This window comes from Mus musculus, chromosome 18, assembly GCF_000001635.26.
Source record: "Mus musculus strain C57BL/6J chromosome 18, GRCm38.p6 C57BL/6J".
NCBI lineage: Eukaryota > Metazoa > Chordata > Mammalia > Rodentia > Muridae > Mus > Mus musculus.
In genome coordinates this window covers 41303414-41375502 of record NC_000084.6, presented here as the reverse complement: position 1 = coordinate 41375502, position 72089 = coordinate 41303414, and positions in this window count along the sequence as shown.

The window sequence follows — 72089 nt, the reverse complement described above, 5'->3', positions numbered from 1 at the left end:
TACTGTGAAGAGCAGCCATGTGGAAATAGAGTCAGCTTCTTCAAGCAGCCATTCTCACTGCAGCTGCATCTTCACTTCCACTTGCAGAGGGTCCTGATGATTTCCATTTCATCAGTTACAGTGGCTTCTATACTGCAAAGTGGCTTCCTATCCATCTATTTCCTCACTACCAGGTTATAAGCTTATACTCTCACATGTACTAATTAGGCCACCACTTATCTTTTCATTTTCCAGCTCCCGAAAGTGTGTCCCTGTCATCTCTGATAACATGCTCTTGATATTGTGTTCACGCAATTTGGTTATGACAACCTTTCACTGTCACTTTGGATGATATTTCATAAAACAATAGAAACAGCTGCCTTCATGAAAGTGCATAACACTCCTACACACAGCACAATTATTCCTATTTCTATGAACATTTATTCATTCAACAAACATCTTCTGAGCTCCTGCTGTGCCTCTACTAAGTCAGTTGGTGTACTACATTATATAACACATGCAATAAAAGCTTTGCTCACACAATTTGATATGTAGTCCTTATTATGTAGTGAACAATTTGGCCACACAGAACACAGCAAAGTTTTGATATCTAGAAGTTCAAGGCCTAAATCAGCAATGATATGATTTCAACATTATTGAAAAAAAGGAACAGTGACACTGTTCATTTTGACGCAAGCTAGAATCACTGGGAGAAACGGGAGCCTCAGTTGAGAAAATGCCTCCATGATATCTAGCTGTAAGGCATTTTCACAATTAGTGATCCATTGTGGAGGGCCCAGCCCATTGTGGGTGGCACCATCCCTGGGCTGGTGGTCCTGGGTTCTATAATAAGCAGACTGAGGAAGTCAGAAGAAGCAAGACAAATAAGCAGCTCTTCTCCATGCCCTCTGCATCAGCTCCTGTTTCCAGATTCCTGCCCTGTTTGAGTTCCCATCCTGATGTATTTTGGTGTTAAACATCAATGCGAAAATGTAAGTTAAATAAACTCTTTGCTCCTCAACTCACTTTTTTGATCATAGTGTTTTTTCACAGCAATAGAAAACTTAACACACACACACAGGTATATATATATATATATATATATATATATATATATATATATATATATATATATATCATCTATCTATCTATGAAAGGCTCTATGTTCTCTGTTATAAATGCATGAGCTTGGACACTTATTAGTTGAACAATTTTGAGCAAATCAGTCATTTTAGTCTTGTTTCTTATATTCAAAATGACTAAACTCATCTGATGGTCTAAACAAAACAATAAACAGACACAAAGTACTTAATATTCCTAGTACAGTCATAATCCAAATCCTCTGCCCATCTGTCTCTCTGACTGTCTTCTATCTTTCTCCCTCCTCCCTCTCCCTCTGTGTGTATGTATGTGTGTGTGCACATGCATATGCTTATCTGTGGAAGATGTGGTTATGAGTAACTATAGATGAGTGAATTCAGAAAAGTTATTTCACCTCACAGAACCTCAATTTCATTCACTATACAATTTGAATGAAAAATAATTACACCACTAATGATAATGCTACTATATAACCATGAGACGTTGATTCATATATTTTGGAGGACATACTTAAGGATGCATCTTGGTATTTTAAATGTTGACTATATGCTAACCACCATGCTTTGTTTTTATTTGCTTTTCTTCACTTTATTTTTCCATGTAGCCTGTTTTCTTAATCAGGGCAAATAATTCTAGTGTTTTGCAAGCAACTATCTTTGGTTTGAATATTGTCAGAAAAACATCAAATAAAAAGAAAACTTGTAGCTTGTAAGTTATACCGACTTCTCCTCCAGAGGTAGTCACTGAATCTACACAAGTGTCATGAGGTCTTGTGATGAGAAGAGAAGTGTGTCCTAATTATGGCCATTTTAAATAGATTTCTACGTCACTTGGAGTATTAGAAGACAAGAGCCCTTCTAGAAAAGAACATTTATACCTCTAACTATAATCTACTCCCTTTAACTTGATACTGTCATGCATTCTGTAATCATTGGAAATTCAATTAATCCAGTTAATTAAATGTCGGTGAACCCACAGTGAATACTACTAATTAATTTTTCTGTATAGAGTTGCACCAGACAACATAGTGCTTTTCATCAAAACTCACAGAGGTCCACCCAACCAGCGATGCCACATTTCCATGTTAGTATTGCTAGGGAGAGAGAAAGAGATAGTAAATCCACGATGTCCATCTTGGTTCATGGATGCCATCTCAAGACAACATGTATTCTGTTCAACAGTTGAAAACGCATTGGTTTCTAGATTTGCCACTGTTTTAAGTATTTAATGCCAATCACTGATAGTTTTTGCATTGACTCTAAAATGCATATATTGCTAATATACAATGGAATCTAAAGATTGTTATACTGAGGTAATTGGGTAATAGCTATATAGCTAGTATGTGGCAAAGTCAAAATGTAGTATCCTATACTACTAACTACATGGTAGCGATGTGCATTTGTGTGGCATAGCCTTAATTCCAAAGGCTCAGCATTGTAGGGTTACAAAAACAAATTTTGGGAAACAATAAGGATTTATTTCTACTAAGTTATGAATTTTACCTTCTATAATATTTGTAAATGGCAAATTAACATGGTAAAATGTCAAAGAAAAACAAAGCAAAATGGGTCAATATATATTTGTAATAATTACTGATGACTTAAAGTAGACTAGAGTTGAATCTCGGATAGATTTTTGCCCTCTAGAGCCAAATGTCAATGATTAAATGGCTATATATTCTGAAACTGTTGACAGAGTATAATTGCCCAAAATAGAGGAGAATGGGCAAATATGTAAAGAATATCATGACTTGTTGATTACCTTATGGTTCTTATCTAAGAGAAATGGGAGATACATTATTTAAAAAATAGCAATAGGATCAACGATAGAAAAGAATTCTTCTAAATTGGGAGGGTCAATGGTACGTCTATATAAATATATCAATGAGAAGATTATTATTGAATTATTTATTACCACTATTGGGACAAAAAAATCCAAGTCATAAAAATGAAATAAAACAGATTGAGTGAAATGCAAAATAGACACAAAAGATAATTATATTGAATTCCTGTGCACATTAATTCAGTGTCTTTAATGGACATAGAGCTAAGGCCAAATATATTTAATATATAAATGTAAATGGTATACCTAATTTATTAACAATTCCAGGTAACAAACCTAAAGCCAGCTCTACACTGAAAGCTGCCCTTGGGCTGCACAGGAAGCTCTGTCATGCAGTGCCTGCCAAGCACTCCTGAGGTCCTTTGTTCAATCTTCTGGACAAGTCTCTAAAGTATCAAAAGTGAGATAAAACTGGAATGTTTGTTTTAACCAAAATTTACATTCTCAACTGTTCATAGCAAGTTATATACACATAAAAAACTCACACATTGATAGTAAATATATTACAAACATCTGATTCCAAAATAATTAAAGGATTCCCAAAAAGTTGTTACAAAAAAAATTCCAACAGAAATGAGCAAAAGTTCTAAGAGATTCTCATAAGGGAAAGCATTGGAATGACCAATATATCAAAATACAGCTGGTATCATTAAGTTTCCAGAAGCAAAGGTTAAAATTGTACTACTATACAATATCATAATCACTAGGCATATATAACTAAAAATTTGACACCATCAGACCTCAGCCAAGATGTTGGTCAACTGAACCTCAGTTGCATTGCTTGTGGGAATGTGAAGCAACAGGACCTTAAGAGGAAAGGGACGGCTTTTCACAGTCAAATCTGCACAATGGTTTGATCATTCCACTCAGGATTATTTATTTCAGATAACTGGAAAACAGACCTTTAACAACAACCTGTAAACAAGTGCTTTGGAAAGCTTATTCAGAACAGCCAAGAACTCCACTCCCCAACAGAACAAAGATGAACTTGAGTTCTATCCATGTAATAAAACACTGGACAACAATAAATATAGATACATATTAAGTGTGGATATAATAAAAAATTACTGCTCAAAAGAGTTCAGACACAGAAGATCCCATGCTGTGTAATTGCATTTGTGAGGTCAGGCAAAATGAATCTGAGGGAATAAAGGAGAATGATTGCTGGCTGAAGAGATGGCTCAGTGCACAAGCTCTCCTACTGTGCAGGCAGGAGGACCTGAGTTCGTTCTAGCACCCACATTAAAAAAAAATCACAGAATGGTTTTACACAAACCAATCATCCCAGCACTGTGAGGGCTGAAAAAGGAGGAATAAAGTGAAGTGATAGAGCAGGATACCAGATGTCTTCATCTGGCTTCTACATGCACATGGGCACATATATCACAATTGCACACATTTATCTTGGAGGATAATTATCCTGGAGACTAGAGAAAAAGCTTTCTGGGGAGTTGCAAATGTCCTGCACCTTGGCAAATGTTGTAACATCAGGAGGGTACATTGGTCAATACCTATCATACTTATTTTTTTTAGGTATTTATTTCATTTACATTTCCAATGCTATCCCAAGAGTCCCCCACCCACTCCGCCACCCACTCCCCCACCCACCCACTCCCACTTCTTGGCCCTGGTGTTCCCCTGTACTGAGGCAGATAAAGTTTGCACGACCAATGGACAAATGGATGGACCTGGAGGGCGTCATCCTGAGTGAGGTAACCCAATCACAAAAGAACTCACACAATATGTACTCACTGATAAGTGGATATTAGCCCAGAAACTTAGAATACCCAAGATATAAGATACAATTTTCTAAACACATGAAACTCAAGAAGAACGAAGACCAAAGTGTGGACACTTTGCCCCTTCTTAGAAATGGGAACAAAACACCCATGGAAGGAGTTACAGAGACACAGTTAGGAGCTGAGACAAAAGAATGGATCATCTAGAGACTGCCATATCCGGGGATCCATCCCATAATCAGCCTCCAAATGCTGACACCATTGCATACACTAGCAAGATTTTGCTGAAAGGACCCAGATAAAGCTGTCTGTTTTGTGAGACTATGCCAGGGCCTAGCAAACACAGAAGTGGATGCCCACAGTCAGGTATTGGGCCCCCAATGGAGGAGCTAGAGAAAGTAACTAAGGAGCTAAAGGGATCTGCAACCTTATAGGTGGAACAACAATATGAACTACCCAGTACCCCCTGGAGCTCGTGTCTCTAGCCACATATGTATCAGAAGATTGCCTAATTGGCCATCAGTGGAAAGAGAGGCCCATTGGTCGTGCAAACTTTACCTATCATACTTATAATTGAAGCTCTGTGGGTCTTGCTATATGAAACTTTACCCTGGTTCATGAAATGAACAACCATGAAAGAATAACTGGAAAGTGGTTTGCAATAGAAGATCATGCCAGGCCAGTTTCAACTATTTCAAAATAAGATTAAGTCCTTTGTAATTAAAGCAGTTTGCTATTGGCATGGAAATAGCTCAGAACACTAATGGAACAGCATATAATCCAGAATTAGAAGCAATTTCTTATGCAAATGTGGTACCCAATACAAGCAACATTTCAAAATTGGTGAGGGAAAAAAAATGTTGTTTTTTTTTTTTTTTCAAGATGACTGTCTGGGTAGCCATTTGGAAATAAAGTGTGTATGTGTGTGTGTGTGTACATACATACACAGATACATACATACATATATACATACATATTTATCTTCATACCTGTTTTTATAATTTCACAGTATTACATTTACATTCAGGTTGTACTAGGACACTTAGCTCCAGCAAGTGTTTATTTCCTCATCAATGACGTATACCCATGAATGATGATTAGCACAGTGAGGTTTGATAGAAACACATTTTTAAAGTCATCGCTATTGTTTTAGGTAGTGATATAGCACAATTTCTTACTTGGATTATGACGATTATCGTTGCTCCTGACGGTTTTCAAACTGGTTGCCCGTCAATAGCAAATGTGTCATTGCTTTTTTATTGTTTTCAAACTAGAATAGAAAATAACCACTTTTTTTAAATTGTCACTGAATTAAGCTTTACCCTCTCTTCCTCATTTCTTGTCTCCTTCTCTCCATCTACCTTTCCTCTTCTTCCTCCTTCTTGACCCCCTCTTCTTTTCCTCCTCTCCTTTTCATTCCCTCTTGGCGTAGAATTTAAATCTAGGTCCCCAATGCATGCTAGCTGAGCACTTTGTATCTCTGTACTATGCTATGCTATGATTCCCCCAGCTCAAGGCTATTTTGTTTGTGTGTTTTTCTTTAAATGCCCAGAGGGTGATGCTTTAAAAAAAATATCCAATGGTACAATTTCATTCTGCTTCTGTTCTCTTTAGTCTGAACAGAAGTGCTTTCAGTGTGCAACCTCATATACTTTTTATTGCAAGCCTCAAGGAGTGGTGCAGAGGTAGGATTTTGATAGATGCTGTGTTTGAAAGTGTCTCAATTTTCCTATTTGGCATCTGTGATAATTGAGGGAAGAGCAATATTAAGATGATCAAAATTGATCCCTTTAATTTGTGACATCTACTATTCCTTTCCATCCATCGCACCTGGATGCCAGTACAGAGGAAAGACAGAGCTACCGCTGCCACCACCAGCATCATGAACTTATTGTCACTAAATGGGAGTCTACAATAAGGTGGAGGGGCTCTACTTAGTATAATACCATTGAGATTTCAAAATAGATTGCTAACATTCAGTGGTTTTCTCATTATATATCTCCAAGATAGAAGAACTGCTTTTAAAAAACATGCTTTAAAGGTAATATCACTCTTATTTTACTCTTTCCTTTCTGAATGGCATGTGTCATTTTCTAGAATTTGAAATACCTTCCAGATAGAACTAAGTCTATTTTTAAAATGTTTCATTGCCCATCGCCAATGTTTTGATTGTGTATTTTGGTATTTAATATTGAATTTATGGCTAAAAAGGAATACAGTGTAATTGTTCATTGTATATACATGAGTCAAACATCTAGGTTTTTTCCTTACTTTAGTTTGCTAAAGTTAGCCATTGAGAATACAGATATGCAATCTAAAACTGTTCTGGAGGAAGAGAATCAGAAGACAATTATTCTGAATTACCGCGTGCAGAAAGAGGCCAAAAGGGAGGTAATATGAACATATATCTTATAACCACATACTAAGATAGATTTTCAGGGACAAGTTCAAAGGAAAAGATGTAAGTATATCTCTGTTCTTACCTTTAACCTGAAAATAGTAAAAGTTATTACTATAACTAAGGTCTAACTAAGTAAAGGCATAAGCATTTGGATTATTGGTGAAAGGAAAATCAAGTTGAGCCTTGTAACTGAAACTTATGATCACAGGAACATGAGAAACTGAGGCTGGGGAATCACAATTTCAGGCCTGGTCAGGCTACAGGGTGAATTTTATAAAATCTTCGTGAGACCCTGTATCAAAATAGGAAGTTGAGAAGGCTGGGCTGCAGCTCAGGAGTAGTCAGTTTCCTTGGGATGTATGTAACCTTATGCTCAGATGCCAGGGCAATGCCTGCAAGCATCCCTATCTAAAACAAAATTTAAGAGAAAAAAGAAAACCCAAAAGTAGAGAACACCTTGTCCAAAAATGTTGAACCTGAACAGAAAGACAGATGAATCCCTGTGCTTGAATCCCATTTTACAAATTATTTTAGAAAAGTTGAGGCTCATTATATATGAACAAATTCTAAAAATACATAAGATCAACATAAACATATAAGGAAAAGATGGGTGAAAGAAAATACAAGAAATTTATATACAAAACTGGTACAAAACTATTACATGGTAATTAGCTGGAAATGTTGTTTCATTCCCCCCCCCCCCGATGAGATACATGCAAGTGTCTCATTACCCTGAGAGGAAACCATGATTTCATCCCCAGAATAGGGGTTAAATCCAAGTATTTTACATGTCCAAATTGTCAAAGATGGAGAAAAGTAAGCATATTGGAATTTTTCCTGATAGGTATCAAAATAGAATTTGATACTGTTTTAAAAAATAATCACACTGCCATTTGGAGAAAAATCTTGCATTCATTTATTCATTCATTCACTCACTCATTCATTCATTATATGTGTATGTGTTGGGGTGCACCTGGGCCTTGGCATACACACGTAAGTCAGCAAACAACTTGTGGGAATTAGTTCTCTCCCTTACAATGTGGAATCTGGAGGTCAAACTGAAGTTGTCAAGCTTGGCAGCAAATGCCTTTATCTGTTGAACGATCCTGCTGGCAGACTCATTTTTAGACATATCATTCATTTTACTGGCAAACTATAAAAGTGCATATCAAAAAGGTTGCTTGTTATAGAAACAACAGAACCATCGAGAATGAGGACACAAGCTGAATCATCCAATGGATGCTAAGGTACACAGGATAAAATGCAGTGGTAGAAGATAATTATACAATCTCCTGGGTATGTTGTTAGGAAAAAAACAGATAGTATAGAGAAAATCAAATAAATCATACTCCACTTATTTTTAAAATGATTGTAGAGAAATACAAACATATTCTTCAGGACCAAATGAATGTGACATCATGAGAAACTAAACTTTGAAAATATTTTTCTGTGCAGATTTGACTTAAGCATTATGTAAATATTTTTGCATAGTTACAAAATCAAATCAAATAAAAGCTTTCCCAAAATTATACATGTCAAACACACTAACTCAGTACTCATATGCTGGCCAACATAGCATAGGGGAAGGAACTATTCCCTTAATATAATACCTTGAATATCCTTAGTGAGTTATACCCTAAGGGCAAGCTGCAAAAATTAAAATAAGTTGCTTTTAGCAATCACATTGTTGATTGTCCTGCTGGTATTTTTGAATTTGTTTTATAGATAAAACAAAGTTATGAGACATTTTAATTCTGTCATTCCTAGTGTTCCTTCTTACCCATAACTGGGAATTTTGCTAGTCAGAAAAGATATTTAGGGTTGAGAATAAAACTCAGTGGTAGAAGAGCATTTGCCTTGCATGTGTGAAACCTTAAACTAGGAACAGGAGAGACAATAGAAAAGAGGGAGAGAGAGAGGGAGAGAAGCAGGGTCAGGGTCAGGGTCAGGGTCAGGGTCAGGGTCAGGGTCAGGGGCAGGGGCAGGGGCAGGGGCAGGGGCAGGGCCAGACTGATTCACCAGAGCAGAAAGCTGTGATTGTAACTTGAAATTAGGGCTAAACTACAACCCCTCAAAGCCTGACCCCAGTGGCATACTTCCTCCAGCATGGATACTCCTCACAGAAGTTCAGAAATCTCCAAAAAGAAAACCACCAAATATTCAAATAGGCAAGTGTACAAGGAATATTTCTCACTCAAACCACCAAACATACACTCTGAATGTCATTGATAAAAACAGTCTCATGCCCCTATCTGCAGAAAATTTGCTCTAATGGACACATACACTTCAGTGGTAAATTTCTTTTCATTCATGAAATATATCTACACACCCCAAAGAAGTGCAGCTGTAGTTCAACCAGATGTTTTTGATATTTGAACTACGGATGGAAAAATGAAACAAACCAAAACAAAACAACAACAACAAAAAAAGACAAAATCCTAGACAGTGCATTTTCAATGAAGTCCGTGGGATAAAGATATCCACAGATATAAATATTTTTATCTATTTTGATTTTTGCTATCATTCTCCCACAACTACCTAGTGGTGATAAAAATTGTAGTCAAAGTGTTAAATAAAAATTATCTCGGCTTGGGATTTCTTCCTGCCTTTAACCATTTATGGTTCCCAGTGAAAGATACACACACCATTTATATTTGTATATGCCTACCCTCCACGTTGTTAGAATCCACATTCCTCCTAATGACTCGGCGTCACTACTTACGAATTTCTATGTTCTGTCTGGGATGCTCTTAACTCCAATTGGCCTGCACACATGGCTGGTTTTTTTTGTTTTTTTTTTTTGGGGGGGGGGTTGTTTTTTTTTTTTTTTTTTTTTTTTAATGGCTCGGCTAGCTCACTATGATTCTCCTTCTCTCTCCTGCATGTCCTTCCTCTTTCGTGGCAGCTTCCCTTCTTCCCCCCTACTCCTTCCTTGTGGTCCCTAGCCAGGGAAAGCTAACACCCTCCCATGTCTCTTCTCCCTATCCGCTGCTGGCATCTTTATTTACCAATCAGAATTAACTGGGGGCAGGGTCCTCTTCAAGCTGTGTGAAGACTCTAAATCTTTGAGGCCAGCACTTAGCATTACATTAAATAGTAAAGGACAAAACCTTGACAAAAATGTAAACACCTGCACCACACTGGAATCTTGGAAGATAGCTGATATTTTAATCTTGTGTCCTTTGCGTTGATTTGGTTCAATTATTAGAATCTGCTGTTTAGCAGCCACAGTCTGCTGTTTGCTTGAATGTTAACAGCCAAACCATTGGAAACCTTTGAGTCCAGACATTGAGTACTTTTCTGAGGCATTCTGAGCATTCAATCCTGTGTCTTGGCCACGCAGCAGCACCAACTCCAGACTGAGGCATCCCAAGGAGGTTTCAAGAAGGAAAAACTATAAATTCCAGTTCCGTGTGAGTTCTGCATGAGTTCAAATGCTTTGCAAGTCTCTGTGTCGCTGACTGTGGCACGGGTTGTCCTGATAATAATTTGCAGCATGCATCGTCCAATAGTCAAGCAGGATTTTATTTTATTTTTCTAAAATGAAAGAAGACTGGTCAATTAGCAGTATACAGGTTATATGAAGCAGAAAATAGAGACACAGAAACAACTAAGGCTGTTAGATTAAGCTTCCAGGGATCTCATTTTACATTTACCTAAAATCATACACAATACATATGTGTGGGCATATATTTGAAGTTAAGCCACTTGACTGACAATACTTTCACTAAGAACCATAGATTAATAAACCCCCAGTACTGGGCATGAAAGAAAAATTCCTTTCAAGTGGGGTTAATCAAGGTTGTTGAAGTAATGCCCAAAACAACATAGGTTATGGCTATTGCCCTTGGTTGTCTCTCAGAAGTTGGAGGAAAACTCTATTTTGCTGAAGACATCATACCCTTAGGACATGGAACTCAGATTATTTGAACTGGATCTAACTTGAAAGCTTCATATCTATGGCCTATTTCCTACGGAACAAGAAAACACTGTACAAGCTTCTCATAGGGGTCCTTAATATCTACAATACCTATGAGCCTTAACAATGAACATCATGCAAAATAGTAACATAGGTATAATAAGTGGTATTGCTGTTGGTGGTAAGCAACTGATGTCTAGCTGGACTTAAGGAATGAAATGATGTCTGATGCTACAAACCTTGCCATTTAACTGGTGCCAGGGAAGTCATGGATCTTAGTAGAGAATCTACTACCAGCACTTGGTAGAGGAGCATAATTTCTGACTACATTCTAAATCCAAGCCTTATACCGATGACAATTGGCTTCCATCAAAGAAGCTTCCTTTTATAGCAAATGGAGACCATCACAGAAAACCATAACTGGGCAAAATGCAGAGTAAATGGAGGATGGGGACTTGGAAGAGACCAGAGAAAGGACAAGGAAGGAAGTAGGTGATGTAATTGTATTTTAATTAATAATGTACAATAATAAAAATATAGATATATATTCCCTCAAGGATAATTTGGAATTTGAAAGTTTTGCAATGTTTTGCTTTGCAATCCATCAAACAAGTTTCTGCTTGAATGATGCAGTGGTGCACAGGGAGCAACAACAGACCAGGCTGCTGAGTAGAAATCACATATTCCAGGACAAACAACAAGCTAGAGCTGTGAGGAAAGTTGTCCTGAAGAAGTGAGTTTCCAGTCTTCCCACCAGCTCACACACTCACGGGGGAAACTCTGATAGAATCAGAAAATGTTAGAATGTGAGATTTCTAAACAAATATGTCAGGAGGAAATCCATTTACATAAGCAGGAGCTTTCATTTCCTGGTTGGTACAGTTTAGAAGTTTCCCCAAGCAGAGATTCACTCTTAACTTACGACAGCTTCAAGAAAATGTGGCATTTAATGTGGGAACATAAGACCATGGCAGAGATTCATGGCTGCATCACCCCAACCCCATGAATCAAGACAAGTTTATTTTAAGTAAACAAGTTACTTACATGAGTTACAAATGTATAGCTAATCACAAAATGACTTTAATATACTCTGTGGTATTTGTAACCATGACAAGCTGGAGCCAATAAAAAGCCGAGTTAATGATGTTGAGATGGAGAACAAAGCCCTAAATGCTGTGAGGTTGTCAGAATGATATAATATTGCTCATAAGAGTCAGCGATAGAACTGCAGAAAGGTTTGTGTGACTGCGTACAGTGCGGTTGGAGAAATTCCAGTTTTGAATAATTTAAAAACTCAAGTTATTTGGTCTTATCCCCCGTAGCCAGTTAGTGATGTGAAGGATTCTGGCAGATACCCTCAGATGCAGTGGTTAGAATTATTTAAGTGAATAGATTTGCTGACCCCCAGAAAGCTATTTCATTATTATAGCAGAGTTTGTGCTTTTTTCTGCTGATGTTAATCATAATTCGTGTAAATACTTTTCTAAAGCTGTTTGCAGAGCCATCTTGCCTCACCTGGCTTCCACTCCTACAGGAAGGGACCTGTCATCATTCTCCAAAGAGAGGACTTACACTTGAAGTTTAGTGCATATTTTTAAAGGTAGGCACATGGGTTCAAAGCTGTGGAAGTTAGAAAGGATGGGTGAATGAGTTGGAAAAGGAGATGAACTGTGGTACTTTGACTCACCAGAAAACATGTTTGAGAGCTAGGTTCCTTGAAGGGAAAATTTCTGGTTGTTTCATGTGATGCTTTCCTGAAGCAGACCTGTGAGAGGACATGTGGTCTTTGGAGAGACTATAAGTAGGGCCCAACATACAGTGATGTGTGCTTGTATAGCACTGTGCAGTGCTTCCATGGTCTTATGACTTTGCTAATCTTCACTTCATTGGGAGGCATGCAGAGAGCTTCTAGAGTTTTCCAACTGGACTGGTCGCTTCTGCTGACTTGTGCTGATTTGATAGAGGTCTGGCTGTTTCTGCCCAAATGTGCCACCACTGTTGATTTGTGTTGGGTGACACTCTGAATGGGACTGTTGGTATCCTGTCACTGCTGAAGTGGACTCCTGAATTGCCCCAAAGAACTACTTCTAAACAGGTCCACATCCCCTTGTCCTATTTACTATCTTTTCTCCCCTACCTTTGAATGGTGGGCTAGAAAGGAGAGATATTTGAGAACTCTTATTAAAGTAGGTTGTGAAATATCTAAGCCTACAAATCATAGTAAGACATTGGGTATAGATGTCCAGGCCTTCATTCTGCCTCATCTGTAATGATAGGAAATGGGGCAACTGGAGGCTAAGGAAGGGTATGGGTTAGGTTGGTCTCTGCAACTTACAGAGTTCCCAATAGGACTAGCAGCTTATGTTTCATGTTTTATGTAGATTATGGGTATTTGAATACAACTCTTCATGCTAGCAGAGAAAATGCTCTTATCCACTAAGCCATCTTCACAATCCCATCTTTGTCTGCTATAAAGATACTAGTCATTTAATTTAGAGCTCACTTCATTTAATCTACTATTATCTCATTGCAACTTGATTTCATCTGTGAAAAAGCCATTTCTGAATAAGTTCACATTAAAGATACTAGGAATTAAGATTCAGAGCTGTGGTTTGGGAAACACAATTTAACCCATCTCATGAACTATGTTTTAGAAAAAGGAAAACTCACTGATTTGGAAAATGTTTTTTTAAAAAACCCATCCCCGATTAAGAGTTTACAACCAAATATGCAAAGAACTTTTAACATTCAACAATAAGACCAATAGCCTAATTAAAAATAGGCAAATGTCTTGATAAATGCCACACCAAAGGGGACAGAGACAACAAACCTGATTATGTAAAGACATTTAATGGTGTTTATCATGAGATAAATGCAAATTTTAACAATGATGAAACAGTGTTACACATATGTCAAAGTGGTTAAATTTGGCAATACCAGAAATGTTGAATGCTGGGAAGGATGAGAGTAACAGGAATTCTATTATCTATTGCCCTTTAGACTACAGAATGGCTTGGTCCTTTAGAAGACAGTTGTTTTCTAGAAAGCTGATTCTCCTAGTACTTTATGAGGATGTTATGAAAATCACTGTATATAAAGAACTCTGCTTTCAAGGCTGTCGCAAATGACTCAGTAGAGGAAGTATTTGTTATGAAAACCTGAGCTACGGAGTCTGGACTCCCAGAGCCCACCTAAATGACAAGGTGTGGAAGGGTGATTGTGTAACTCAAGGGCTGTGGTTGGGGTTGGGGTGGGATACAGAGAGCCAGATTCTGTAGACTTGCTGGACAGGAGTACAGTTGAGATAGTGAGCTTCAGGCTCATTGAAGGCACTTTGTCTCAAAAATACATGATGAAGAGATATAGAGAAATGTATATGAAGTTAATATCTGCCTGTCACGGGAACACTCACAGACAAGCACATACTCAGGCACATAGTGCATCACATCTGCACATATACATACATACATATGCACACACACGTGAATATACAGACATAGAGCAAACTTGCACATACATGCAGGCACATATACATTACTTCTGCACATACACACATAAATCATTTCTGCACAAATACATGAACATGCACATGCACAAAAGGTTTGCATGAAAGTGTTTGTAATTCTTTTACTAGTAGTTGCCCTAACAGGAAGCAATCAACATGTTCTTAAATAGCTGAGCCAATACTGAAGTATCAGTACAATTGTATGTTATCCAGAAATAAAAAGGACCTATTCGTCAGGGTATGCAAAGACATATGTCAATCCTAAATGCATCAGACAATGAAAAGGGATGCATATCAGTGTAGGAGGCTACATATTGCATGACTCCAATTTTAGAACATTCTAGAAAAGGCAAATCTGTAGAGACTTTGGAAAATTCAGTGACTGGCAGGTCTCTTGAAAAAGGGATTAAATTTGTGCAGCATATAGGTACTTTTAGGTCAGAGAACCTTCCAGATGATTGTATAATAATGGACACATGGCACTACACACAGTGTCCTACTTGCTTTCTTGCTGTGATAAACAGTATGAGCAAAAGTAACCTGGGAAGAAAAGGGGGCAGAAGAGAGGTTGAATAATGGATAACAAAATATAGTTAGAGCAGAGGAAGAAGGCCTATAGTACAAGAGTGACAAGAGTCTGTAATAATTTATCATATATGGGGCTAGAATAGTTGAATATATCTCAGCATGAAGATATGTTTAAGGAGAAATAGATTTCCATTCAATCCTTCTGTATCAAGTCCTGTGCTAAATTACCTCACTGCACTCTCTACATATGCACAGTTATTCTGCTTCACTTAAAATGACAGTGGTCAGACCTGTAATTATATAGCTATAACAACTTATCGAGGGCACCAACAGAAAGAGCCCCCACACATCAAAATTAAAATGACAATGGTCAGACCTGTAATTATATAACTATAACACCTAACGAGGACACCGACAGAAAGAGCCCCCACACATCAAATCTGGAATGATTTGAGTGATGAGGTATGGGCAGCATGAAATGAACGTCCAAGTTTATATAGAAATAGATACACAATTGGGTGGCACATAGAGAGATCTCTCAAGTGCTATTTCCAACAGCATCAAGTGTATGCTATTTATAGCAACTTCCTTCCAAACAGTACATTGTAAAGAAAAGAGCAAACATTAACTTCCCAGCTGTGAAAATCAATACCGTCTTAGCTGGAAGATCAAGTTTAGAATCAGTAATTCTAAGTTCGTGGGCACTATCTCTCCCTTGTATAATGTCATGAGTGGGTTTTAGCTCTGTGCTACAGCTCCTGTCCCCCAAACCCTAATCTGATTATACCATAAACTGTGAAGATTCCTACAAATGGGCTGAGCAATTACTTTTCATAACTGTCTAACGTAGCAAAAGCTAAGAGAGGCTTAAAGATTTTTACAAGTGTGAAAAAACTAAGAGGACATGACTAAATGCAATGTGGTGGTCTGAATGACATTTTGAAACAGAAAACAGAGAGTGGGCACAACTAAGGAAACCTAGATAAGGAGTGTTTGGGTTCATAATTCTAAATCAATATTAGTTCATTTAATTATGAGAAAAGTATTATACTGATACAAGATGCAGGTATTGATATAAATTAGATGTAGGATATATGAGAACCCTTTTTGAATCTTATGCTGCTCTAAATCTATTGTAAAGTATGCCCAAACTTATTAAATATGGCACAGACATACTTGCAGGAGAGGAAAGTTTAAGTATACAAAGAGAAAGATCTGCATTAGAAATATTATCTCCCTCTCCCAGTTCATTTTCAGTTAGAAAGGAGTACCCAGTGGTTTTAAGCACATAATGACTAGTTGATGGGGAAAATAACCTATCTTCAAAGAGGACCTCAGAGAGCACAGAGGCCTAGCTGATATGCATTTGTCTGCCTCCAGACAACTGAAACGATCACACGTTGTCTATTGTCTTGGTCTTACTATTCATAAATTTGGGGCAGTTGATTGCAACTATTTCATGGTGTTTTCTCTTCATCTCATGGGATAGCATGTAACATATCAGTGAGATTCATATTGTTGGCACAGTGTGGTCTTCATATACCAAAGGGCAGGACTGTGAGCATGATGGGACAATGTGAGCTTTGCTGACACCCTAGGCCTGAGCTCTGGTTCCATGATTTCTTACCATTACAACTAGGACAACTTGATGATCTTCCACAGTTTTATCTACTACTTTAAGACAATACGAATAGCACTCCCCTCTTCTCTGAGTTCTTCTTGGACCACATTACCATATATAAATCACTGTGAGCAGTGCCTGGCAAAAGATATCTTTACATTAACTCTTATAATCACAGAGGTGTCATTGAAAAGGACCTCAAACTAAGTAGCTAACAGGCTTTAAAGGGTTCAAGAGCCACAGGAAGTTCATTTTGAGATATGTGCTCAGAGATGGAGACCCAGCAGACAAGAAGGATGATATCCATTCTCCCGAATTCTAGCACATCATTAAGGATATATGGAGTGGATTCACTTTCCTAAATTTCCTGACACCTGTTTCTCATTGTCACAAACTTTCTTGTTAGAGTTAGAAACTGTGACATTTAATAGGTGGATTATCCCTGTTTCTGTTAACTGTGACCTTTGAACCTGGCAAAATCTTTGAGGGGACTATTGAGTGCTGGCAGCATTGTTAAGCTCTACATAATCACAATTTTTCCTAGGAGCTGGGAGAGACTCTGCATTTTACTATTAGGACTCAAAGACCTAAAACCATTTTTGTTTTATGAGTTTATTTTTATTTTTCAATCATTTTTGAAGATTTATACCTGCTTACAATGTAATTTGATCAGAGTCACCCCATTCCTCCCCACTCCAGTTTCTCCTAGCTTTTCTGCCTAATCTTTGGATCCCTCCTAAATTCATTCCATTTTCCCACTCCTTTTTGCTTTATAACCCTCATAGTCCTACTTCTGCCTCCCATGTATGTTTATGGGACCATCCCCTCTCTGGAGCATGGTTGATATGCCAATGCCTATATGCACAAAGAGAATTAAGTCTACCCAAGAAGCTAACAACTGTCAGTAGTGCTTCTGCTAGGGTTAGGGGCTGGGGGTTCTCCTTCCTTTATGCTGGCTTGTTGGCTGGATCTTGTACAGACTCTGTGTCAGGACTTTAGCTTCTCTGATCTCACAAATACAGTGGCCTTCTTATGTCTAGAGGTGATTTTAATCTGGGTCCTCTCTGATATCTTTCTTTTACAATCTTTCCCCTTCCCTGAGCCCTGGGAAAAGGAAGTATGTGAAAATACGTTATAAACATGATGCTTAATAAGCATGGCAATTAAATAATTTTAAAATAATCTCTATAATTTTTCTACTTCTGACAATGCAAAGTACAAAGCTAATCTGTTTGGGGGTGCCCAAGCAACAGAAACTTGGGAGAGCTTTGTGATCAGCAACCCTAAGAGGAAGTTCCCCCATCCTTGGCCGTCTCTCTGATGCTCTCATAAGAGATTATTTCTCCCACTCCTTACTTCAATGCTCAACTGCAAACATCATAGTTCCAAGTTAGTTCCAAGTAATCAGGGTGTGCTTGTGCCAACTTCTAGTGCTGCCTTACATGTGGTATATGAATTATGGGAGGTATTGTCAGTGTTCTTTTTTGTGGTTCTTGGAGACTGGAAGGGATGCAAAAAGTTGATAATCATTAAGGCCACCAGTTTTGGTTGTAGACTCCAAGTTAGCCCTTACTTTGATTCTACCGAGTACCCAATATTCAGGAATCCATCTAACCTATAGTATGCCTAACTCCCACTTTAGAGAGTTATGGAGATTGCATCCAAATCAAATGAAGTCCTTAGCACAGTGCCTGGCAGACAGCAGGCTTTGATTAAAATTAGTTTCCACTTACAGTTATTAGCAGTAAGTATATGGAATGCATTTGAAAACCTTATTATTTTATTTTATTTTATGTATGTATGTATGTATGTATGTATGTATGTACGTATGTATGTATCTCTCTGTGTGTGTATGTGTGTGTAGCATTATGTGAACCACATATACCACACATGCCCAAATTAGATCAAAGAACACTTGACCTCATGGAACTAGAGTTACAGCCAATGATATGGGAGCTGGAATCTGAACCCAGATCCTCTATGAAAGTGGTACATGCTCTTAGCTACAGAGCCACTTCTTTGATCCCTGTAGTGCAGTTTTTACAACCTGATACAAATTCCTTTAAGGATTTATTTTCATATTTCCTTTGAAATTTTGAAGCTTAATAAAAGCTGTACTTTTCACAGAGACCGACCTGAAAAGGAGAAGCGTGGGAGATGAGTCACCAGCATCCAGCTCCCATTTACCTCACTGAGTCCTGGTCAGGGATGGAAACAGGAGGAAGCAGGAAGCTGAGGATGAATGAGCTAGCTTTGAGTACAAGCTCTACTCTGACCCACTTTGTACATTTGGCTAAGGCACTTCACACTGGGCTTTTTAACCTTCTGAACACTTAAAATGGAGGACTCCTCTCACTTCAGGGCTTACTGCCATTAAATGTCACCAGTGGTACTTCCCTTAGATAAAATGGAAGCAAACAGGCAGGTTCTTGATTGACACTGCTTGTTGTGACTTATTACCAAACCTTTGTTGTGCAGCCTTGATGGAAACACTTCACTGTACAGAGCACAGCTATAGCAGAATATCTTATTTAGTTCTTTTACTAGGTGTTTTTGTTATTCCTGAGTGTACAGACACATTCCTCCATATCTAAAATGATTTAACCACCATTTCTCCTAGGACAGATAGACACGTTGGTTGCTAAAAAGCAAACAGGAACACTGGGCATCGACTGCCCTTGGCTTTTGCAAAGTGTTTGGTATTCAAGAAGGGTGTAGTGGTAATTGTTATAGCTTTTAGCACTTACTGAGTTCATAATCTGTCTCAGACAATGAAATCAATGCTTTCTAAATGCTTCAGTCCTTGATATCAACATTTGAAAAAGACATTCTTACTACTGCCATTTTATAGATGAGCATCAATGTTCTCGGTTCCAAATTTAGGCACTTTAAGGAAGGGTAAACCTTACTTCAAACCTTAATCTTAGATAGTTGCACCCTCCTACTCTTGACTAATCAGTGTTTGGAGACACTGAAGGAGCCACTATTCACACACACACACACACACACACACACACACACCCGAACACCCGAACACAAAGGAGGCCTTCATAATGAGAGCTTACTGAATGCAGTGATGTTCTTTAGCTGAACATACATAATTAATTTTCTCTCAAATCAATTTAACAGTTAAATAATGCAGCACCAGCTAATGGGCTCTTGGCTGGCTAAACATTTTGAGATATATTGCCCCATATACTCACCCTAAAGAATGAAGATGAACAACTTGCCTGGTTACATAACACTGCTCAACAACATAAATAAAAGACTCCTCTTGTTTTGGCAATTGTTCGGCACTCTTCTAAGCTTTTGCTAATTCAGACTTCCTCTAATCTAACAGATGCCAGCAGTTTAAAAGCAGCTCAAAAACTCTTATTTATATCTGGTGCTCAGTTTTGAATAAAATGGGCCCGCAAATGCAGAGGGAGATGGGGGAATGCATAACTTAAAAATGGAATTTATTTCCAGACTTCTAAACACAGATTTCCAATAAATGTCCACTTAGAGAACCATTTCATTAAGCTAACTGCAGCCAAACACAAGTTCCCTGGTGTTCCTTTGAGAATTTTATTTTCTAAAATGAATCATTACTTTTCGATGTTTTGGCTTGACAATCTTTTCCCCCACCTCAGCTGTGTAATTTTGATTTGTCACTCAAATTGCTTGTATTTCAAGAGAATTGTTCTGAGACATTTCTGCTTTGGAATGAGACTGCTAATATGGTGGCATGGGTTTGTAGAAGTCCCCAAACCACCAAGGTGCATTGCTTTGTCCTTTATAGAGCTGGAGAGAGTCTTGGCTTCTTCATTCCAATTAAGGTTTAGCAGACCCTTAAGGCTGATTCTGGGGGTGGCTGAAATGAACTTGTAATGAACAAGATGGATAGTTGTGGGCATAAGAGGAGGCCAGGGAAATGAAAGTCAGGCCTCTGTGAATCTCTGTTCCATCTGTGATTTGCAAAATAATCCAGCTATTTGCAAGCCTATTCTTAACCACATCACCCTCAAGTATAAATATGAACACTACTGACAGAAAACTAATGGAACTGGAATGACGTTGAAGCAGGGTATCCAGAAGCATTTCTAACATATGAATGCCATGTATGCAAAGGGAATTTGAGAACACGTGCTTCAAAAGTTAGTCTACCTAAGGTTATTGGGCTCTTCTATCTCTGGTGAAATACTCAGAGTACAAGAAAAGACCCATTCTGTTTACTTACAGGTGCTGCTATGAAACAGATGTGCTATCAGCAGAGAGGCTCTGTAGTTAAGGACAGCATGTTTTGTCTGATTGAAAGATGCTCAATGTAGTAGGCACATGTTTTTTCTAACTTTAAAACTATCAGATACAATAATGATGAGAACAAGTCATCATTAAAAACCTGGTGTCATCATTATCATTTTCTTTTTCCTTGGTAGGGTGCTAAGGTAACACAAATAATTGATCATTTCTATTTCTAGGCAACAGTAAAATGAGTATCCTTATTAATAACAGTAAGCACTAATCTTTGTAGGTTTCTTACCTTAGAACAATGCACTAAGGACATTACAGGTTATAAGAGGATGCTATAATCACCCCCAGTTTATAACTCTGATGACTAACTGGTGGGCGATTTGTTCAAATTTCAAGGCCAGCAAAGATCTCAATTCATCCATTCGACTCCAAGGTTTGACCTTTCCAATACCCTGTTGTACAATCTCTTGTATTTTTCATGATGGAGGTAAGTTAATTGTGGTTCAAGTACAAAGTGTCTCCAAAACCAGACCCCGGAGATAACAAATCATAGGCAGAGAAGTCAAGTCTGCATTCCTTCACATCCAGAGTGACTAGGACTAAGCATAGAATGAGTGGTAACACAATGTAAAAACGATACTCTGACGAAAGCCAAAGACAATGATGACTATCTCAAGGGCCACACTTCTGAGAATGTGGCCATGAACCATGAAACATTGGTTGCTTCCTCTCTCCTTCATTTTGGTATCCTTGGCAGTGATATCCAAGAGGAGATGACTTTTTTGAAGATAAATGGAGAATTGATGTTTTCAATTTCCTTTTTCCACATTTATCATTTTTATTTCTGAATTTAGAAATATTTTACATATATTAGTGTTTTCCCTGCATCTGTGTGTCCCTATTGCCTGTGCAGGGAAGAAGAGAACATTTTATCTCCTAAGTGAAATAATTATACGTATTTGTGAGCCACCGTATGCGTTCTGGGAACCAAACCTGGGTTCTTTTCAAAAGTAGCATGTGCTCTAAACCTCTAAGGCATCTCTCTAGCCACAACAAGTGTCTTTCCTGAAAACTAAACTTTTGATTACATTTGCTATGGAGAGAAATTAGAATGTGTATTTTTATATGTTATAATAGCACCACCCTTGCTTCATTCTATTTTTTCTAACACATACTTCTTTCTTTCAGAGCTGATTTTACAAAATATAAATCTTCCCTCAGTAGTATGTCATCACTAAAACCCTCCTCATAATATTGAGGATAATAGTATTTATTTCATTCATATGACTCTTTGACTTAATTCCTGCTATGTCTATTCGTAATTACCAATCATTATCCTTATTTTAGAAATTAAAAAAAAAAACAACTTAAGTTTATAGAAGATCTGATGTTTTGTCTAACATGACAAGGTAAATTGATCGAAGAAATTAATATCTTCTACTTAAATAGGGCTTGGGACAATTAGCCTAGGGTGGCACACTTCTAAGTTAGTTGCTGATTCTGCTGTATTGGTGATACAAGGGTTCAGAAATTGCAATTAAGTCAGTTTTCTCTAGGGAAATCCATAGGTCAGATTTCTATTCATAAGGGCAAGCATTTGATCTCTGAGTATTCTATGCAAGAACATCAGGAAACATTTAATGGTCCCAAAGTCTGTTTTATCCACAGGTCTTGTCATGGTGGATACAGGGAGACAACTTGCAGTGTTGCTCCTAGGTAAGGAACTTGCTTCAGCCTAGTGCTTCTAGGTTCTAGTGAGTACCATTTAAATTGTCTATTATCAGAAGAAACCATTAGACTCAGCAGAGGGAGGGAGGCTTCTGACCACTTTGTAGTGACATTCTCTGAATGAGAGACACACCTCCCCAAGAAGAGGCCAGGTGGCCTCTTTGTTTTCAGATATAAAAGTTTAAAAGTTTCTCCAGTTTTGATAACTGACATGGTCCACATTTCCGTGCTTAGAGATTTGTTCTAAGTTAGACACTTGTACTTACCCAGGGCCTCTGTAAAACTCTATCACTGAGGAAGATTATACACATTTGTAATTGGAATTGTTAAGATGATAGCATGGAATCTCAATTTGCTGGTTTCCAAGTCTAATTGAAGCCAACAGTGAACAATGCAGAGTGGAGAGATGGGAGGAGAATTCTGATTTCTTTTGTGCCTCTGGATCTCACTGCCTTCAACAGTGAACATCCTGGAAATGCTTTAGCATGTGAAATGATGTTTCTACTCTCCCCTTCTAAAGTCGGATCAGATTAGGCTGTCAGCATTTGCAACTATGATTATTCCAAGTAACCCAGCAAATCTGTGAAGATTTGCTCACTCTCTCTCTCTTCCTCCCTCTCTCTCTCTTCCTCCCCCTCTCTCTCTTCCTCCCTCTCTCTCTCTCTCTTCCTCCCTCTTTCTTTTCTCTCTCTCCCTCTATTTCTCAAGCAAGATGTATATTTCTAAGAGGTTTTGATAGTAAATTGAAAGATGGAAAACATATCTTTATTCTTGCTTTCCTCAGACAGACAGAAACAGACCTAAATGACAGTAAACATACCAACACACATGCCTGCGTATGTATATAAATATGCAGTCTCCCTGAACTTAGATGCCTGGCCATGCAGCTAATGATTAAGAAGGATCACTGCTCTATTTAAAGCCGCTGGTAAGACTTTGTTTCTTTTTTAACAACACAAGACAAGAAATTGTTTCCAGTTTCATCTTTACAAATTGCTCTCAATTGTGACATTTATCTTTCATCCCAATCAAGTGTAATTTACCAGAAAGATTGCAGAGTGTGTCTGTATTTAAAATGTGTGTGGGGTTTTGTAACAATCCTTTCTATACCGAAATTCTCTGCTAGGGAGCTTTGGGGACAGCAAGGCCTAGACAAGCTCATCAGTTTATAATAGCTCCCTTGAACCTCATCTGCCACCAAAGGAAGATGGCCAACTGATGGGACGTTTTATTGGTTTGGTTCAGAGAAAATTCATCAAAACGATTTCAGAGGCTGGGGCTGTGTTGTATTTCAGGCATTTGAATGAAAACCAGGTGTTGACGTAGGATAATTCAATCACTCAGTTAGTTAGTGATGGAGATTCAAAATGGCAGGAAGGGAGTTCTCTGACTGTGGTAGAACACCTTTGGCCTCTCATCCAGTAGTTGCCTGAACTTTATCTCCATAAAGAGTTTTCTACTTAGCTGAGGAAGGACAGAGAAAACTAACATTCTGTAGTGAGGATCATTTTTTCCCCTTAAAATACATTTTTTTCCATTTAAAAAGTTGTTTACTAATTCAAGATTGTATCCTACCATTTTTTTTTTAGTTTAAAGTATGTTTTCTTTTAATAAGACAGTGAAGATATTGAATCATACTTTTAAAATATATTCAACAGAAAAAGGTACCCTAAAATTTTGCCAGCCTTATGTGGTCTGGTAACTAATTGTTATTCCTGGCAGTGACAGTAATATGAATTTTAGGCACTTGCATTTGTAGAAAGCTATCCACATGCTTTGAAAGCACTAAATTAAATGCTTTGTGTGTTCCAGCCTCACTTCCACACTGGCATTTACAGGCTGCTACTATCTGCCTTTTATGGGTTAGAGAATAAAACACTTAGAAGTCAAGGAGCTTTTGTAGGATCATATTGTCATAAGGAGGAAGACTTCACTGTTTCTGTACAAAAGATCTTGTCCTTCAGAATACTAACATACTTGCCATTCAGAATCAGGAAAAGTGAAGCCCCCATGCTTTTCAGATAGTTTGGGAAAAGACACCTGAGAATGATCACTGGGAGATACTGACATAGCAATGGAGGAATTTATAGGCCTGTTATTCTGCAAAGTTATAGGTATAACAATGCTGAATAAGAAAGAGCTGCAGGAACTAAGAAGTCCTTTCTAATATTCTGCAATGTTATAGGTATAGCAATGCTGAATAAGAAAGAACTGCAGGAACTAAGAAGTCCTTTCTAATATTATAGGTAATAAAATTGTAACCCACTCAGCATTCTCCATAATTGGACAGCAGGATTTTGGTGCTGTGCACTCTCTCCTATTACACTGTCATCGTGTTTTGTTCTAGGTAAGAAAGAAAAGAGCTTTCTCCTCCCACATCACCTCTTACTTCTCAGAAAAATTACTCTAGGATAAATTCTCTCAAATTTAAGTGATTGTCAAATCTCTTGTTTTCCTTAGAATTACAGGCCAAATATCCCAGAAAGACTAGAAACAAATGCCTCACAGAGAGATTTTGTTCTGCCACTAAAAAGTATACCACAGCCTAGTTAGGTACTCTAGTTTAAATGTGTTGCCCAAATTCACAATTTGAATTTGAAATCTGACCTCCAATGTACAAACTGAGGACTAGCAAAATATATTTAGATTATAAAATTTGTCTTTGGGAATGGAATAACACTGTTATGAAGAACATAAGTGAGTCCTCATTAAAAAGAGATATTCTAGCATGCATTTATCTGTCTATCCATCTACCCATCTGTCTTAGTCAGGGTCTCTATTCCTGCACAAACATCATGACCAAGAAGCAAGCTGGGGAGGAAAGGGTTTATTTGGCTTACACTTCCATGCTGCTGTTCATCACCAAAGGAAGTCAGGACTGGAACTCAAGCAGGTCAGGAAGCAGGAGCTCATGCAGAGGCCATGGAGGAATGATCCTTACTAGCTTGCCTCCTCTGGCTTGCTCAGCCTGCTCTCTTATAGAATCCAAGACTACCAGCCCAGAGATGGTCCCACCCACAAGGGGCCCTTACCCCTTGATCACTAATTGAGAAAATGCCTTACAGTTGTATCTCATGGAGGCATTTCCTCAACTGAAGCTTCTTTCTCTGTGGTAACTCCAGCTGTGTCAAGTTGACACAAAACTAGCCAGTACACCATCTGTCTATCTATCTATCTATCTATCTATCTATCTATCTATCTATCTATCTATCTATCTTGTTCTATTTATTTATTCTGGCTCTCACCCTAGGATGATGTAATGAGAAGGTATTTGCCCAACACTAACCCCTTGGTTTTAAATATCACAGATGTATAAATTTTTATTCATTATAAATTTCCTAGTCCTTTTATAGCAGTCCACAAAGCACCAAGGCACTAGGCCTAATATAAGCAGACTAACCTTAGTAGAAAATGTTCTCTGTCTCTCAAGACCTCTATCTTTTCCTGTTCAACCCACTTAGGTGGGCCCCTATTCTTCAGTAAAAGGGGCCTCTGTAATTTGCTTCTAGCTGATGGAGACCCACTAGGTTATTTGGTTGTTAGAACTTGATTACTTGCAAGGACTCTTTCTCCTGCCCTGGCTTCAGGCAGCAAGCTGAACTGTAGTGAAATACCTGTAGAAAGGACCACATAGTGAATTGTCGCTTACAACAAGGAAAAACTAGTCATATTCTTGCAGCCTTCAAAAAAATATATTCTGTCAATAAGTAAAAGAGCTTGGAAACAGGTCCTTCAACACTGATGAGTTCCTGGCTCTAGTGAACATCTCTATTGCAATCTTGCAACCATCTATGTGGAACTTTTCTTTAGGGTTTGTGTGTTCTTCTTAGGTACAATGATGCTAATTGTTACCAAGAAATATGTAAGGAAAGTAATGGTCTGTGGCTCCAAAGGAGATTGGCATTCTCCATCACTGACCTAGTGGAGATATTGAAGAAGTAGAAAACAGGATGAGTTAGAATTCCACACTCTGGATTTGAGGCAGCTGCTGGTTCCCAAATGAACAATGTTTCTGGGATGAAAGACAAAGTATTAAGGAACACAGTGAAAATGCAGACCTAGGGATCCTTAGCTCTTACAAGTGGGGTTCCTTAGAATCAAATTCTCAGGAAAGGGAGTTTACTAGCAGTGAGATGAGATCCTGGAGAAACATGTGATTGCAGTGTGGTTACAGGAATGACTTCGGCTGACTCCTGAGATAAGTGCTGAAGCTGACATAGGCTGGACAAGGGAGACAACTTCACACTCCTTCACTGCCACTGGTCACACAGCTGTGCTGGGAAGGTGTGGCCTTGAGTTAGTAGCTGTCTTCACTTGAGAACAGTACTCCATGAATGGTAAGAGTCTGAATGTTATAGTTGGCAGCACTTTCTGTAGCTGGATACATAGATTCATCAATGGTAAAGGGAACCTGTTCTCTGTGACATGCTACCCTAATAGCAGTTAGAGCTATGACCCTGGCTGTGTCTTCTGAGAGAGGTAGGGGACTAAAAAAAAAGGGAGGCAGGGTGTTGGTGAACACTGGGGTCCTTTCATGACGAATGGGGAGAGACTGGTGAAGAATGAAGCAAGTCCATCTTTCAGTTTTATGGAAGATGAACAGCACTTTAAGGTTTGGGAGTAGAGTGGTAAGCCAAATTGGATGTTTATAGTCTACTTCTATCAGATTTGATATCATACATATTTACATTTTACAAGTAAAACAATGAATGCCTGTCTCTTAATATATGTGGGTAGTCCTCTTTCTAAATGACAAAGAGTCCCCTGTTTGTCCTCACAACTCTGTGAAGTTCACTGAGCATGTAGTAAGAATTTTATACATTGTGCCATGTTGATTCATTATTGTTGGGTCACCAGTCTTCCTTGACTTCTTGCTTCTGCTTCCACCTTGTTTTGGATATGCAATCATGTGTCCGTATTCCAGACCTGTTTCCTTAACATTTGAGTTCATGCTTTTCCTTGTAGCATTCTGCAGAGTCAGTATCACTCACTTATGAATTCATAAGTTATCCCATGTCAGATGGCTCTTTTCCTTTGAAATTTCCAGGGTTCGTGAGGACTAGATTGCATTTTCCTTTGTCTCTACCACATTCAACGGAGACCTCCTTAGCTATTACTTGTTGAATGTTGCGGGTAAATCATATCTCTTATTCCAAATTCACATTTTGAAGTGTTAATAATCAGTAACTCACAAAGCAAATGTATTTGGAGATAGGGTCTTTATTTGAAAAAGATTATGTTTTATACCAGTGTGATGTCTTCAGTATGATGAATATCTATAAAAGAAGAAAATAGAAGACAATACATGGATGAAAATATAGACCAGTCACATGAAGGTGTACAAGAAGGCATCTACCTTCAAGTCAATGAAAAGCACTTAAAAGAAACTAAACATGGTTATTCCTTGATCTTGGACTTTTAACCCACAGAACTGTGGAAAAAAATATGCTTTCCTATAAACCATCCAGTCTTTCATAATTAAAAAAAGTTTTAAAGATTAATTTTTATTTTATGTGTATGAGTGTTTACTTGCATATACACATGTGTAACCACTTTGATGCCTGATGCTTTCAGATGGCAGAAGAAGGTATCAGATCTCCTGGAACAAAAGATACAGAGTTTTGAGCCCTGATGTAGTCCTGGAAATTGAACCCTTGCTATTTGTAAGGGTAATGAGTGCTCTTACCCTCTAAACCATCCCCCAGCCTTTAGGTAATGTTTTATGCATACTCTAGGAAAATGCCATACTGAATGAAAGATTGAAGGTAATCCTTCATACTGATCTCTCTTCAACTTTTCTTTCCATAGTTTTCATGACAAACTACAACTTTGTCTTTATATCCTTTTTATCTAATAGGCTTTGTTGTATTTTATTTCTCCATTTTTTTGGAGGGGGTTTCTCAAATTGGCTTCAAGGGTAGACTACACAATATATGCAAACACATTTTATTGTCTTCAGAAACATTATTATTTCTTCTCACAGGCTGATGCCAATGCCATAGCCTTCCTGTCAAGGTGCCCAGTTTTTTACCTCTATGCCTATGCCTGAGTCCACATCCATAAAACCCTCTCCAATATTTGCCCCTGAAGCTGTTGATGAGTAAAGGGGAGAACCTGTTCCAGCAGCCACAGGGTCCATAAATTCCAGTGAGCTCTTTATTTTCTTTTCTGATGCATAATGTGGTTCTAGAAAATTATCGTTTAATCAGCAGTAATGACTCCCATATTTCTGCAGTACTGCTTGTTAATCTTCCTGCCTAGTAGAGAAGAAAGGTTTTCAGCAATGCGAATACAATGCAGGCTGAGAAACAGAGCAATGCAGAGAAAAGGCATGTTACCACTTTCTTCTGTCCTACATATCTGTAGCATCAACAAGTCAAGAAAAGAGTTACTGTGCCCTACCTGCATGTACTAAGTCCAACACTTCAATGAGAGGCAGTCAAATAAGGAAATGGTTCACTTGGCTTGCTAATCTTATAAAATCTCAAACATTTAGCCCCTTGGTCTGTTTGTGTCTTCACACCATTAAAAGGCCAAGAACTCCTCATTCTTCCATCTCTGCCCTGGTGATACATCACTGTCCTTCTGGCTCACCATGCTCTGGCCACTGTGGTCCTTTGCCTCCTTGTTAACTCCAGTTCATTACTGCCTCTGGACTTTTGTGTCCATTCTTGGTTCTAGCTGTGATCATGTTCCCAGTGTCTTTTGTCTGATAATTCTGGACTTTAGGGCATATTTTGTTGATACATTCCATATAAGACTTTTCCTTACTTCCCCAAGAAAGCTCCGCAATTGGTCCCCTAATGGCTCCTTAAATATAAGTAACATTTATCTTCAGACCACTCATCACAATGACTTGTATGCTCGTAACTGATAACTTGCTAGTCACCTTAATATTTGGAAGGACAAAACCAAGGCCATTCTTTTCAGACTATGGAGCATATGGGCTGAGAGGGTGTTGCAAAAGACATTTTTTATTCCCACTCCCTTTAGTAATTTATCACTCATAGCTTGTCCTCTGATCCTCCATTCACCAGGAAGGAACATCTAAAGGATGAAGCTATCTCTCTTGACAACTTCCTGTGACATAATCCTGGAAAATATAATTTAAGATACCTTTGCCAGTTTATCTTCAGGCCATCTTCACCAGCAGCTCTCTAAAATACTTACCTACACTCTGAAGAAGGTCCTTAAGTATCTTCTGGTCCTATGAATCCACATCTCTTTTGCCACTTATTGCTATTCTATGTGTGCCCTGTGCAGTGTGTGTCCATGTAATATCGGCCTCTCAGCACTCTACAGAAGGGCCTCAGCCCTGACCTAATTCTCTCTTCTTTTCTACCTGACTGCCTCTGACATACTTCAAATCTGTTTGCTTTCTTTTCTGTGAATTATTCACAGAATTCCTTAAAGAATAATGGAAATGTGTACTCTACTAAAGCAACTAATAATAAAATTTAACATCTCAGTAGAAGAATGTAGCTGCCAGTAATGTACATAAACATGTTTACCTTTATCTATCCTCTAAAAACTATTGAGTATTAATAATGTTTTAGTTACAAGTCCAAATGTGACATACATATTTACTTCAACATTATGGTGGATCAGAAATTAAGGCAGTTAACATAATGGAGCAAATCTAATCACCAATGACAGAGCAAAAATAAAATTTGAATTTATACAATTTTATTTCAAAAGCATATTCTATTTATCACTACCCCATTTATTCTGCATTGGTTATGTTGATAAACACCTGTTAACTCTTTGTGCATGAATTACACTATTACAGTAATCTATTGTTTGTGTCCCTCATTAAACTACATATACCAAATATGTACCAAATTATGATACCAAATTCAAGAACTACTATATTCAATTTGTTTAGTCTGATGTGTAAACATAATTTTTCCCATATAGCAATAATTTTTTAATGTTCTTTCAAAGTTGGTATTTAAATCTGAGAGTCATCCCAGATGACTTCACGTTATTGTATAGCTAAAGAATGAAATATTAAGTGTTTTAATCAAAATCAAATTTAATTACATTATGATCCTGACATATCCTAGACACATCTGTTAAATAAGCTAGACTCTGGAGGAATCATTATCCAAGCCTGTCATTGGTGGCTTATCTGGCAGTGAATAAACATTGTTCGAATCTTGTCAGGAAAGACCACACAGCAGTCTAAGAGAATGTAATGTATTTCAGTGCAATTGTATTTTTTATTCACAGGTGAAAGTATGTGTTTTTAGGAAGACAAAGTAATAAATGTTTATATTTATTACTTTATTTTGACCTTTATATTCTAATCACGGTCAAATAAGTAAATAAAACACTATAAGTTCTCACCTTGCATCAGTATTTCATGAGTAACTTCCTACTGTAAATCTTACGTAGGAAGATTTACAGTAGGAATGTATTCATTTAATAAATGTATTCATTTAAAGAGTTATAAAATAGGACATTTGATGTTCCTGGACATAGAAAACACCTTTTTTTTTTTTTTTTTTTTTAGATTCCAAATATTATACCAGCTGAATGGAGAATCCACAGAGAAAAATGTCAACAGAAAAACTTAATGTGACAAGAGAAATAATCCCCAAGGATTTTAATGGGAATTGAATTAATTTTGCTGTGCACCTCAAGTCTCTTAAATGAACTAATAATGTTTCAAGTATTAAAATTTACACCATTAGTCTGGGATTTGTGGGGGATTTGTGGCCTTCAAGTCACAGAGACAGAATGGGTGCTTGTAGGGGAAGATGGTGAGGTTTCATCTGTAAAATGGGTTTTTATACCTTTATATTCTAATCACGGTCAAATAAGTAAATAAAACACTAAAAGTTCTCACCTTGCATCAGTATTTCATGAGTACCTTCCTATTATAAATCTTACATAAGCATGAGTTCAACTACGGTTCTTTCTAAATATTTAATTTCACAGCACCATAGTCTAGGGAATCATGAACTCATGCCATGAAGCCCAACTAGAAGATGTGATCTGGATCTTCTCTACATGGAAAACAAAAACAGTTGTTAGTTTCATGTTTTCTTCAAATTTTAAAGAAATGCATCATTAAGCTGGACGTGGTGGAGCATGCCTTTAATCCCAGCACTCGGGAGGCAGAGGCAGGTGGATTTCTGAGTTCGAGGCCAGCCTGGTCTACAGAGTGAGTTCCAGGACAGCCAGGGCTACACAGAGAAACCCTGTCTCAGAAAAAAAAAAAAGAAATGCATCATTAAGCAAAACTTTGATAATGTGATAGCCAGGGCTACACAGAGAAACCCTGTCTCAGAAAAAAAAAAAAAAAAGAAATGCATCATTAAGCAAAACTTTGATAATGTATTTATTTTTCCTCAGTGGCATCCTTATTGTTCTCAGTCATCCTAATTTGTTTGCAAGCAGAGCTTTTCTGTAGAATGCTGTTCTCAGAATGGCCATTGCTGTCTTGAAATCAGAGCTGATGAGACCTTCACAAGATGTATTTCCCTGATATTCCCACATGAGAAGCTGATGACCTGGCCCTCTCTCAAAGATCTATAGCAGCTGATGATTGCTTGGCTGGCGTGACTTAAACTTCAGTCATATTATTTCTCTCTAAATTGCCCAAGTAGCTTCTGGTCCATGATCTTGACATATCCTATATACATGTGATCAACAAGCGGACCTCAAGTAGAATGATTAGCATGATCTTTCACTGGGAATTGATCCATCTGGAGTAAATATGCATCCTTCATGTTTCTCTAGGAAAGACCACACAACAGGCTAAGAGGTTCTAATGTGTTTATTTAGAGGTATTTTTTTAATTTTAATAAATTGTCATCTAGTGTATATAAGCCAAATATGTCGTACTACAGATATACATATATATATATACATACATACACACACACATACATACATATAGTGGCAAGACATATGTTGCATTATTCTTATAGCTACTTTTAGACATATAAAGTTTATATTTTCTAGACCAATAATGTATCTATTAAATAATAAGTCATTTATTTCTCTTTTCTGGCTGGAATTATTCCAATTATCTCAGATATTCTCAATAGAAACTATCTTTTAAAACCACTATTTTTCCTGAATATGGAGCAAAGGTAAAACAAAACACATAAAGCCAACAAACAGCAAAGGCATCCAGAGATGCGTGTTTACTGAGTACTTACTTCATGCTGGGAATTTCACTGAGTTGTTTGCAGGTATTAACTAATTTGATCCTCCCAGTGAGTGCAGGGAGAGATTTTTTAATTTTAAAAATGAGGAAAATCAAAACACAAAGAGCTTTAGTAGCTTTGCTCAAGATTGGACAGATGGCTTGGGGCAGAGCTAGCAGTTGGGCCCAGGCCATCTATATCCCATATGGAAAGCATCACCTGAAGTTCTTGTTATTGATGCAGACTTTTGCTAAAATAGGACCAGAAAAATCTCCATTTTTAGAAAGCACAATTGATAGTGCTTCTTACATTTTGACATGCAGGAGAATCAACTGGAGAGCTAATTTAAACCCAAGTTCCTGTACACCACCCCAGAGATGCTGATTCAGGCAGTCTGGCCTGGGACCCAAGATGGTGCATAGATAACAAGCTCCCAGGTGATGCTAATATTTGGGGCCAGATTTGGAGTAAAAAAGCTTCTAAATTTTTCTAATTTGAGTAGTGAGGCTCATTCTAAGAACAGAGAACCTAGTCTCACCCTCATATTATATGCATAATTAACTGGTGACCCGAGAAAAATTTATCTGGGAAAGTTGCTGCAGGGTCTTGTCAAAGATCAGGAAAGTTTTAAGGAGGAATTGGGAATTATCAGAGGTCAGTCATAGAATTCTGAGAGATGAGAGGGAAAACAAAGATCAGCTGAGTGCTTAAGGTAAGGGGATGGGCTTCTAACTTAAGGGTTGGTAGACTTAACCTGAGAATCAAGTGTCTGAGAAGGATTGGCTTCAGGGTCTCCATGAATACCAACATAAGCCAGTGCTTAAGAACCTTTCATAAGGTGATGTAGAGTGTGTACAGAGGACACACTTATCCTCTTGTATACAGTAAATCATCTCAGGGTTATCTGTAAGACCTCATACAATGTAAATGCTGTGCAAACAGTTGCTACACTGTTTGTTCAGAGAGCAATAACCAGAAAAAAAAGGCAGTATATATTTAATGTACTAAAAACTCCTTTTCCTTCCAGTATTTTCAACCAGTTGTTGGTCAAACACAAACACAGAGACCATAGATACCAAGGATCAGGTGCTCCATAGACCCAGTTGGTTAGTAAGACTGGGCATTTCAAACAGGGCAGTGTCTGTGAAAAAAAACCATGCCCTAGACACACAAGCTATACCTCAGGTTAAAACTATCAATAAAAGACTATTAGGAATGTTGATGCCAAATGTCTAGGGTGCCAGTAGACTAAGGAGGCAAGTTCTCACCTGTCTGGCCATGCTTTATCAGTTGAGGTGAGTATATGAAGCCCATTGACCTGGATCTGTTTTTAGGGATAAATAGAATGTCGTTAATATGGTTGTAATTGGAAATTATTACAGATGAAAAAGAAGCACACCCCTGAGACTTGTAAGTCATGAACCACACAACCGCAAAACTTTCATGCCAAGTGGAATGTTCAATAGTAACTAGAGACCTTCATCTACTTGAAAAGTCTGCTCAGTCAGTTTGCTTAGTTATTGTATATTTTACAAATACAAAATAATGGACTTGGTGACTTCAGGAAATCAGAAAAATTATTCCCCATGCTAAACAATGCTTTTGTCTATATGCTCCCAGAATGCAATATGCCATCTATAGCTTTCCACAGCATATCTAACAGAGGTCTTCCCATAAAATCTTCCAAACTGGAGACTACATCAAGGACATTTTTCTTATTCTGCTATAATCATTTCTTTGCATAGCTAAACATCTTTTGGGGAAAAGCTGTCTGCCAGACCTGGGTGACTATGCCTTCTCTTCCATAAGACCCATTTGTCCATAGTAATCTCATATCAAAACACATATCTAAACAACCTTTCATGTGTATGCTTATAGGATATCATGTATTTACAGAACTATATGAGAAATTTACTAAATATTTGCTATATATTTGTGTCAGAGATTACACTTACAAGTTGCAAGCCAATATTCTAGTTTTTCATTCCCTACCACTCCTGACACACAAGTGATCAGTGTGGGTTTTTTTGAGCGTGTGTATTTTTACCTCAGTTGGATTTATCAGAATCAAAGTCTACACAATATTGTATTTAGAGTTTGGGCAATGTTTTATGAAAAATATACCAGTGTTGTTACCTGATTGGTTTATATCCACACAATGTTTTTAACCCACCCCATACTCTGAATGATTCTGTTGTGTTTATCACCCACAGTTTGCCATTTCTCCTGTGTAATTTTCTAAGTACCTCCCCCAACTCCATCTCTGAATTCATGGCTCTTTCCATGTTCTTTTTCCCTAGATATTCTGCAAATTCTATCCCTCATATCACCAATTTCTGTACTTAGAAGGTAGAGAGGCTAAATCTTAACAACAATTGGTACAGAATAAATTCTCCACAAATATTTTAATGTACTTAAAGATGTGAAATGTTATTCAAGTCAGATACATTATACAGAGGTTCTCGAAGTAACGACATGCCTGTTGCAGGCCTAACTATTGCCCCACAGGGTTTGTGTGCATTTGAGAATATGTTTTAGCTTTGATTACTATAATATAGAAATGTCGTAGTTTCCTTTTGGAAGGAGTGCAAAACCAATACAAAATTAGTGCTTCTTTCAAATTGCTCCATATAGAGTTGACACATATGAAGAAAATTTTATTCTACAAAGAAAAGAAAATTCAGGTTCTGGCTTTGCAGTTAAATACGCACAGCAAGATTGTATGCACATTGAATTTGACCATGTGTGGGGAGGGGAGAAAAAGAATTAGAAATAGTGGTGAGAAAATATGACAGCCCCAGCAAGCCTCAAACCCCTTGTTATTCATTGAAGCAAATGTCCAACGTTTACAAATTATACATCTTTTGTAGAAAGAATTGTAATATCCCTTAAGGCATTGCAAAATGGGAGTGAGCCTAATAGTGGAGAGCAGATCCAAGAACCAGCCTTCTCTGCTGGCTGAAATACAGTGTTTTTCTTTTAAAATAATACTAAAGAACCATGAACCTTTAACCCTACAGATTTGCAGCTTAACACTGTAATTTATTTCTCTTGAAAACAGTTACAATGTTCCTAGACTTACGTAGAGGAGAAAAATAATTACTTTATTTGAAATGGCCAACACTCTGAGAGAGAAAAATATATGATTTTGATTTTTTACTACTAAAAGAAAATAAACTATGGGAACGTAACATTCCATGTTCTCGTCCTTTGAGAATTCTAAATGATAATCACAGAGCAGTGTGTTAGATATTCAACTATTTGAAATTGAGTGGAAGGCTGAGACTTCTTAAATTTGACCAAATTAAAAGACTTATAAAATCATAGTGTAAGGAGGTGGAGGGTCGACTACAGGTCTTAGAGTTTCCAACAAAGGCACCGCATGCTTATTGGCTGACAGCAAGGAAGGTATGTTTTAGGTGCATTCATGTTCTTCAGCTTCCTCTATTCCAGGTTTGATGCATTAACAGAAACAAGAGAATCTATGCTTCTCTGTTCTTCAGCAAATCACTAATCGGTGACTTTGTAATTTGTTTAAACAATGAGGCTCATTTACAATGCAGTGATGGTTATTCATATTCAGGAGATCTGCTGAAAACATCAGGACAGGAATGACTCCTCTTTCTGAGCAAATGCCAACACAGTGCTGGTTTGGGTTTGGTTGGTTTGGGATTTTGGTTTTTTGTTTTCCTCTTTGTTTTTTAAAGCTTGTAACTGAAACACACAACGGCATGGAATAACAATAAGCTACCATCAGGAGGTTCACTGTGCTCTCATGACACATTCTTCTTAAATGTGGGACTTGGAATCTAGTTGTTGCTTCAGTGGGTTAGTTTCTTCGGAGTTGTAATGAATAAAGTATTCTTGAGAGCTGACAAACTTTCATAAAAAGTAGCTGCTTCTTGACTTCTTTCCCCCATGGTAATGGAGGGCTGTTTCCTGGTCTCATCAAATACTGCACATTTTCATCAATATGATATGAATCTGGGCCACAGTGGTGGCTCAGAGAACAAAGACACTTATCTTTTTTTTCTTTTTTCTTTTTTTTTAATTGGGTATTTATTTCATTTACATTTCCAATGCTATCCCAAAAGTCCCCCACACACTCCCCCACCCACTCTCCCACCCACCCGTTTCTAGCTGCATATGAATCAGAAGATGGCCTAGTCGGCCATCAGTGGAAAGAGAGACCCATTGGTCGTGCAAAGACATTTATCTTGTGTTAAGCCTGATGATGTGAGTTCTACCCTCAGAACTCACAGTTCAAGGAGAAAGAACCAACTCCTGAAGGCTATGCACTGAGCTCTGACCTAAGTGAATATGCATGGGCACACACACACACACACACACACACACACACACACACAGGCACACACAGGTGTTAGGAGCAGGTGTGGCGGCAGTCCTAAAGGCGCCAGGGACTGCAGCTAAGTCATATGACTTGCACCTGACTTCCTCATATAAGACACAAACATCTTGAGTGCTGCGCAGGTGTACCAGGATACAGGTGAATCCAATTTGGTGGAGATTTGCCCCTGCTGCCCTGATTAGCTGAAGCCTCATGACTGGCGAGGGGGTGTGGCCTGCGGTGCGTGGATGAGAGAGAGTATAAAAGGAGTGAGAGGCCCAGGGTTCGGGGGAGATATAAAAACAAGGGAGATATAAAAACAAGGGAGATATAAACAGGGGAGATATAAACAAGAAGAAATAGGACTGAATAAACGTGTGCAGAAGGATCCTGTAGCAGCGTCGTTCTTCCTGGCCAGTTGAGCGCACGTAAGAAGTGGTGCCGAAACCCGGGAAAAGAAACATCTTCAGGCATGAGCGAAGACCCCCTGCTACAGGAAGGATTCAGAACTGCATCACGGGGAAGGAGTGGTTAATAAAAGTTCCTGTAAAACAGACTGTTGAGAAGGATCCGGCGTGGATTCAGAACTCTTCAGCTGGGGAACGGTACTGATGAAGAGAAAGAAGAAAGATGAAGACTGAATAAACTGCTGTTAGAAGGACTGGTGGTCGTGTCGTTCTTGCTGGTCGAGAGCGGGCACGACAATTGGTGGCCCGTACGGGGAACCGACTCCCCCACCGAGTTCAGAACTTTCAGCAGTCAGTGGTTGCCGGCAGGGTAAGTTCACGGTGAGTGAAACTTGCGACCCCAGGAGTTTAGGAAGGACCTCGGATAAAATAGAGGTGAGCATAAAGTTGCCAGGAAGTAGGCACAAAGTAACCCAGGAGTTTGGGAAGGACCTCGGATAAAATAGAGGCAAGCATAAAGTTGCCAGGAAGCAGGCACAAAGTAACGATAGGTTCCCGGCTTTGGGACAAGTTAAGGTTCCCGGTTTGGGGACAAGTTAAGGAACTATGATAACCTCAGTGTAGTGATCAATAGATCCTCGCTGTGTAGTTATGCTTTTTTCTCCCATTGACCCTTTGTGGGTAGGTCTGATAGTTTTGGTCTTGTTTGTTCTGATATATGGACTCTGTTACTGTTTGAAACTGTGTGTAGAGGCAGTCAAGACAGGTCAGAAAATCCTTACAGAGCAACAAGAAAGTATGTCAGAAGAGGAAAAGGGCTTAAAAAGAAAAAGGAAAAAGAAAGGAGACACAGTGTTATCAGGTGGACAGAAAGGACAAAATAAAAGAGCCGAGGTGGAGGAGGAAGGCGAATTAGCTTCTATGCCTCCTCCCTATGCCTCCTCGTCAGCCACCTATAGGTGGACCTTCTGTCCAGAGATTTGGCGTATTGACTCCCCAGATGGACACAGAGGTGATTGAGGTTATGGTCTCATCACCACGAGGTATTGTGTCCATCCCCCCTGGGGATCGAGTAGATCAGGTGTTGACGTGGGCGAGAGGGTCTGTTTGTGTGTTTCCACAGGACCAGATGGAACCTCTTTGGGTGCTGGAGAGGTTGGTGAGACGCTGCAAGAATGAGGCTCCTGATCCAGTTGCCCCTGTGGATGTGGTGGATGATCCCACAAGCACAAAGGATGGAGCCGAGATGAGAGATCCTTTCGGTGTTCCAGAAGCCGATACCAGCTCGACATGATATTCTTTCCACGCTTTTTGATCCCTGAATTCCCCTTAAAGAGATAGCCTCGCTGGCCATCTATCCCTTGCTTCAGGGAAGATGAGCAGGGATGAGAGCCCTGGGATGTATGCTTGTTATAGTGTGTGTGTTGTGTGTTTGGCACATGTGTTAGGTGCAGAGTGTGCGGCCCGCACTTTCGCCATGGTAGCATAGGCTTTTGCTGCAGTGGAGGCGGGACAATCTCCTCAGATTCGGTTTGCCGCTCTAAAAGAAATTATGCTGCGTTATGCCGTGGGGTGCGAGGCTAAGCACTGCACAGAGGATAGCTTGCTGTTGGCATCCTGTGGAAGGCACGTCTGATTGCATGAAGGTTCAGTGTCCTAGTTCCCTTCCCCCAGGAAAAACGACACGGGAGCTGGCCAAGACCTCTCTGGGTGATGAGCCTAAGGGATGGTTTTGTGTAGGGCCCCTATGCTTGCACACTGGGGATCAGACCTCTACCTTCACCCATGAGGCTTGCTTGCAGCAATTAAGATCTGGCCATAGGTTAATTAACATCCTGGCCTTTTGATGCACCTGCCGGAAGCAAAACACAATCTCCCCAGGAGTGGCTTGGCATGATTGAGAGGTAGTCAGTGATAAGACTCCCTGGGCATGTCACCAACCTAAGACAGGGATCAAACCAATGCTGTTTGTCTCCCAAGGACGGGTAAGGGGCATGGCTGCGGGGGGCTATCTACAGACATTCTCTCTGCCAGAAAAGAAAAAAGGGGGAGATGTTAGGAGCAGGTGTGGCGGCAGTCCTAAAGGCGCCAGGGACTGCAGCTAAGTCATATGACTTGCACCTGACTTCCTCATATAAGACACAAACATCTTGAGTGCTGCGCAGGTGTACCAGGATACAGGTGAATCCAATTTGGTGGAGATTTGCCCCTGCTGCCCTGATTAGCTGAAGCCTCATGACTGGCGAGGGGGTGTGGCCTGCGGTGCGTGGATGAGAGAGAGTATAAAAGGAGTGAGAGGCCCAGGGTTCGGGGGAGATATAAAAACAAGGGAGATATAAAAACAAGGGAGATATAAACAGGGGAGATATAAACAAGAAGAAATAGGACTGAATAAACGTGTGCAGAAGGATCCTGTAGCAGCGTCGTTCTTCCTGGCCAGTTGAGCGCACGTAAGACACAGGCACACATGTATGTGCCGCACACACATTCATACAGCAACAACAAAAACAATACATTTAAAAGTAGAAAACATCTACTTATCCTGCAAAATATAAAAAATATATCTAAGCAAAGAAAGTGACATGACCATAGTGGGTCTTTGGTTTTTCCTCAGGTAGAATTTTTCCAGTTCATCCCCACACGTGTAAGGAGAGAAGGGACAGAAACAGAGATGTTCCCATGTTTGATTGTCATGATGTCATAAGTACTTCTGTATTGCACAGAGACCTTCTCAAAGTGTCATCATCAATTATCACTGTTATTTTATCTTTAGTTACTAAGCTGTCTCTCTACCATTGCAAACACTTAGGTATTTTCCAAGGTATACATCAACTATGGTTTTCTTGCCAAACTCTCCAGACTGCAGCTACCTGCCAATGCCAATGTTCCCTCAAACTCCATTGTAGGCTCCTCTTCCCCCCACCTCTTCTCCTTCATTAGACTTAATGGTTCTCACTTTTCAAGACACTTCCCTTTGCCAGTAGCCTATGCTGAGTTACCTCTGCTGCCTTTGACTTTTAATTCCCCTGCCTTTTGTAGATCTATTCCTGTGTTTCCTTGAGAAACAAACTGAGAAAAGTGTTCAAACTTACTTCCCAAGCAACGTGTTCCATGTGACGTGTCAGAACCTTGGTGATAGACTTAAACTCTTCTCCATTATTGAACTAACTTGTAACTTACAGCAGGCTTGTCTGTGTTGCTTAGTCTTGAGTTGTATAGCAGAATAAGGCAAGCCAGGCTATGGAACCTTGTGCAGTGCTACTTGCTCAGAAGAGATTGTAAGCCTGGTACACATCTATCATGTCTTTAAAAAACACTCTTTAATGGCATTAAGAAGAACTATAATAATAATAGTTCTAATACTCAGCTATCATGTGTATGCTAATTTAGATATTAATAGTAAATGGTATGATGATAGGTTTTTGTGTAATATGTGTCATACCTTTCAATGGTTTTGAATTATCCATGTGATGTTCATAGGTCAGAGAAATACGCTGTCTTTTGTCATGTCAGGAAGTGCTGGCAAGAGTGAAGTTTAATGTAGCTTATATGACAAAGTAAGGGCTTGACATCCACATGGAAAATTTTGCTTCTTTTTTTTTCTTTTTCTTGTTTTGTTTGGTAGACAATAGGAGGTCCCTAGGAGGTTGGGGCCAAAGTCAATAGACTACAGATGGATAGATGGATGTGGAGTGGAGTGGAGGATGCCTCAGAAGAGTACACGAGAGCCTTGGCACTCCATATCAGACCTTTTGCCTTGCCTCCAGCTCCAGCCTATTACAAGGACCAGCTTTATGCATGTGAAAATGACAATGGCTGCTGTGGGTGCCACCTTTCAACATTTGCTCTGCTTGGCATCAAATTTCATCGAATGTATTCTTAACTCCAATTCTATATGTTTTCTAAGCAGAAACCTCCCCTTTCTGACGATCAAGATTCTCATGCTGCAGGTCCCTTGGGCTCTTTCATTGCTGTTAATTCAAGGGTTCTAACTCCTTCAGAGGCCTTGGAGAGGATTAGCTGGGACCAGTACAAGAAAAGTAATAATAAAAGTGAAAGTGACTGGAGTGCCTCTGCAGTTTTGTCACTGATCTCATGGTCCTGAGGAGGGAACCAGTAGATGTATTCTATAGGTGAAGCAAGGGAAGTTCAGAGAGATAAAGTAAATTACCCAGGTTTGCACAGCAGTCTCCCTCCAGTCTGTGAGTGTGAATAATGTAAAGTAATGTGAGTGCCATGTCCAAGGCTTACTGCCTCAGTTCCTTAACCTAGACTTTCTCCTTCAAGCCTCTAGCCTCTGTACAATCTAATCTAGGTCCAGAATGTTTTCAGCCTCTGAGACATACTGCTGAATAAGCTCACCCTTTCTTATTCTTTCTGAACTCTGGCTGGGTAGTTCAACTCAGATGTTCTAGCTCGAACCCCCTTCCAAACTAGCTGATTGATTCAATATGGCTTTTTTTCTCAGCCTCTGACTTTTTGCTCTGCTTGACCACAAATCTATCGATCAGTTCTAATCTCTGGCTCCTTCTCATTCTTTGATTTATTCTGTTTTCTCCTGTTTCTAGTTGTGTTTTCTATTCAACCTGTCTCTGTCAAACTCTCCTAGTGAAAATGCCTCTCCTTCTTTCTCTCTACACTGCTCACTCTTAAATAGCGTCCCTTTTGTCTCTTCTTATGACAGTTGGGCATATCCTATTCTCTCAAATCTTTCTCTGTTTCATCACATTTTCTGCCACTCAATTAGACATCACTTTCAAACATAGGTGCTTCCTTCTACAAACAAACCTTACCCTCATTGTTTAGGATTAAAAATATGTACTAATGGCATGTCTATAGTCCAGCCAGAGTGATTAAATGTTTGTACTAAGGGCTGAAGGGCTGAGCTGCATCACACTAGGAACAGTTTTTTGTTTGTTTGTTTGTTTTGTTTTATTTTTTGTTTTTTGTTCATGTGTAATCAAATAACCTGCAACAGTATAATATTTAACAACTGTCTAAATCTCCAAATTTTAGATCTTTCAAATGAAGTGGCTTTTTTTTGATTTTGTTTTTTTTTTCCATTTTTTAATAGGTATTTAGCTCATTTACATTTCCAATGCTATACCAAAAGTCCCCCATACCCACCCACCTCCACTCCCCTACCCACCCACTCCCCCCTTTTGGCCCTGGCGTTCCCCTGTACTGGGGCATACAAAGTTTGCGTGTCCAATGGGCCTCTCTTTCCAGTGATGGCCGACTAGGCCATCTTTTGATACATATGCAGCTAGAGTCAAGAGCTCCGGGGTACTGGTTAGTTCATAATGTTGTTCCACCTATAGGGTTGCAGATCCCTTTAGCTCCTTGGCTACTTTCTCTAGCTCCTCCATTGGGAGCCCTGTGATCCATCCATTAGCTGACTGTGAGCATCCACTTCTGTGTTTGCTAGGCCCCGGCATAGTCTCACAAGAGATAGCTACATCTGGGTCCTTTCGATAAAATCTTGCTAGGCTATGCAATGGTGTCAGCGTTTGGATGCTGATTATGGGGTGGATCCCTGGATATGGCAGTCTCTACATGGTCCATCCTTTCATCTCAGCTCCAAACTTTGTATCTGTAACTCCTTCCATGGGTGTTTTGTTCCCAATTCTAAGGAGGGGCATAGTGTCCACACTTCAGTCTTCATTCTTCTTGAGTTTCATGTGTTTAGCAAATTGTACCTTATATCTTGGGAATCCTAGGTTTGGGGCTAATATCCACTTATCAGTGAGTACATATTGTGTGAGTTCCTTTGTGAATGTGTTACCTCACTCAGGATGATGCCCTCCAGGTCCATCCATTTGGCTAGGAATTTCATAAATTCATTCTTTTTAATAGCTGAGTAGTACTCCATTGTGTAGATGTACCACATTTTCTGTATCCATTCCTCTGTTGAGGGGCATCTGGGTTCTTTCCAGCTTCTGGCTATTATAAATAAGGCTGCTATGAACATAGTGGAGCATGTGTCCTTCTTACCAGTTGGGGCATCTTCTGGATATATGCCCAGGAGAGGTATTGCTGGATCCTCCGGTAGTACTATGTCCAATTTTCTGAGGATCCGCCAGACTGATTTCCAGAGTGGTTGTACAAGCCTGCAATCCCACCAACAATGGAGGAGTGTTCCTCTTTCTCCACATCCACACCAGCATCTGCTGTCACCTGAATTTTTGATCTTAGCCATTCTGACTGGTGTGAGGTGGAATCTCAGGGTTGTTTTGATTTGCATTTCCCTGATGATTAAGGATGTTGAACATTTTTTCAGGTGCTTCTCTGCCATTCGGTATTCCTCAGGTGAGAATTCTTTGTTCAGTTCTGAGCCCCATTTTTTAATGGGGTTGTTCGATTTCCTGAGGTCCACCTTCTTGAGTTCTTTATATATGTTGGATATTAGTCCCCTATCTGATTTAGGATAGGTAAAGATCCTTTCCCAATCTGTTGTTGGTCTTTTTGTCTTATTGACGGTGTCTTTTGCCTTGCAGAAACTTTGGAGTTTCATTAGGTCCCATTTGTCAATTCTCCATCTTACAGCACATGCCATTGCTGTTCTGTTCAGGAATTTTTCCCTTGTGCCTATATCTTCAAGGCTTTTCCCCACTTTCTCCTCTATAAGATTCAGTGTCTCTGGTTTTATGTGAAGTTCCTTGATCCACTTAGATTTGACCTTAGTACAAGGAGATAAGTATGGATCGATTCGCATTCTTCTACATGATAACAACCAGTTGTGCCAGCACCAATTGTTGAAAATGCTGTCTTTCTTCCACTGGATGGTTTTAGCTCCCTTGTCGAAGATCAAGTGACCATAGGTGTGTGGGTTCATTTCTGGGTCTTCAATTCTATTCCATTGGTCTACTTGTCTGTTTCTATACCAGTACCATGCAGTTTTTATCACAATTGCTCTGTAGTAAAGCTTTAGGTCAGGCATGGTGATTCCACCAGAGGTTCTTTTATCCTTGAGAACACTTTTTGCTATCCTAGGTTCTTTGTTATTCCAGATGAATTTGCAAATTGCTCCTTCTAATTCGTTGAAGAATTGAGTTGGAATTTTGATGGGGATTGCATTGAATCTGTAGATTGCTTTTGGCTAGATAGCCATTTTTACAATGTTGATCCTGCCAATCCATGAGCATGGGAGATCTTTCCATCTTCTGAGATCTTCTTTAATTTCTTTCTTCAGAGATTTGAAGTTTTTATCATGCAGATCTTTCACCTCCTTAGTTAGATTTACGCCAAGATATTTTATACTATTTGTGACTATTGAGAAGGGTGTTGTTTCCCTAATTTCTTTCTCAGCCTGTTTATTCTTTGTATAGAGAAAGGCCATTGACTTCTTTGAGTTTATTTTATATCCAGCTACTTCACCGAAGCTGTTTATCAGGTTTAGGAGTTCTCTGGTAGAATTTGTAGGGTCACTTATATATACTATCATATCATCTGCAAAACGTGATATTTTGACTTCCTCTTTTCCAATTTGTATCCCCTTGATCTCCTTTTGTTGTCGAATTGCTCTGGCTAATACTTCAAGTACTATGTTGAAAAGGTAGGGAGAAAGTGGGCAGCCTTGTCTAGTCCCTGATTTTAGTGGGATTGCTTCCAGCTTCTCTCCATTTACTTTGATGTTGGCTACTGGTTTGCTGTAGATTGCTTTTATCATGTTTAGGTATGGGCCTTGAATTCCTGATCTTTCCAAAACTTTTATCATGAATGGGTGTTGAATCTTGTCAAATGCTTTTTCTGCATCTAACAAGATGATCATGTGGTTTTTGTCTTTGAGTTTGTTTATATAATGGATTACATTGATGGATTTTCGTATATTAAACCATCCCTGCATTCCTGGAATAAAACCTACTTGGTCAGGATGGATGATTGCTTTAATGTGTTCTTGGATTCGGTTAGCAAGAATTTTATTGAGGATTTTTGCATCGATATTCATAAGAGAAATTGGTCTGAAGTTCTCTATCTTTGTTGAGTCTTTCTGTGGTTTAGGTACCAGAGTAATAGTGGCTTCATAAAATGAGTTGGGTAGAGTACCTTCTACTTCTATTTTGTGAAATAGTTTGTGCAGAACTGGAATTAGATCTTCTTTGAAGGTCTGATAGAACTCTGCACTAAACCCGTCTGTTCCTGTGCTTTTTTTGGCTGGGAGACTATTAATAACTGCTTCTATTTCTTTAGGTGATATGGGACTGTTTAGATGGTCAACTTGATCCTGACTCAACTTTGGTACCTGGTATCTGTCCAGAAATTTGGAAGTGGCTTTTAAAAAGTTTTCTGTTTCTTCTTTTCCTTCCCAGTGCAGTCATCTGCAATCCTTCAGGGCTTCTGAGAAGTATCTTAATCAGGATCTCTGATCTCTTATTATTCTTTTTCTTGCTGTTCAGTTAACTGAGAGTACTCTAAGGAATAGGATTGTAAGTGCTTTGGAATTCAGAGGCTCAGATGCAGTAAGAGAATTTACCATAAAGCCCCCACAGCAAACCCAGGGTTTTGCTGCTTCATATTCATTCATTCATTCATTCATTCTCTCTCTCTTTCTCTCTCTCTTTTTGTCTCCCTTTCTCCCTCTCCTTGTCTTTTTCTGTCTGTCTGTCTTGTATGTCTGTCTTCTGAATCTGTCTCTCATAGAATCAAAACAATGATTTCTACTTTAATTTTACTTTTTGCTGAAATCCATGCTTCTTTACATTTTTTGAGTATTTCTATCAGTATTTTCTGTTGGGCATCAGAATAGTATAAACTGTAGTTTCCTTCCTGGCATTGAGTCGGAGTCTATGGAAATAAATCTCACTGAAAGCTCATTATTTTTTAATTACAAGATGTATCAGTATCTTGCTTTAAAAGTCTGCAGAGTATAGAAGGACCATTTTGGTTGAGGAGAAAGTTTCTTCTTAACTTCTCTCTGTTGTAATGACATCATGAAGTACCAGCAGCATTAATTCGAATAAAAATGAAACAATAAGAAGATGTGCTTGGATGAAAGGAGATACTTCAACTATTTTAGGAAGGAGACCGAAAAGGGAAATAAAAACTACCTTTATTTGTAGTAAATTCTAAAGACTTCTAACCTGCAGCACTGATTTTGTTCCAGGTAGAGCTACGAATAGGCAAAATCTGCTTTAGAGGCAGATGAAAATTAGGATAAAGAAAGCTTTGATTTGAATTGGGTTTAGCATGCTACTATAATCCCTTAAACCTATGGTTAAACATTACAGTTTCCAGTTTTTGATACCACATACAGTAAGTGATATCTCCTTTGCAATTTGGAAAATTAATTTACTATTAAGTCCTATCAGTCCAGGGAACCCTAACAACCTCCCATTCACTTTGCAGATGTTTGTGGAACATCTGCAAGCGTGCTAAGTGCTAGGAACAGGTAGAGCAGAAGATAGAGGTGGTTTTGTCCTCACAAGTTCTCAATCTTCTGAGGAAAAAAAGAGAAAGCAAACAAATGCTAGATTGACATCTTCCCACAAATCCTGGAGTAAAGGGTGCTGAAGATGTAGCTGTAACAGAGAAAGGTAGCAACTCTGACCAGCATGACTTCAAGTGTGTCTGTGTTTTGAAATCCAAGAAAAAAATAGCTTTGGAAAAAACTACCACTATCATTAATAGTAACAGCAACTAGCACTTGTTGAATACTAATTATTGGCAAGAAGATAAAATAACTTCAAAAAACTCATATTCATGTGGCTAAGTTGCAAAAGCCAAATTGAGAAGAGTACATTTGGGATATTTCCAACAGTTTGATTTCTGCGAAGAGCAGGGCAGGGCAGGGCAGTTGAGAGAGTTAAAGATGAGTGTTCCACAGTGGGTGTCTGCAGTAAGTGTGGGAAGGGGTTAAATATTTGGACAGAGCAGATGTTTCAGGGTGTTGAAAAATTCTGTGTGATGATGTGATGGTGGATACAGGTGTTATACTCATCCAATATATAGAGAATAAGTATACATAGATTCAAGCCTAATGTAACCATGTACTTTAGTAGAAAATGGTGCATCATTATTGGTTTGTAGAGTGTAGCAACTGTATTGTCCTGATATAAGATGTTAAGGATAGTGAAGGTTGACTTGAGACATGTAAGAAGGTAGAATGACTCTCCCTGAACTTCAACAGTTTCTCTATGAACCTAAAATTGCTCCAAAGAAGAAATTCTGTTAAGAAGAGAAAATAAAAACTGTGAAAATTAACTAAATTCAGTAGAGTTTTTCAAAGTAGAAACTAAAGGCTCATAATTTCTCAACCGCATGGTACTAAATTAGGATTTGAACCCAAGTCTGTCTCATTAATTCTGTCTGCTTAAACTCAGGGCAATGAGAAATGGTTTTGTCTATCTCATTCCCAATACCTTGCTCTCTAACTTCCCTTTTTTTATTTGTTAATGATCTCATTATTCCTCTGGGCATCTGGGATTAGAATCTTAGAAGTTCATTTGTCTCCTTCCGTTCTCCTTCCCGACTACACCTGCAAAGTTCATCACAACCCTCAGATCCTCCTCCCAGAGTTTCTTGGCCCCTTCATTTTCCCTATTATTGCTGTTTTCTGGCTCTATTATTGCTTTCTTCTACTCTGCATTTAATTCTCTATTTCAGTTATCTTTGGATATATCACCATCTTCAGAATGCATGGATTTGTAGTCCTTTCTCTCCTCTACTTCTCTGATGCAAACTCAACACTGATTTTTCTAATCATCACTCAGTATGACAGATGGCCAGTCATTCATTGAATGAAACATATTTTTATGAGGAGGATGATATTGAGGGAGGTATTCTAACTGACTATATCTTTCTTTAAGCTGAACTTCCAAATCATCAAAGAAAATTTGTGGTGACAATCCTGTCTTTTAAAATGAAAAAAAAAATCTTTTGTGAGATTGATATCTTGGTATGCTACCCAAGCAAATCTTGAACTTATTGCCCAAGGGAACCTTCCTCCTCTTCTTTCAGGGTAACTGAGACAGCAAGCATGCATTGTCACATGGACCTAGGGAGTAGGCCTTAATGTTCTATTTTGGAGCATTATTTGTTTATTTGTTGGAGAAACAGACTGAAGATCAAGCCTAGAACCTCACAGATGTGAGGTAAAGGGCTGTGTCACTAAATCTCTAGTCCAGCCTGCTTTCCCATTGCTTACTTTGTCAAAGGTTAAGTTCTTCTCATCATTCCGTCTCCCCACCCTGTTTGCAGCCAGTTAAGTAGCCTTTTTAACAACCCTTTTCCTATTTGACTTTCTGCTGGCATACTTTCTATTAATGAAACTATTTGCTGAATATTTGGTGAACTAATTTCAACCAGAAAAGTGTTTCTACCTCTTTTTTTCTGTGTTTATTCGTTCAATTAAACACAAAAATCAAACAACAAAATACGTTGAAATGACTTTCAATTCTTACTCTGAATTACCACTTAGTGTTTTGTTTGGATTACTCTTAATACATTTTCAAGAAAGTATAATTTTCCTTTAAATGCCATCCTATTTACATTTCTGTGACTTTATATAAAAGAAATATTTCCTACCCACTCTTCTTTTTTCTAAAGAGTTGTATCTCAAGTGGAATAAAGAAAATAAATGGGAAATAGGATTTAGATGTATAAATATTTGTTAGAGCTGTTTGTCAGAGAGGTTAAAACACCCATCACAAAAGTCCAAATCACATTATGAGCCCGAAAATTCATTTGATTTTCTCTTTCCTGAAACAAACATGCTCTAGGGGTTAGCACTTAGAAACTTTGCTTTACTGGCATTTTTACAGAAATTCTCAGATCAGAGCTTAACTGACTTTCAGGAGGTGATTCAGGTGTTCTTTTCTGTTCTTCTGTAGGAAGGACAGTGTGAACACACCTCTCCTAGTTATTTTTCGATTAGAAGTATGTCTGTAGTAGTTATGTTGATAATCTTGATCATAGCTATCACTTTAACCATTTGAACCAAGTTTTTACATGAAAACTGAAACCTACAGATCACAGAGTGGATGATTGCATGCACTGCCTTGGAGCACTGCCCAGGTAACCTTGGATAAAGCCTTTAGCATCTCGGCATTTCAATGGGTAGGTAATTTCAACCTATGTCAAAACATACTGCAGATCAGAATGCAAGTATAAAGAGTGATCTGTTTAAACTCTGTATAGTGAGACGTGCTCCATGGTGTTCTATACTGGCCTGTGCTCTGTTGAGAATAAAATACTCTGGGGATAATTTCAGCCTCTCTAAATGAGCACCTTTAATCGTAGACCATGGACCACATGCAAAGTTCTTTATGGCCTGTATTTGAAGGAATCATTGCCTGAATGATCATTATACATAGGTTCTCATTATTTTAACAAATTATGTGAGATATGTACACACACACACACACACACACACACACACACACACACACACACACACACACACACACATATATATATATATATATATATATATATATATATACATATACATTTTGTGGGTTTGTTTGTATTTTATTCTTTTAGTAAGGAATAACTATTTTTTTCCCAAAATGAACAGAGCTCCAAATTGAGCATTGTTCTTTCATATTTATTGTCCTCGGGAGGGAAGCTTGAGAAATACATTTCTCTGCAGTGTAGCTTTTCTTTAGACATTTCAGAACCACAGTGCCATTTTGGGTATTTAAAACAATGCAATGGCCTTTCTTATGAATATTTCTTCTCCATGAAAAATGTTTCCTCTTGGATTTTCTTAGCTAGTACCTTGATATTTATGGTCCAGACTTTTCAGTAAATGTAAGAAAGCCATATTCACTGCTAAAGCTAAGAGGGATATGATGAATTCACAGTTTTAAGTTAAATAAACACATTAAGCTGTGTTAAGATTAACCTCTGTAGACTGCAGCCAAAATGGTGCATGGGAAGAAATGAAAAGATGGGAAAAGAACATTTCAGACAGACAAATGACTCTTGAATTTATGTGTTACTGGAGTGTATAGTATCGGCTATAAATTTGGGGTCCTGAATTCTTTTCATTCATTGATCCTTCCTATTCTGAAATAAAATAGATTTTTTTTCAAACAGATATTCTGATCTCAAAGAACTGATAACAGGCAGCTCACTCTGTTCAGAAAAGTTCCCAGGTAAGCAGACAATAAACATTTCAAATGGACACAGAACACATTTATCTCTCACCATTGGATCATAATTCAGTGTAATCAATAGGGGGCAGAGCGTTGTTCCCGGATCATTCATAGTTCCCGGATCCTTCCACCTGTATTCCCACTATCTTTAGGTGTCTAAAGTGTATGTGTGTGTGGAAGTCTATCAGTCCCTTGTGTCTGGAAGACATTTTTCTTTGGGAAGATCCACCACCTGTGATTTGTACAACTTTTGCCCCCTTTTTCCACATAGATCCTTGATCCCTGAGACGTGGGGTTTGATGAAGATATTCCATTTGTGGATGAGTGCTCAAAAGACTCTCACACTCAGCACATTGTCTAGTTGTGTGTCTCTGCATTGATTTCTATCTAGTGGAAGAAGACATTTCTCTGATGATGTTGAGTTAAGCACTGATTTATGGGTTTACTATTCTGTTAGGAGTCAGTTGATTGCTATATTCATTCAGTGTGTGTGTGTGTGTGTGTGTGTGTGTGTGTGTGTGTGTGTGAACATGCAAGGGCGTGACTCTGGAAATCAGAGAGGACCTTGTATGAGTGGGCTCTTCCTTTCTTCTATGAGGGTCCTGGAGAGCAAACTCGGGAACTTAGGTTGTTAGGGTGACTAAGAGGTGCTTTACCTGCTAAAATATCTTACCGTCCCGAAACCATGTAACTGTAAGGAGCAAAATTTTGCAAGCAACCTAGCCAGGCATTTGTAAATGTCGGTTGAATGAATTGAAAATATGCACAATATATCATTCTGTGACTACTACATCAGGAATATATATGTGTACTTAGGACAAAATGGACATGTTTACTCCTTATGAACATACAAATTACAAGTGATCACACACCAAGGGATATTAGTATTTTTAAGTATATGTATGTGTTTACATTAAAATCTTGAAAAGCTACAGAATGTTGACATTGGTTAATATATGTGACAGAATTTGATTTAAAATGTGGCTCCTTTTCATATAAAAACATTTTATATCTATGGTATAAAAGAAAACCACCAAGCAAAAACTTTCAAATATAGACCAATTTTCCGAGCACAGAGAGTGATAGAGAGGCATGTACATTCACTAAATTTGCAAAGCTACAAAGTGTTCCAAAATGTACTCACCCACTACCTGATATATATACATACATACACACATACATGCATATCAGGGGTGATATATACACACACACACACACACACACACACACACACACACACACACACACACATTCACCCAACCTGGTATACAGAAATCAAGGAGAAAGACTCAATTTATGCTTGTCAAGGCCGTACATTGCAGGGGAAGAGACTGCAGATGTCCCTAATTCTGTGAAACAACATTGAAAGGGATTATCTTGCAAAGCAGAGTTTTAAATAAAATAATTTACCACAAAGTATAAATGCTGTCAGTCACATTCAGTGGTAATTATTACTTAAAATCACTCAGTGAAAGATAAAATATATTTCAGCTTTACCAGATCCTTGGATTTCTTCACCTCAAATATCTAAAAAATTTCTAAACAGGCTCATAGAGAGATCTATTTTAAACTCTTAAGAATTGGTGTGGGCTAATATCTTTTAGCATAGCTCCAGGTTTAAGTTACTGAGAAGCCTTGAATTAAAAATAATAAGAGGAAATATGACATTTTTTTTCATGATTCATACTAGAGAGTCTGAAGAACAACGACGTGATTGGAATGAATTCAATCCAACATACACTTATTGTAATGGCATTGACGCGTGTACTATTATGTCAGAAGGGAGCTGAGGGGTTGATGGCCTCAAGAGGTGGTCATTTCTGTATTTCCTCAAAGGATAGATTGTGCTCGTGTCTCTGCTTACGCACAGTGTTGTACCATAATGTTCTCTTTATCCCATGGCACCATGTCCGTGAGACCAGATGTCACAGTTCCTGAAGAAAGTTGACACTCGATAATTACCTTCTTTCAGGAACCACTCCTGAATCTTAGTTCTAGCTACCTTTTAACCTTTAGTTACTCGTTATTCTATCCTTTAAAAGAGTAGCTAGCGAAGGCGAGGTACTATTTGCTTTTTCTTTTTTCTTAGATATTTTCTTTATTTACATTTCAAATGTTATCCACTTTCCTGGTTTACCCTCCGAAAAACATCCTCCCCCTACCCCCTCCCCACTCCCCCTGCTCACTAACCCACCCACTTGCTTCCTGGACCTGGCATTTCCCCCACACTGGGGCATAGGGCACAGGACAAAGAAAATCTCCTCCCATTGATGCCCAACTAGGTCATCCTGCTACGTATGCAGCTGGAGCCAAGAGTCCCACCATGTGTTCTCTATGGTTGGTGGTTTAGTCCCTGGAAGCTCTGCAGTTCTGGCTAGTTCATATTATTCCTCCTGTGGGGCTGTAAACCCCTTCAGCTTCTTGGGTCCTTTCTCTAGCTCCTTCATTGGGCGATTCTATGCTCAGTCCAATGGATGGCTGTGAGCATCCACCTCTGTATTTGTGAGGCACTGGCAGAGCCTCTCAGGAGAGAGCTATATCAGGTTCCTGTCAGCAAGCACTTGTTGGCATCCACAACAGTGTCTGGGTTTGGTGATTGTAAGTGGGATGAATCCCCAGGTGAGTCGGTGTCTAGATGAAGGGGAGGTAGGTAGTAACTTGGAGGAGTAAGGAGAAGGGTATAATAATAAGAACAAATTGTGTAATAGATGTTTATCTTCAATAAAAGAAAAAAAAGATGAGAAGAAACAGGGTAGTGATAACCAGAGGGTTATACAGTAATTTAACAATTAGTACATGCCCCTTTGCCCAGCACACACTCTGAGATAATGTACATAATCAAGCAAATTCTACAGATGTTAAATTGTGTGTTGTTAGAAGTGAACATTAGAGAAAATATATGTGTGTGTGTGTGTGTGTGTGTGTGTGTGTGTGTGATGTGTACATGAAAGAGAGAGACAGAGACAGACAGACAGACAGAATTTGAAGTCATAATTCATAAGTCACATAAATTAGTCTCAAAAATTCAAGATCCACAAAGCAGCCAAGTTAGTAATTATTCAGACAACAGAATGACCTTTACAATAGAATAGCTGCTTTGCTTGGGCTTTCAGTTACTGAGTATGCTAAGTAACTTACACTGCTACTGTTTCTCCTTCAGAGGAAGTTGGCTGTGGATGCTTACAATGCACCTGAGTCCAAATCCTTATGGCAAGAGACTGGAGACTTTTCTAAGGAATTTGTCCTCAATTCCTGAGAAGTGTGCTGAGAATTCTCAAGAAGAGTGGGGTGTGGAGGACCTACTCTGCATGTAAGAACTCTTTATAAAGGAGACTGAATAGAGTCATGAAAAACTACTTATTTAGTCATTTATATGAACATGGGGCATTATCCAACATCTGAGAAGAAGAGACTGAAAAGTAGTGACATGAAAAAAATCTCTGGCCATGACTGAGGTTTTACATGTACTGATCTTTTCTTCACTGAATTTGACACATTCAGTTGAAGAAACACACACATTCCACAATCTAAGAACACTAAATGAAACTCTGAGTTGGAGGAACTGAAGAATGAGAGGAGAGAGTTGTGTTGGTGTCAGCAAGATGGGATTTAAAGCTGTGATTCTCCTTCAATTGAGCCAATAACTGAAGCCAGGCATTCACATCTGAAAACTGGGAGCATCAATAACTACTTTATTTAATTAAGAGTAAGCATCCAGTCTGGGTAACACAACAAAAATCACTTACCTATTCCTTCCTTTGGTTTGCACCATTGCTTTTCACAGCAACAATGGCGACCTCTAGATGGAGTTTTGGCAATGCAAGAATTTGTGGGAGGGTCCTGTTTTGTGAGGAGCATGGCCCATGCAAGGTGCCCATTTCCTACATAAAACTCACCCATGGTCACAGATTTATGTCTCAAACTAAGCCTCTTTGAGCTGGTAGAATTGGTAGCTCTGGGATTTGTACAGAGCCCTAAATTTGCTACAGTTCTGTGGGTACTGCTTGGATTTTGTGAATGCACTAAGGGGTAGAAAAACCAAATGCAACTTTCAGCTGCATGGGAAAGAATAATCAGAGGTAGGAGTACATGGACAGGGTTCTCTGTCAAAGATATTTAAAATGTGTGCTTCTGATGGCTGTCATTGTCATTGGTAGGAGAAAAAGACAAGGGATATGAAGTTTCTTCGAGAAAAGAGGAATTTTTAGAAGAGTGCAGGTAAAGGAAATGGATAGAAAACCTCAGCGTTTCTCTCTTTGTGATCCTGGTAAGGTGGAAAAAATTGGCTGTAAACCAGCAAGCATGTCATTTGTGTCACTCTCCCTCACGTTAATGCCCATGACAGTCATTACTAATTAATTATGTCACTTTTCCCTGTTGATTCTGGTGATGGCTACACAAACATTTTTGTCATGGCCCTTCAGAGAGCTACTTCAAAATCATAGGAATTGATGCACGGATGAAAGCATTGCCCTAGGCATGCACAGTCATTGCACTCAAAGGTTTATGTTTTGTTTTATCTTGTTTCCCCTTATGTGGCTGGACTGGAACTCGAAAGACGTACATTCATTTCTCACCTGCATCTCATGCCCTTGAACATCTGCCGAGGCCCCATTCAACATGTCTCCAGCTCTATACCCAGGAGTTGAGGCTAGAGTATCAGATCTGAGTTGAGACATGGCATCCTTAGGACAGAGCAAGTAGGTTGACAGAGAGCAATGATGGCTCTGTTGTGGCTCCAAAAGACCACGTGCATCATAAGGAGCAAATTATACATCTCATGAGTGAGAGCAGTGCCAATGTGGTGAGAAATTGAACCCTTTTAGGGCAAGGTTTGCATGGTGGCAAAAGCCATGGCATGGTTACTACTCTGTCATCCTCATAGAGAAAAACAGGAAACATTATTGCAACTCACAGAGGATTCAGTTCCCTGCATCTTCTGGAGCAGCACAGTGTTTACACGTTGTGGTTGGTAGCTAGGTGCCTCTCAGAACTCTTCCTCAATGACAGTAATGAGAGAAAGAATCTATGGTCACCCAGGCCTGTAGGGGTTCACAGAGACTGAACCACCAACCAAAAAGCATGAATGGACTGGACCTAGCTCCCTTATACATTTGTTGCAGATGTGCAGCTTGGTCTTCATGTGGGTACCCCAACAACTGGAGCAGAGGCTGACTCTGACTCTGTTGTCTGCCTCTGGACTAATTTCCCCTAGCTGGGCTGCCTTGCCTGAATTCTGTAAGAGAAGATGCACTTAGTCTTTTGGCAACTTAATAAGCAAGGGCAAACTGGTATCCATAGGGGAGCCTTCTTTTCTCTGAAGAGAAGGAGAGGGCCAATGGGGGTGGGTGGTTGTGACAGTGGGACTTGGAGGAGTAGAGGTAGGCTTGGCTGTGATCAAGAAGTAAAGCCAATAGATAAATTAATGAAAAAAATTCAGGTCATGCCATAGATAGATAGATAGATAGATAGATAGATAGATAGATAGAGATGTAGACACACATGTATATATGTATATGTACGTGTATGTGTGTGTGTGTATATATATATATATATATATATATATATATATATATATATATATATCATTTAACCCAGCTTTCAAAAAATGCTGTGATAGTTTCTTTTCTCATTTGGGTGGGCATACACACTTTAGAAAGGAATTTATGGGGTTCAGTGGTTAATAACACTATCTACTCTTGAAGAAGACCTGGATTCAACATCCAACAGGGACATGGTAACTTATAACCATGTGTAACACCAGTTCCAGAAAATCTGCGATGCCCCCTTCTGACCTCTGTAGGCACCAGGCAGGCATGTGGAACATATTCATGGTTCTGTGCATAAATGCAGGCAAAACATTCATATGCATAAAATCTATTTTAAAAATATTTTTATTTATTTTGCAAGTGTGTATGTGTGTACAAGCTTACATTCGTCACAGAGTACACATGCAGGGTAGACAACAATGCTCAGGAATCTGTCCTTTTATACCTCATTTTGGGACGCATAGGTCCAACTCAGATCATCTGACCGGTTCACAAATGTCCCTAAGAACAGATTCTTTCAATGGCACCTTCCACATACTTAATAGAAAATGTAATTAGGCCAGTCTGTTTAATCTAAAGTTATGAACATGATTTGTGTACTAGCCTTTGTTTACTTTAATTCCATATTTTGAAATTCTTCATCATGATACTGATGACCCACAAAAGCATAACTTGATGTAAAAATATATATTTTTCTTTATTTATATTACCTCTTTTGTCTGAAAAATGCTTTCTTCCATAACAGGTCTAAAGAGCTTTGTTTTTTAACTTATGTAATACATCAAAGTGGTGTGTTTGTACTTGCCATTTAACAGTATTAATCTAATAAATTCACAGGGCTTTTTTTCCCTCTTAATAAAGATGGCCACTTTAATATGAAGTGACCCTGGGGGTCATTCCAATGATAACTAATTGAATGCTTGAACAAAAGAATATACACACATTATTCAATTACCACTTGATGTTGACAAGAAAGTCCCAATTGTCTATTTGTCCCAATGCCTTTGGGTCAAACAGCAGCTGACTCTTTTCCCTCTCTCCTTTCCAGCAGCCAGAGGAACAGATAAAACCTCTGCCTAGGTAGACTACTGAACAAGTTACTCCATTTTGAGTATCTATCTGAAAGAAAAAAACATGCTTACTCACAAGACTGAAGGGTGCCATCATGCTCTGATCTCAGCTTTGAGGGTATTTCCATGACACCATTCAGAACTGGGCACCTGTCCTGGTTAGTTTTATTGTCAACTCCATATACCTGGAAAGGAGGAACCTTAATTTGACTTATGGCTCCATTAAATGCCTTGTGAGATTGTCTCTGGGGAATTTCCTGACTGCTGACTAATGCAGAAAGGTCCAGTCTCCTAGAGACAGTATTATTCCTAGTCAACTGGGCCTGGTCTGTAGCTGAGTGTAAGCCTAGGAACAAGCCAGTAATCAATTTTACCCTAGGGTCTCTGCTTCAGTTTCTGCCTTCAGGTTTCTGCTTTGAACTCTTGCCTTAGTTTGCCACGATGGTAGATCTTACCATCGAATCCAAATCAAAGTTTTCCTCCACCAGGTTTGTTTTGGTCAGTGTTTTATCGTAACAACAGGAAAAAAATTAGAACATGGCCCACCGAAAGCTTCCAGGTGCAGCATGTTACTCCCTCAGTGAGCAGACTGTGTTTCTCAAAGCCATGTTTCTTCATTGCTTTGCTTGGACATTTGCTATTGATGTGGTAGTGTAATGTACTGTGAGGTAGTGGAATGAGCTAATTCTTACTAATCTGATTTCCTTATCTTGGAGCCCATTAAAAGGTTATTTGATTAAGTAAGGCAACCAAGAATGTAGTCCTGGAGATGGACACATATTTTACGAGTATCCCAGTGAAAGAGGACGTGTTCCAGGACCCAGTGTCCCCACCACTGCAGGCTTTACCCCTGTATGAATGTCTGGAGGCACTACCATGTGGCAGTCAGAACAGAATGGTGACCACACACTAGTATGATGCTTCCTTTCTGATTAAGAGTAAGAACTTTTGCAGGAAGATAGCTTCACTGTTGGAGGTGAAAGTCTTCCTGAGCTTCAGATCCTCATTGTTCACATGAGCAGCAATGTAACAATCACCTTTAAAAATACCAGATAGCTATCAAATATCCAAGACTAAAAATTCAGTTTCACACTTGCTGATCGCTACACTGAGTCTGAGTCAGGAGGATCAAGGATCACAAGTAAAACCATGTTTGAAAAAAAGAGCACAAAGGAAAGGTAAATTCTGCCACATTAAGTAGCAGAAATTGTGGTCTGCAATAATATTTATGTATGTTCATCTATTATCATTAGAAAAGAGTACAAACTTGTATGATCTAACCCTGGTAGTAATAAATTGCACTGAATGTCTGTTATATGATGAATTGTACTAATTTCTTTAAATACATGATCTCATTTAATTTATGCTAATGAGGCTTTCCAGAGTGGATGCCATTATTTGCCAAATCAAGAATTGAAGAAATGAAAAGTATGTTACTGTAACAGCATAGAGAGACGATGTAAATTTCTGGGACTTGTATGTTTTTATTAATACAAATTATTTATTGAGCATTTCTCACAAACTCAGCCAAGAATGGAGAGACCCTGTCATCCTATGGCTATTGTGCAACAAGAGGAAGGAGAGGCAAAGCAGTAGTGGGATCGTGAAACAGCAAACTTGTTCATGATTCCCACTATGTAAGCAGAGCCGCTGATTGATTGGGACATTAGACAAGGATGTGTAAGACATGTTTCTTCTGACAGCTAGAGCAGGAACTGATGCAGGGCTTATAAGCAGGAAAATTGTAAGCATCTGAGCCAAGTTACAGTTATACATTTTTTAACCAATCAGACCTGGGGGATTAGGGACTTTCCCCAATGTTCCATCACTGTCAGCTGGCATTGAATGTACTTTTCCCCAACCAATCAAATTCATTTATTCTTTCTGTTGTTAGGGACAGATATTATGTTTGTTACTTAGAGAGTAGGTTGTTAATGGGTATGTTTTGGGGAATTATTGTTGCTTAGAGAGAAAGTTGGTCAGCTTAGGTAAGATGTAGTCTGAAGAAGTCAAAATGACAGTACCTAAGACAAGTTCCTTTTATCTGCTCCCAACAACACAAGAATAGGTCTTATCTGCCAAAATGTCAGTCATATGGGTAGGCAAAACTGCATTTGTGAATAGCAAATGTTCAGACTGCATAAGAGCTCACATTAACAAAAAAGGTTCTTTTCCTCCATCTAGTTTCTCCTCTAATCAGTCCCTTCTTGGGTCAATGCTTTGTAGAGCATAGAATCTAGTCTCAGATTTTATGGGAATGGTCCTCTGCTTCACAGTTTACAGTGGGCTGAACTCCTCAGGGTGTGGCTTCCTTGTTGTTTATTCTCTTCTTAGAGTGCCTGCAATAAGCGAGGCCAATTGCATCAGCCATCGAGTACAGGTTCTATGATAGAGGGTAGACTCTATCAATCCTTATAGAACAGCTATTGTGTAGATAAGTGTCCCCTAGAGGACCATGCATGACAAGATCTTCCACAGTCTGTGTAAGGGCAGTAGCATGTTTAGTGTGGGAGGAAGCTGGGTTATTCCTAAAGAATGCCTTTGAAAAGGATATTTAAATTCCAGTCTCTCTCTCTCTCTCTCTCTCTCTCTCTCTCTCTCTCTCTCTCTCTCTCTCTCTCTCTCCCTCTCTTTCCCTTTTCTCTCCTCTCTTTCTTGACCTCCTTGGTTACCCTGAGGTAAACTACTTCTCTTTCCCATACGTTCCCACTAGGACTTACTATCTTAGCACTGCTCAAAAGCACTGTAGTAATGTACTCAATAAACATGGATTCGAACCTCTGATCCACTGTGTTGATATAAAAATTTACTTTTATTAAGCTGGCCAGTGTCTTAGTCCTCCTGAGTAATAGAAAATCATAGGAATAGAGAGCTAATACCATCAACATCACTTTGGGAAAAATAATTTCTGTTCATGGGGGAGACTAGATATCTCATCAGACGCTAGATATCTTACAAAAGTGTCATCCACCATAACTGAAACAATCTTTAGAATTTCTAATTTCTAGGTAAAATATTAGCATTACATGTATGGATCAATAAAGGTTCTAAACTGACCTAGTATATAAGGAAGGGTTGTGTGTGTGTGTGTGTGTGTGTGTGTGTGTGTGTGTGTGTGAGAGAGAGAGAGAGAGAGAGAGTATATGTCAGAGACACAGAGACAGAAGCACAGAGAAAATGAGACAGAGTCAGAGAGATCTGTATTAATCCAAGATAGTCTAAGTGAAGTACACTATAAAGAGGAAGGGCAGTATGGCAGAGAATAAGGAGCTGTATTCTGTTTGGGGCTCAGTGAACCAGAGAAAAAAACTATATAGTAGAGTTTGACATCAAGTGCTCTGACCCACAGGAGTAAGAAGACACCTTTAATGTTTAGTTCTCCCTCCAGGGAATGGCTTAGCTAGCTCTTGTTCCACTTCTCCTACAGAAATGTCAATACATTGATTTCAGCTTAGCAGAGAGAAGACAGTAAAATTGAACATGTTCAAATAAAGAGTGGGGAAGTAGACAAGTGACTGTCCAATGCTATTGTGTCCCTTGCAGCACTTCAGGCAGCAACCTGGTGGGTGGCCAAACTCTCCACTAGAAGTTTGACTCTTCAAGTCTCATAATGATTTTTACCAACTGTTCTGAAATTCCCAGTGCTAATGTGAAGCCATTTAAGAGCATTATCAATAGCTACAGTGCCTAGCAATGTTAGGAAGCTAATTGGAGTGATATGTGTAGCATGAGGGGTTCACGAGTGAAACAACAGCTCAGCTGAAAGGTCAGCTCTGATGGGAGGGTCCTGTGAGCACACCCAAAGCAAAGTCATGGAAGAAACCCCATGATGGTTTTTAAAATATGTCAACCAATTGTTTCATACTTTTCTTTTGACAACAGAGGTACTTAGCTTCCTCTTCCTGGGTTTTAGTGTCAGCATCCTCTGTCTAGTGTACAGCAGCAGAGATGAGGTTTGAAATGGCTAATTTTAAGATATATGTGGAATTCTCTTGCTCTAACTCTAGAGAGAGAGAGACAGCTGAAATGCTTCAAAGAAATTCAAGTGACTTATAGAAATGTTTATGTGGTCAGGATGTGGGACTCCCTACCGACAGCTGTGTCTCAGACATGTATTTACTGGCACTATACAAACCTTTCAATGGATATAAGTTGGGTTGGTCTTTTGGGTGCAACTTCTTTAAATACCTTGAACCTGATTCTCCGACTTCTGCTGCAATTGAATTCCTGACCACAGATTTAATGAGCTAATGTTTTGTATTAATTCACTAAGTTTGGGGAATTTTCTAATCAAGGGACAACTACTGGCCCTCTTTGGTAAACCTTTTAAAAAGACTATTTCAAATTGATATATATATATACCAAAACATACTTATGCCAAAAAAATTAAAGAAGTTACCAAAATTGGAAAGTATGTGCCTTCTTGTTGTCACTTACATATTCGAGTTAATGTTCTTTAGAATTTATAGAAGATGGCTGATTAACATTGAACTGACTTAGGTCCTAAATTGATTGAGAAGTGAGTCTGGAAGAGCCCGGTTTTGAGTAGTATGTGACAACTTCAATTTAACTTATAAGTATTTAACTTTGTTTTGACAAGGATCCGTAAGGCTTGAAAATCTAGAGCTTTTTTAACTTGGGCAGTCAATATACAGTTATTCTTCTCTTTGCAATAAATCCATGAAAAGTCAACCTATACAGTCTTAGGGAGGATGGAGGAAGTTAAGTAATGAGATTAAGACATGACTGTGGTACTTGAACTCTTTAAAAGACTGTAGGACTGGAGAAATGACTCTGCTGTTACTAGTACTCCTTATACAGAGGAACTGCCTTTAGCTCCCAGCACCCATGCTGGGTGGCTCACAACTACTTGGAATTTCAGCTGCAGGGAACTCTTCTCACCTCTGAGGCATTTTAGCCATGCACATAATCTCATACTCTGATACACACACACACACACACACACACACACACGTTTAATATATACTGTATATATTATATGTATTAAGAATAAAAATCATATAAAATAGATAAAAGTCTGGTTTGAGCAAATATATCTGTATTAACTCCAGAAAAGACACTGAATGTGGGCTGGGCCAATATAGAAAACATCCATTCCTAGGTATATGCAGTGTATAGAGCTTCTGTGAACACTCAAACACACTTGTCTTCATTCTCAATTGTTGGGTAGAACAGTGAACAGAGTTGTGGTCCTACAACTATAACTTGCAGACTTAGTGTCCAAGTTAACCAAAGAAATGCTTGCAACTAGGAGACAATTTTCTTATTTTGAACTTCTTAACAAATTGGAGAAATAGAATAACATACATTTCTACCAAACAGTGGGCTGCCATTGTGGCCAAGGACTCAAGTGGATTATCTTAAGGATGATACTTCTGCTCTAGAATGTTACGCGATGTCAAGGTCTTTTATCTTTGCAATGTGACTAATAGTTGAGGAGGTCTATAAAATGAAAATTATTCTTATTAATTTATAAGATAAAGTGCCTGTTGCTTTGGGAATCAGTACCAGAGCACACTGCTTCACATTATTCTATATTGTAGGTAATTATACACAAATATTAACTTGATAAAGATAATTACAAGAATCTATCATTGCTGAGGATTCACATTATTTTGTTGTAAACTTTTAGGGACTTTGGATTGGAAAATTAACTTTTATTTGGTATTTATTTGTTAGTGAATGCCTGAAATCATTACTAAAATTAACCCAGAGAAATCTTTTACTTTTTCACAACGAATGTATTTGTTTTAACAGCACAGCATTATCCCTTTGGGTTATCCTAAGCACCAGTTGTGGGTTTCAAATCATCATTTGAACAGTTGAGTTCATAAAATTAATAGGTCAGTGAAGAAAATATGTAGTGGGAAATTTAAAGTATGAAAGAGAGAGAAAGAAGAAAAGAAAAGGAAAAGGGGGAAAGAGACAGAGAAAAAAACAGACAGACAGACACACAAATACACACACACACACACACACACACACACACAGAGAGAGAGAGACAGAGAGATATGTTCTTGGGACTCTTTCCCTTCTACTGGATTGCCTTGTCTAGTATCTCTATGAGGATGGTTGCCTTATCTTAACTTATCCTGTTTTGTTGAATTTGGTCATCATCTACTGGAGGTCTGCTCTTTTCTGAGGGGAAATGGAGGAGGGTGTATCTGGGCGAGAGGAGAGCTGAGGGGAAATGGAGGGAGCTGAGAAGAGTGGTATCAGATGAGAGAAGAATCTAATTTCAATAGTAGAAGAAGAAGACAAAGAAGAAGACAAAGAAGAAGACGAAGAAGAAGACGAAGAAGAAGACGAAGAAGAAGAAGAAGAAGAAGAAGAAGAAGAAGAAGAAGAAGAAGAAGAAGAAGAGGAGGAGGAGGAGGAGGAGGAGGAGGAGGAGGAGGAGGAGGAGGAGGAGGAGGAGGAGGAAGAGGAAGAAGAAGAAGAAGAAGAAGAAGAAGAAGAAGAAGAAGAAGAAGAAGAAGAAGAAGAAGAAGAAGAAGAAGAAGAAGAAGAAGAAGAAGTGGTGGAGGAGGAGGAAGAGGAACAACAACAATAAAAAGAACAAAAACAGGGACAGTTATTATGTCCCCTGGAATCAGAACTGGACACGGTTGTAACCATGTCAGGTTTGTATGGGAGAAGAACAGCAAACACTGTCAATACTGAGCCATCTATATTTCCCCAGAAAAAAGATGGAAATAGGATGATGTATTAGAAATAATGTTTGCCCATTTGTGCATTTTGGATTCATTACTAAATAAAACAATGAACTTATAAAGTGATAAGAGGCATCTTAAAGGACTGAGAAAACAATCTAACCTAGGGTAATAGAAGAGTGTGTTTCAAGCAGTTCACACATGAAGAGAGGATCCCATTTCCTTGGACCACCCTGTTTGTGCTGTGTGTCCTTATTCAATTTATGTAGATGAATTTATCTTCCATCATTCTTTGTTGTATAAAAGGGTTAAGTGAACATCACTTCCTGGTCTAGATCTTTCCTTTATAGCCTTTTCTTTTTAAAGAAATGTTATATATGTATATCAATTTTTATGTGGAATGCATCCAAATTAAAAAACTGATGTATAAAACATTCCCAGATAACACTCAGTTTTCTTTTGGATGTCTTTACTCTATGGTTTAGACAAAAAAGAATAAAGAATATTTCCAATTAAAATGAGAAAAGAACTCTTGAACCTAGCCATGCATGCAAGAAAAATAAATTGTTTGAAGTGAGAAAAAAAAAGGAAAAGAAAAAGAACAAAAACACGAACAAGAAGAGGAGGAGGAGGAGGAAGAGGAAGATGATGATGATCAACTATATTATGGTGTTCTCCTGAAAATCTGCTCCTAGTTAGAAACATGCTATCAAATTAGTTTACTCTTCAAATAAAAAGGTGAGGAGGAGGGGGACCCTGTAGGAGGACCAGCAGTCTCAATTAATCTGGACCACTGAGATCTCTCAAACACTGGACCTCCAAACAGACAGCATACACCAGCTGATATGAGGCCCCCAACACACATACAGCAGAGGACTGCTGGGTCTGTGTTCATTCAGAGATGATGCACCTAAACCTCAAGAGACTGGAGGCCCCAGGGAGATTAGAAGTCAGGTGGTGTAGGGGGTGGAGTTATCCACATGGAGTTAGGGGGTGGGGAGGAGGTATGTGATGTGGACCAGTAGAAGGGTGGACAGGGCGGGGGAGATAAAATATGAAGTATAAAATAAATACATTAATTAATTAAAAAATAAATCATAAACATTAAAACACAAGTAAAAGAAACTGTTTTCTCCCCTTTTCCTCACCGATTATGACTTCCCAAATTTTATACAAACATTTAGCCATGATTATACCTAGTCTTTTAAAGTTTGGATCTAGCTCTATTGATACTTGGGTATTTTCAATGCTCACTAGAGTCTGCTAACATCTTGTGCTTAGGCTTATATTACTTGATGTCTGGTTTATTCCTTAAATCTTACTTTTGAAATCCTGTCAGGTCTCTTTGGCACTCTAGGAGTGGAGCCCTACGGGGTTCTATCTTTCTCCTTGAGAAACTGGAAGACTGTTTTACTTATACAATATATATGTACATGATAAAGATGTATCTTAGAACAATATGTAAAAATGCATTCTAAAATATCTGGTTCAGAGAACACAATACAGCTAAAAGCTATTAGATTGTCCCTTATGTACCCTGGCATGCTTGACTCTATGCAAGCAGTTTGTAATCTGATCATATGCCCACAACCTGTATACTGTGTGTTTGGATTTTCTTTGGATTTTTGAACTCAGGAATTGTTCTACTCAAAAGATTATGTTTTCCGTTTACTAGGCAGATCATGTTCATATGACCCCATGAATAGATCCCTGTGGGAACTGTCTAGGTTCAGCAGTCTAGGCTGGAAGAGGATCGGCAGGATCCATGTAGACTGGACTTTCTTACGTATGCCTGTGCTTCCAGGAAAACCCCATTCCCCAAGAATGGGGTTGAAAGAAAGATTTGAAATGTACTCTTGGCTTACCATAAACACAGGCCTGTACTCATGACTAGGGAGTTTATTTCTAAATCATGTCTAATGGGAGCATGCCAGATACAAATGCATAAAGTATATAAGTTAACATGGATGTAGTATTTAGTGAAGGTACACACACATTTGCATCAACATTTTTGTCAGCATTCCCTCAGGATCAGTCAAATAGCCGAATATCTTGTTCACATTTGTCTCTATTAATATATATCTGGAAACTGCCTATTAGGCTGACCCTCTTCTGATATCAATATTGTATCTGCTTTCAAAGTGTGTCAAATCTCTAGACCTCCAGCTAAGCAGGACATTGCTCTAAGTCTCCAGATTTGCCTGAATCAGTCACCTAACTGGCTAAAAATCATCAAAATAAATACCATAATGGACTCCATAAAAGTTCCCACATGTCAATTCTAATCGCAGCTAAGTTATGTAAACTGTTTATCAAATGCTTTCTTTCCTCCTTATTAAAGGTAGCAAGAGTCCTGAGAATAGTAATAACAGCAGGGATACTGATCTTGTTATGATTTAAAAAGTATGTTCTGGCATCAGAAATTCAATCATTATAATTTTTGGACTAAATAGAATTTACTTTAAAATGTTCTTTTCACATCACATCACTTCTCTTATATTCATTAGCCTAGTTAGTTTTATTTTTAGTTAGTGGGAGTTGGTGACAGGCTAAGGATGGAAAGACAAAAAAGTGAAGGTCACTCATAGTCTTCTTTCTCCTCAAAAGAGGGGGGGGCGGTGAGGAATGCAAGCATTCAGAAGTGTTACTAAAAAAGGAAACATGGGAGAAGCTTGCAATTCATAGGACTTGCTTTTTCTTGGGAAGTATTATGCAAATAACTGGAAGGTATGAGCATTCAACTGCTGTTCTCAGAGCATGCACACTCAGAGCTGTAGGTTTTCATGTTTGAAGAAGGCAATTTGGAGGCTGTGCATGTGCAGCATTCTGTACCACAAGCGCTCATTTCTGAACTGTGATTGTGCGTTGTTTTATGGCTCTTGCTGACACGTGCTCAATTCCCGTCAGAGTCGGGATGACGCCTTCTAGCCTGATTGCATTTTGACAACAGTCTCAATGGAGCTTTCAGACATGGCTAGAGAATAGTAGGGTAGCCTGTTCTGTACGGTGTAGCCAGGCAGACTTCCATCAGATATTTATAGCTGAAATGCTAAGTGTTCCTAAAGTTAATAAATTGGATTTGCCAGGCTAGACTCACATTCGCTAATGTAAATGAGAAAATTGTCCAAGCAAACAGGCATGTGCTTTTGTCTTTTGACCCAAACCAAGTACAGTCAATGAGACCCAATTTTCTTGCTAGCCACGACATAATAGATAATGCTACAATAAAATAGAGCAGCACAGAGTCTAGTGGGCAGTTTGAACAGGATCACAAGCAAGTGAAAACCAGAGTAGTTTCTGTGGAAAGTATATGCATGCTCATATACATACATACATACATACATACATACATAAATACACATACATGTATGTGTATGTGTATTTTAAACAAATGCATGTAGGAAATTTGCCAATTTTCCAATGATAGATATTTGGGAAAATATGTAGAAAATAGATGATGCACAGAAAGCCATGGGAATTTATAGCTTCTACCATTCCTCTTTCCATTGCAGCATTAGACATTAATGTCATATTTTGAAATAGCAAGAAGCCACAAAAGAACTATGACATGGCCCTGGAAGAGAACATCCCTAGTCAAACCCTTTCATGCCCCCTCCAACATCTTCAAGAAAATCCTCCAACTCCAAACTCCCTCCAGTGTTTTTAAAGCATAGAATGATGCATACCTAGCTCTTTAGCCTTCTTCCTGACCCACTTCTATCTATTTTGGTCCTGTCAAGTTGACATTCTTTCATATCTTTGATGTGCCACACTCTTTGTGAAATCTGACTCATCACATAACTGGATAGATATTTCTGACATGATTATGCTTTCTCTCCCCAGTCCAACTCCTGTAGTTACATGTGCCTTGTCTGTTAAGCCTTAGTTCAAATTCCATTTCTTCACAGATGCTCTGCTCCCTGAGTTCCTGTTGAGTTTAGTCCTCCTTACCACCTATTTCTGTATCACAGGAGTCCCTTTCATCTCACATCACTGTTGAAATCACTTTTTAGCATTTACATCTTCAGTGTAAAGTCCATGTGTGTTACAGTGTGCAAGAACTCTGTCTCATAATGTTCACTTAGTTTGTAGCTACTTTTAAGTTCACAGACTTAGTAAGAAATGCTGATTATTTAGTTCTTTGGGGAATTAAGTAGTCTAAAATTAATGAATGACTTATTAATTTATTAAACTAATTAATTAAATTACAGTCTATCAAGGTGACTTTGGTTTAGTTTGTGTCTCTTGTAAAAAAAAAGTGTTAACATCTTTAAAATTCCAACTACCCAAGACCAAATGTAAGATCATTTGTCCCCATACCTGTCCTGATACATTTTTCACAACAGTGAGCAGAACCACATGGTCCAGCCTACCTAACCAATTTTAACATTTCTATCTTCCTCTTCCAGAGCCAATCTTAACATATCTCAACAGTTATGTGTTTCTTCAAGTCAGCCCTATTTCTTCACCTACTGTTTCCACTGAGTCCAGCAGTGCTTGTGAAGTTCCTTCCATCTGGTCTGGGAGACAAATAAGGATGAAACTCAACAGCTTCTCTTAGAAGAAACTTAAATTTGGAGGTGGATATGCAAGTAAGAAGTATCTTAAATATTTTATTAAGATTCTTATTGTGATCTAGGCAAAGGTTTGCTTAATCTTGGATATTTTCCCTCATTAATTATCCATGGGAAATTATTTATATCAATCTTGAAGCATAAATCTATTCCCAGTAGAAATTAAATGAACTGTACACACAATGAAAGGTTGGTACTAGTAAAATGGCTAGAGAAGAAATGTCAGCTTAAACAGACCAACGGAAGTATTCATTTATACTAACCATAAAGGGTGGAAGAAACCTGGTGAGTCTTCTGTTACCTTTGGAAGCATCTAACTTGTTTTCTTTGTCCCACTTTGGTTAGACAAGGTAGGAATGGTAGTCTTCTTCGTGATCCACATGATGAGTTTCTAGGTGTGAACAGGTGAAATTTGTCTCTGAGCACAGTCGTGAATAAGAAACAAATTAATAAACATTAGATCTAAACAAACAAACAAAGAAAGAAAAAAACTTGACTAGATCTAATCTAACATCTTTCTCCACATTGGACATATTTATTACATACCTTCAGTAATGAAATCTGGCCAGTTCTGCCTTCATTTGCTTCTGTTATACATTTTTGTTTTGGGACTAGGACACTACCCTGTCCCCAGCAATACAAAACAAACAGTACAAAATGGAAATGATACATCTTTCAATTTCTCTGTAGTCCATTTACAAGTTGTTGTTGTTGTTGTTCTTATTGTTGTTATTATTATTACCATGGCTCTTTGGCCATTTTATTTCACTCAAAGTGGTTATATGTCCCTTTCCAATGGGTGTAGTCTTGCAGTCTCTAGTCTCTATACATAACTGCTATTATACTCCACCTACAGCCCTTCTTTCCAAATATATCTCAGCTATGCAGGGGATCTATTGTTTTTCAGACATGAGAATTACTTTCCTTTTAAATTCAACACTTTCACTTGCCCTTCTCTCTGTTTGGAATTCTTTTACCCTCATCATTCCTATGTGAGATTCCTCAGTCCTTCACTATTCTCAGAAATGCTCTTTCTGACAACTCTTGACTAAGGTAAATTTACTTTTTAGAGTGTTTAAAAGTGTACATATAGTAAGTTTTCTTTTCTTTCTTTGGTTCGACTCACATAATTAAATGCAGTTCCCATAAAGTAAGATGCTACCGGTATGTGGCTGTCACCATAGTCTAACATCGTTAGTATCTTTATATTAACTGATTAATGTGGGAGATGTTGGAAATAATTTCCAAGCAAAAATATGCTTTTTATTTGAAATAGAATAATTTATTCCCTCACAAAAAAAAATTTACAAAGCAATAAAGTGACTAAAGAAATCTGTTTCATTACCTAAGAAGGGAATATATGTGTCCATATGCAGATTTCTGTATGTAGACATTTTTTAGGGGGTATATATTTAGTTAAAATTTGGGAGGGGAGAATTTATCCTGGAAACTGTTGACAAAGAGATACCAAACCTACCTGTTTGGATGGGGTGTGCAACCTTTAATAGATGTATGAATGCTAAGACTACAAAGTGATATGGAAACATCACATTTTAGCATTTGTGTATCATGCCCTCAGTCTCTGACACTATAAAGCTTTAATATTTGTTAAATGAGCACATGAATTTATGTAGTATGCTACAACCTGGCAATCTTTATTGTCACATAAGTTATTTTTATCACTTAAGTCAGTCACTCTTTTTCTTACTAAAACAACATATTGCTGATTTTATATGCGTAGTCTGTAGGGAAAGATGATTCACTTTATAGCCAAGTTTTCTGAAATGTATTGACCCCACAAAGCAAGAGACATTTAAGCTTTGAAATATGCATTGTCATTTAGCTTTCAAAAGCAGCAGATTTTTTTTTTAGCTGTGTCTTGGTTTAATTGTTCCCCAGAGCTAGATAAATAGAACAAATAGAATGTGTTAGTATTAAATTACATTCTATCAAGGTGACTTTGGTTTAGTTTGTGTGGTTCAATTATTAGTGAGCCACTGTTTGTGTGAATAATTGTTTTCATCATATATTTCTATTAGACTATGAAATATGCATTTCCAAGTTAAAGGAAAATATTCCACATGTTCTGGGCTTAAAATCTAATCCTAAATATTATTAAGTTAAAATAATAGTACCAATATATCATTTTCACCAGATAATTTTAATTAAGACATTTAATATAAAAAATGACTTTATAGCAATCTTTCTAGTTTTCATTCTAAACTTACACAAGTGTGACTAACTATAACTATATCACAAGTTCAATGTTATCTTGCCTTGCATTTTTCTTAGTAACATGACTATTATATTGATTTTGAATCAACCTCATGCAAGTTCTCAGGACAAAGACAAAATGAAGTCAGAGTCTTTGCCAACTATAACCTCTGTTGCTCCTTTACAATTCCAGTCAATTCTCCAGAGTTGTTTGCTCTTTGAAACTTTATATTCTGGCCTCTACTGTCTGCATTTTTATCAGCCTTTGCCATTCCAAAATGTACTCAGAATAGCTCACTGAGTACAGCTTATAGCATTCAAAGAATTTTCTAGAACAAAGTTTCAAACATTTTCCTAACCCATCCTCAAACCAGCCGCAAAGATTTATCATATGAGTTACCCTACTTGTAGATATTAATTTCTGTGCAAAGACTGGAGAGACAAAAGAAACATGCACATATATCTATAGTTCATGCACACTTATTAATAGACACAGTAATCAATAGATGTTTTTGTTCTAATACAAATCCTTTGAGAGACCTCTATTCAACATACTTTCTCATTTGATTTCCAATAGTATATTAAGCTGCATTAGTGTGAAAATAAATAATTCTATGCCATTGTGATCTTTTGAGAATGAATTAAAGGTCATTTTCTATCTCTATTAGCTTAACATGTACATGACTTTTGATTCAGAAAGTGGCATAATTGAATGGGTTTTTTATTATAGTTCTCAAGATTGCGGAATTCTAACTATGAGATGGACTCAAACTGCAGGGAAGGATAGATCCATGTAAGTGTGCACATTTAGAGAGACTTAAACAATCGGTCATGAAAGGAAAACACTGGGAAATTAAAGCTCTAGCTTTTAACTGAGCAGGTTTGGTCTGTCAGCTATATCAAGACTCAAGAGCCTGAAACAAAATAATAGTGAGCTTAAGGGTAGCCTGGGCAACATGGCTCAGCAAATAGACATTTTGCTTTAATGTTAAAATAATGACCGCAGTTGGATTTAAATCCTCCAGCTTTGTTTTATTTTGTAATTATATAATCTGTTCTTTTCAAATCTATTTCTCTACTTCCCTGTACCTTTTGAAATCACAAATGAATTTTCTATATTGGACTTTATATCATTTAAACTAATTTTGTCAATAAAAGAACTTCTAGAGGTATCACCATTCCTGATCTCAAGCTGTACTACAGAGCAACAGTAATATAAACCATAGTATTGCATAAAAACAGACAGGCTGGTCAGTGAAATTAATTTGAAGAATCAGAAGTAAACCCACACACTTATGGACACTTGATTTTTGATAAAAAAAAATTCAAAACTATACAATGGAAAAAAGAAAGTATCTTCAACAAATGGTGCTAGTCTAACAGGATATCTGCATATTGAA